This window comes from Rutidosis leptorrhynchoides, chromosome 2, assembly GCF_046630445.1.
Source record: "Rutidosis leptorrhynchoides isolate AG116_Rl617_1_P2 chromosome 2, CSIRO_AGI_Rlap_v1, whole genome shotgun sequence".
NCBI lineage: Eukaryota > Viridiplantae > Streptophyta > Magnoliopsida > Asterales > Asteraceae > Rutidosis > Rutidosis leptorrhynchoides.
This window is the reverse complement of record NC_092334.1, coordinates 102,408,737-102,480,825: the sequence shown is the minus strand read 5'-3', so window position 1 is coordinate 102,480,825 and position 72,089 is coordinate 102,408,737. Positions and strand designations below refer to the sequence as shown.

At 33.1% G+C, this 72,089-nt stretch overlaps 5 protein-coding genes and 2 non-coding genes across 8 annotated transcripts in view; 2 read left to right on the top strand and 5 right to left on the bottom strand.

The window, feature by feature from the left end:
* Positions 1-73, top strand: part of LOC139894751 (small nucleolar RNA R71) — a 107-nt gene extending 34 nt beyond the window's left edge. Inside the window, exon 1 of the small nucleolar RNA XR_011775236.1 lies at positions 1-73. This exon is cut by the window's left edge and continues 34 nt beyond it. This is a non-coding gene — a small nucleolar RNA (small nucleolar RNA R71).
* A 16,459-nt stretch (positions 74-16,532) lies between these two features.
* LOC139891243 (uncharacterized) lies at positions 16,533-21,739 on the top strand. 2 transcript variants are annotated; one of them, XM_071874193.1, is made up of 4 exons: positions 16,533-16,614; positions 17,702-18,045; positions 18,568-19,471; positions 19,888-21,739. In XM_071874193.1, exons 2-4 carry the CDS (start codon positions 17,843-17,845, stop codon positions 21,547-21,549), a joined length of 2,769 nt encoding a protein of 922 aa, XP_071730294.1. In that variant the 5' UTR covers positions 16,533-16,614; positions 17,702-17,842; the 3' UTR covers positions 21,550-21,739. The 2 variants fall into 2 exon arrangements, with proteins under 2 accessions (XP_071730294.1, XP_071730293.1); XM_071874192.1 differs by lacking the exon at positions 16,533-16,614 and adding an exon at positions 16,733-16,800.
* Positions 21,740-23,454: 1,715 nt separating this feature from the next.
* Positions 23,455-26,286, bottom strand: LOC139888148 (uncharacterized). The gene has a single exon (XM_071871178.1). The coding sequence runs from the start codon at positions 26,284-26,286 to the stop codon at positions 23,455-23,457; it is 2,832 nt and encodes a 943-aa protein (XP_071727279.1).
* Positions 26,287-39,475: 13,189 nt separating this feature from the next.
* Positions 39,476-39,604, bottom strand: LOC139895408 (U6atac minor spliceosomal RNA). Its single transcript, XR_011775860.1, has one exon. It is a non-coding gene; the product is annotated as a U6atac minor spliceosomal RNA (small nuclear RNA).
* A 2,352-nt stretch (positions 39,605-41,956) lies between these two features.
* LOC139888146 (uncharacterized) lies at positions 41,957-43,504 on the bottom strand. The gene is made up of 3 exons (XM_071871177.1): positions 42,620-43,504; positions 42,197-42,265; positions 41,957-41,986 (listed from the first exon to the last, which is right to left on the bottom strand). Exons 1-3 carry the CDS (start codon positions 43,502-43,504, stop codon positions 41,957-41,959), a joined length of 984 nt encoding a protein of 327 aa, XP_071727278.1.
* A 33-nt stretch (positions 43,505-43,537) lies between these two features.
* LOC139888145 (uncharacterized) lies at positions 43,538-44,174 on the bottom strand. Its single transcript, XM_071871176.1, has 2 exons — positions 44,081-44,174; positions 43,538-43,896 (listed from the first exon to the last, which is right to left on the bottom strand). Exons 1-2 carry the CDS (start codon positions 44,172-44,174, stop codon positions 43,538-43,540), a joined length of 453 nt encoding a protein of 150 aa, XP_071727277.1.
* A 27-nt stretch (positions 44,175-44,201) lies between these two features.
* Positions 44,202-67,255, bottom strand: LOC139888144 (uncharacterized). The gene is made up of 3 exons (XM_071871175.1): positions 67,239-67,255; positions 45,740-45,861; positions 44,202-45,586 (listed from the first exon to the last, which is right to left on the bottom strand). The coding sequence occupies exons 1-3, from the start codon at positions 67,253-67,255 to the stop codon at positions 44,202-44,204; spliced, it is 1,524 nt and encodes a 507-aa protein (XP_071727276.1).
* Between the last annotated feature and the right edge of the window lie 4,834 nt (positions 67,256-72,089).

The following is a 72,089-nucleotide window of genomic DNA, read 5'->3' as shown; positions in this document are numbered from 1 at the left end:
TGAATCTTGTCCATGCCTCATATAATGTTTCATTTGGCTTTTGCGCGAACGTAACAATTTCTCCTTGAAGTCTCACGGCTTTAGATGCCGGAAAGAATCTTTTAAGAAATTTCTCAACTAAAACATCCCATCTATCAATCGTTCCTTCAGGTAACGATTCTAACCAATCTTTGGCTTCTCCCTTTAAAGTCCAGGGAAATAACATGAGATAGATCTGTTCATCCTCAACTTCTCTGATTTTGAATAGAGTACAGATCCTATTAAAGGTTCGAAGATGTTCGTTTAGATCTTCTTTTGGCGTACCACTATATTGGCATTGATTAGTTACCATGTGTAGGATTTGTCCTTTGATTTCATAATCTGGCACATTAACATCTGGCCGAATAATGGCTTGACCTTGGCCAGTGCGTGTGGCTCTCATTCGGTCTTCCATACTTTGAGGTTCCATTACTTCCATAATTGAATTTGTTGAATACGAATTACTAGAGGATTCTGATTTAACGGTTTGTGGTTCAGGAGGAATGATTAGTGGTTCAGGATCTCTGAATTGTCCTTGAATATCCTCCGGGTTCTCAATTGTGAAGTCGGGTTCAAAAAATAGATTATCGAAAATTTGAATTGGAGTACTTGTTCGACTAGATGATGATTCTAAAGAAAAATCAACAGCAGCAATATCAGCTAGATGTCTTGATCTGGTTACAGGTGGTGAACGTATGAAAGCTGGTGAACGTTTTGCTCGGTGCATTCACTGAATATCCTATTAGTTATAAATATAAAAATTATATAAGTTATCAAATTAATAGACTTTTCTGATTTTGCCCGCGTTTTGAATAGTCAATAGATGCAGCAGGTAGCCAGGACCCTTTAAATCGGAAGCCCACAACTCGCCACTAACAAATCCAACTATTAGTATGAACCAGAAATTTTGGATGTCTATCAATTTAATCGTTTAAAATAATTTTTCGTTGAAATTTAAAGATAAAAACAAAAATTCTATGTCCTAAAAACTAGAGCGTAGAAATGAGGAAGAAAAAGCGCGTCGAAAAATAAGAAGTCGAAAAACAAACGTCGAAAACAAAAGTCTAGAAATTAAATCTAAAAAGTTGCGCCTAAAGGTATTAAGGCTTAAAAGGAATTTTATTTTGAAAACGGAAATAAACTTAATTTAGGCACTAAAAATCTATTAAATACTAAAGCGAAAAATGGTGTCGTAAATTTCTAAAGCGCCTAAATCTTAATCTAAAGAAAAAGCACTTAAGGGATTTTACGGCAAAGCTTAAAATCTAGAAATATAAAATAACTACTGCAAAAACTAAGTTTAAAACTAATTACGAACGATTAAAATACAAATTACGATTAAAATGCAAATTATAACTAAAATGATAAAAATACAAATTTTATAAAAATATTATTTTTATATTATTATTTTATAAAAATATTAATTTATATACTTAATAATAATAAATAAACTTAATATTACAAATTATAACTAAAAACAAAATTAAACTAATTAAAATTATAATTAAACCCTAACTTAATTAATAATAATTAATCCTAACCCTAATTGATTAAATAATAATAATAAAATTAAAAACCTACTCCGTAATGAATGTTGTACCAGGTTTTGGGCGTGTCAGACTTTACCATGTGGTCGCATGGGATTAAAGCCTACCTCTCATGCGATCGCATGAGATGCAGGTTCAGTTCGAATGCAGGCCCAAATTTTGCAGATTCAGCGTGTTTTTTTTTACAAGACTTATATTTTAAAAATCTAAAAATAAAAATATATATATTTTTTTTATACACAAAATTCTTAAAAATAATAAATATATATATTTTTAAACACTTATATATATATATATATATATATATATTTAGAATAATAGATAGATAAATTTTATAAAAATGATATATTTTTACAAAATAAAAGTATATATTTATTTTACACAAATATACTTTACAAAAATATAGTGTTTTTCTGGCGTCCCCGGTAGCGGCGCCAAAAATACTTGATGTGTGCAGCGGTGTATACGAAATACTATTAATTTTATTACGAAATACTATTAAATACGATACAATTTACAGAAGTTATTTATTTATTTATAGAATGGATATACCGAAACCTTGCTACAACACTATAGGCAGTGTACCTAATCGTAGAGTAGTGTAATTTTTAGTAAGTCCGGTTCGTTCCACAGGGAGCTAGTGATTACGTACTATATTTTTAACAACTATATTTATATAAAATATATAAAATTATATATAGTAATAATAATATATAAAAGGGGGGTTTTACCTTTTAATGACCGGTTTGTCGATTTTATATTTTAAGCGTAAAGATAAATGACAATAATATAAATGACAGAATTTAAATTGCGATAAAGTAAATTGCAGTAATTAAAATGACAGTAAATAAATGTACGATGAAATATGAAATAAAAGTATTATGCTTATTTAAACTTCCGTAACCATGATGTTTGACATTTTGATTTTAATTTATTACTCTGGGTTAATTGTCCTTTGTCCTGGCTTATTTGATACTTATATGGGTTTTGCCCATAATAGTCCATCGGTCATAATTATAATATGCTCGTCAAATTAACCTTATTCCCGAAGTCAAATATTCCAACTAATTAGGGATTCGAACTGTAACAAGGTTTTAATACTTTGTTAATAATTACACCAGGTTATCGACTGCATGTAATCCAAAGTTTTAATACTTTGTTAACAATTACACCAATTATCCTTGTATGTAATCCACCCCTGTTTTAATTAGTCCATGATACATTAATTTATTCACTTGGCCATAATGAATAATCAATTACCCAATCCAATTGATTAATTAAATGATTGTAAACGATGTCGTATAAACGTCACTAAATAGGACATTCGTAATTAATTTAATAATTATTAGATTAACTAATTTGAAGATAGGTTCGACAGGATCCAATGAGTTGTCATTCAATTAGACAATATCCCCCACCTATTAATAGTCAATAGTCCAATGTTCACAAGTGTCGGTCTTTTGTCCAAACCCTAATTATGGTACAAAATCCAATAACTCCGTCTTAATATTTAGCCTAACATCACGATTACTTCGGTTCAATTGAGCATAATAATAACTTAGTTACGAGACATTAATTTAAAAAGGAAGAACATAGCTTACAGTGATTATTTATCGCGTAGCGTTACACGGACAGAGTTTCGACTTACAAAACCTTAAAACATTTCTTACAATAACCCAATTATTATTAAACTTAATATTATAAATATAAATATAAATATAAATTACAGAGAAAGAAAGAAAGAGTGTGAAGAGGTGTGTATTACTCGTCCAATTCGTTGGCCTTTTATAGATGTGATCTGAGTTTGGGAGCCATGCGATCGCATGGGTTCCCTTTGTTATTTCATTGCGATCGCATGGACAGGCTGGCCAGCATACATCCTTCTATTAAACGTGGGCGGCTTGTTTTAAAATAATATATAATATAATATATATAATTTTATATAATTATATATATATTATATTATATTCTTGTGCATAGTTGACTGGTAATTTTAGGTCCGTTGACTCGCGCGTTGACGCTCAGTTCATGTCTCGGTTCCGGATTTTCGAACGTCCTTTCGTACGCGTAGATATCTTGTACTTTGCGTTCCGCGGCTTGTACTCTTGTAAATTTTAGACGTTTCTCATCAATAAATGGAACCACTTGGATTGTATCTTATACTTTTGAGCTTTTTGGTCATTTGCGTCTTCAAATCGTCATTTGCGTCTTCAGTCTTCGTACTTATTTATTTAAACGATTATTACATAAAAATAGAACAATAGTAACTAAAAGCTTTACATAATGGGATGATATTGCGACTAAATATATGTTCAATTGGAGCACTATCAACACCACTTGCCAAAACGCTTTTTTTATTGTCATAAGCAAGGTTACCGAAAGTACCACTAAAAACATCCCCATACCCGAAGATTGTTGAGCTATAACCCCACCAATGAAGCACTTTCAACCATATATCTTTTGCAACTTGACAAGAGAATAGGATATGCTCCACGGTCTTTAAATGACCATCACAAATAGGACACCGGACACTATTTAAATCAATTCCCCTTTTATCCAATTCCACTCTCACCGGTATACGACCCAATCTCGCCTGCCATATGAAAACCTCCATTATTTTAGGAACCAAGCTATTACGAAAAGTTTCTAATGGATTTGAATCTCTTGCTAGCATTGCTTGATCAATTAGCAATGAAGCCTTCTTAACCGTGTAAAAACCCTTCGCATCTAACAGCCACAACCATCCATCTTTTTTCCCAACAGTCAGCGAGATGGGCCTTAACAGCCCAACTAATTTATCCAACTCAGATCCAGTTCGGCCCGAAGGAGTGTAGGCCCAGGACCCTAGCCCATTATCCGCAAATTCCGCCAGCTTGTTACGAATATTGATATTTTTGTTGATCTCTAGCCAATACAACCTCTTGAACTTCGATTTGAAACATTGATCCCCCACCCATGTGTCATCCCAAAAAGAAATGTCTTCCCCATCCCCGATCGAACGAGAGAATGAATTATAGAAAGGGACCCCTAATCCATCCACCGCTTTTCCTGCATCACAAATAGAATACCAAAGGCTAGCATTTGGTTTCCGAGCAAGCATATTACCAAACACAAGACCTCCGTTAGTACCATAAATGCTACGAATAACGTTAACCCACAAAGTGTTAGTTTCGGTTTTGAACCCCCACTAAAAAAAATACGTCTCACACTCTCGAGATGTTTCAAATTTTTACCCGACCCGCCCCAAAATAAAATACGTCTCACACTCTCGAGATGTTTTAGCACACAAGGAGGGGCACGAAAGAGCGAGAAGTAGTAAAGAGGTAGACTAGAGAGATCCGACTTAACAAGAGTTAACTGACCACCACATGAAATCATCTTAGCTCTCCAATCCGCTAACCGCTTGTTGAATTTCTCGATCACCGGGGACCAATCATTCAATTTCTTCATCTTATTACCCACGGGAAGGCACAAGTAAATGAAAGGCAATTTACCGGCTAGACACGAACACCACGACGCAAGCGCTTCGACATCGGGGTTTCTAATGCCGACACCATAGAGTTGAATTTTATTATAGTTCACCTTCAAACCTGAAGCCTGCTTGAAACACTCCAACAAATACATCAGATTACGTGCGTTTCGCCTACTCCATTTCCCGAAAAAAAAATAGTGTCATCCGCGTATTGCAAATGGGAAATGATAACCTTGTGTTTACCGATCTCGACACCTTTGTACAAACCTTTCTCTACCTCAACTTTCGTTAGAATGTTAAGACCTTCCGCCGTGATAATGAAAAGGAAAGGTGAGAGGGGATCGCTTTGTCGCACGCCCCTTTTAAGGCAAAACTCTTTGGTAGGAGAACCATTGATAAGGATGGAAATAGTAGCCGAATGAAGACACGAGGCAATCCATTTACGCCATTTAATACCAGACCCCATGCATTTCATCACCTCTAGCAAATAATTCCAATTAAGCGAGTCAAAAGCTTTCTCGAAATCCACCTTAAAAATGAGCCCGTTTTTTTTTTTTTTTTTTTTTTTTATTTTGAGATCATCAACCACCTCATTTGCAACCAAAACCCCATCAAGAATATACCTATCATCAAGAAAGGCACTTTGTTCCGAGCCGATAAGTTGAGGTACCACCTTGCGAATCCTTAAGGACAACAACTTTGCACTTATTTTATAATAGCTACTGTGATGACCCGAAAAATTTCGACTAATATAAACCAATTCTCTTTATGATTTAATATTATGTAAATATACATATATGTATGTATATATATATATATATTATAAGATGTACAAGCAAAAACGACTTTCCTACAGTAAAACATTAATTGCTACAGTAAAAATGACTTTGCTACAGTAAAACACTATTTGCTACAGTGAAACCGTATTTTGCTACAGTGCTACAGTGAAAACGACTTGCTACAGTGATTTGCTACAGTAAAACACTATTTGCTACAGTAAAACACTATTTGCTACAGTAAAACACTATTTGATGTCGACGAACTAGCAAACAAAAACAGAAAAGGCGGCCATGCGATCGCATGGCAAAAACACTGAAAACTCATGCGATCGCATGAGCTACAGTAAATCGAAAAGTAATATAAATACGCAGCTTGTTCGACGTAAAATTTCACTTATTTCTGTAAACAATATTTATATTTATAATTATAATTATAATTTAAGTTTAATAATAATAAGGTATATTCGAGGGTGTTTTAATTCGGGTTTCAAACCGCTTTAAGCTAAGGAAATATTGGGTATTATTCGGGGTATTGTTCTTGAATCCAAGGCCAACCATACAGTCGTCTACCATCATTACGTCTACGCAATTTGCCTACAATATTGAATCGCAATATTGAACTGTGAGTTTATAGTCTCCCTTTTTAAATACTTTAAATATTTTTGAGCTGAGAATACATGCAATTTATTTTAAACGCAATAAGACACAAGTACATACAAAATTCTACACTGAGTTAAACCGAAAATCCCTTAGCTTTGGTAACTAGTAGCTGCCAGTACATAGGATATGGACTGGTGGGCGCGAATAATTGTATATGGATCCATAGGGCTTGACATCCCCGTCCGAGCTAGAGCGCTAGCCTTTTAACGGACGTATGTTATTTGAGTTTAAGACACGTTGGTTTGCGTGTATTAAAACGAATGGGGTAATTATCACTATAGCGTTAAGTTTAGTTACCAGGGTGCTCTGTTACGTAGAATCTATTGATAAACTTTTGATGAAATCTTGTGGTCTATCTTTATATATGTTTATGACTCGAGCAATTAAACCTATAACTCACCAACATCCGTGTTGACTTTTAAGCATGTTTTATTCTCAGGTCCTTAGAATGCTTCCGCTGTGATGTGCTTGTTGCCTGCATGGAGTCTCTCATGCTTTGTACAAAGTTTATTGCATTCAAAATAAAACTGCGTTGTGTAATAAATAATTGGACTGTGATGTCAACCTGTAAATTAAAGACTTATGTATTTCGGGGTTTTGCTTATACCTAAGCACTTGCCCACATGTTTATAACTTTCTATGTTTAGAAAGTCACTTATTTTAATGAATGCAATATTTTATCAAAACGTATCATATAGAGGTCAAAACCTCACTGTGGAATCAATGATTAACGTGCCGCGTCAATAGCGATTTTGACGGGTCGTTACAGTTGGTATCCGAGCTTGAGGTCATAGGGAACCAGAAATTACATTAGTGTGTTTAACTGGTAATTGTTAGGATGCATTAGTGAGTCTGGACTATGACCATATCTGTTTTTACTGATTTTTGCTTATTATTTGGTCAAAAACATTATATGTGATATATTAATATGCTAACGTAATTGTTGTTTCAATTATGTGATAGATGACTTCCTCTAATCCTATCATTTTGTACGACTCGGAATCGGACACTGAATCTATTCTATCCACAACTGAAAAGGGCGTTCCAATACCTATTAAAGAAGAAATTGTGTTAGCCGGGGAATCTCAACTCCCGGTAAACCCAGAGGAGGTTCCAGCTCCACCCAGCTTTAGTTTTCCGGAGCCACAGTATCGTTGGCATGGACCAATGATCCCTGGAGTAAACGAGGATCGTCCATTTCTAAACAAATATGGACATTGGTCCAGATATACCGCCGACGGGCGGGTTGTGCCGATTACGCCTGGCAGATTTCGGTTCATGACCACCGGTACATATTCTTGCAGTTCGTCATCATATTCTCCTACACATGACTCAGACAGTTCGTCATCAGACGAGATGAGTAAGGAGGAGGATTTCGCTAATGAAATAAAAGAGATCACTAAGGAGAAATTCCAACTTGCTATAGATAATAAAAACAACCACAATAATAAAAAGTCCTTAATTATTAAAAAAGAACAGGACCATTCGATCCGTAACCACCCTTATTGTATTAAACCCACTGAGGCAACGGGTACCTCAAAACCCCAACTAAAAATAAAATACACTGCTAGAATGTCTGTCGGACCATGTGCACACAAACAATTGGCAGAGAGAACCAAATGGGAAGAAGTTTCTGATAGTTCTGAATGAACGACCTCGCAACCATAAATCTTCCATGCGCTATTTTATTGCTTATGTGTGATACTCTATCTTGTTATGTAAAATAAGCATATGTAAAATATCAGTATTGTATGGTATTGTATTATTTTGGTTTATTAATAATAAATGCATGGAATGATTATTTGTATTATTACTACTTCTTATTATTATTATTACATAATAATGTAGTAACTCGCTATAATTTTCATAGTGGAATATTATTAGGATTTTAGTAGTTAATTCCTTGTACTAGCTATTATGTATGAACTTAACGGGTAGGTAATACCCTAGAAATAATTATAAAATGCTAATAAGAAGAAAAGGCTTTTATAATAATCGGTTCATATTATTAATATGCTACAATTAACTATTGACAACTCATTTTACCTATAATATTCTATATGATTAAATTATATCTGTTGTGTTTATTGAAGAAACATGTCTCAAATGTCGGATGCTGAGTTTGAGCAACTAGTCGAGAAACGTGTGAATGAAAGAATTGCTGCAACCGAAGCAGCAAAAGCAGCAGCCGAAGCAGCAGCTAAAGCAGCAGCCGTAAACACAAATTCACGAAACGGATGCTCATACAAAACTTTTCAAGGATGCAAACCACAGACGTTTAGTGGAACCGAGGGACCAGTCGGTCTAACCCGATGGTTTGAAAAGATGGAGTCCGTTTTCAAAATCAGTAATTGTGCGAACGGAGACAAGTCAAAGTATGCTTCGTGTACGTTGCAAGACGGTGCACTTACTTGGTGGAACAATTATGCTAAAGCAGAAGGAATAGATACGGCATATGATATCTCTTGGGAAGAACTGAAAAAGATGCTAATCGAGGAGTACTGTCCTCGAAACGAGATCAGAAAAATGGAATCTGAGTTACGTAATCTGAAGGTTATCGGCGCGAATCTCAATAACTATGAAAAGCGTTTCATGGAACTAGCCTTGTTGTGTCCCGAATTGGTGCCAAACGAGAAACGAAAGATAGAAATGTATATTGACGGTTTATCGATCAATATCAAAGGAAATGTTACATCGTCCAAACCGAATACGATGCAGGAAGCCATGACAATGGCACACCAACTCATGGACCAGATCACAGAGAGTTCGATTAAGGCACCAATTACCGAAGTCAAGACAACTGAAGGAAAGAGGAAATGGGAAGACTATAAGGGCAAAAGTACTCACCTGAAGAAACAAGAAACTTTTAAAGGTAAACAAGATGGGGCAACTGCAAGTCCTAACTATAAGGGACCTCATCCGTTCTGCAAAAGGTGTTACACACATCATGCAGGCTATTGCCAAGTGGTCTGTGATAAGTGCAACAAGAAAGGACACGTGGCGAAAGATTGTTATGCCACCGTTTCTGAAGTAAAGACAAAATTGACCGATGTCAAGAAATGTTATGGATGCGGGAAGTCTGGTCACTTTATAAATCAATGCCCTGATAAGGAGAAGAACAAAGAACCCGCACATGGGAGGGCATTTAATGTTAGTGCCAGTAAAGCACGTGAGGATCCTAATCTTGTCACGGGTACGTTTACCGTTAATAATCAACTAGCTTCTATTATGTTTGATACGGGTGCTGATAGAAGTTATATGTGTAAAGACTTTAGTTTTAAACTAAAATGTGCATCATTACCTCTAGACGATAAATATACTATTGAATTAGCTAATGGTAAACTGATAAAAGCCGATAAAATTTGCCATGGTTGCGAAATGAATCTCGCTGGTGAAACCTTCAAAATCGATTTGATACCCGTAGAATTAGGAAGTTTTGACGTAATCGTTGGCATGGACTGGATGTCCAAAACAAGAGCAGAAGTTGTTTGCGCTGAGAAAGCAATCCGCATCCCTCGTAAGGATGAAACGTCATTAATGATTTATGGGGAGAAGAGCAACTCAAAGCTGAACTTTATCAGCTGTATGAGGGCCCAGAAACTTATAAGAAAAGGTTGTTATGCTATTCTGGCACACATAAAGAAGATCGATACTGAAGAAAGAAGCATTAATGACATGCCGGTTGTAAGAGAATATCCCGGAGTATTTCCAGAAGAATTACCGGGGCTACCTCCACATAGATGTGTAGAATTCCAGATTGATCTCATACCAGGAGCTGCACCTGTAGCCCGATCTCCATATAGACTTGCACCTTCAGAAATGCAAGAATTACAAGACCAGTTGCAAGAATTATCGGACCGTGGATTTATTCGTCCTAGTTTTTCACCTTGGGGTGCTCCTATTCTGTTCGTCAAGAAGAAGGATGGATCTATGAGAATGTGCATAGATTACCGAGAATTAAACAAATTAACGATCAAGAATCGGTACCCATTACCGAGGATTGATGATTTGTTTGATCAATTGCAAGGATCAAGTGTTTATTCTAAGATTGATCTACGCTCCGGATATCATCAACTGAGAGTGAAGGAAGAAGATGTTCCTAAAACCGCGTTCAGAACCCGTTACGGTCACTATGAGTTTCTAGTCATGCCTTTTGGATTAACTAATGCTCCAGCAGTATTCATGGATCTAATGAATCGCATCTGTAGACCGTATTTAGACAAATTTGTCATTGTTTTTATCGACGACATATTGATTTACTCGAAGAACAAGGAAGAACATGAGCAACACTTAAGACTGGTACTGGAGATACTCAAGAAAGAAGAATTGTACGCAAAATTTTCGAAGTGTGATTTCTGGTTACAAGAAGTACAATTTTTGGGCCATGTTGTCAGTAAACATGGAATTAAAGTTGACCCCGCCAAGATCGAAGCCATTAGTAAATGGGAAACCCCGAAGACTCCAACACAAATTCGCCAATTCTTAGGTCTTGCTGGTTACTACCGAAGATTCATTCAAGATTTCTCTAGAATCGCCAAACCCTTAACTGCATTGACTCAAAAGGGAAAGAAGTATGATTGGTCCACAGAACAGGAATCCTCATTCCAGTTATTAAAGAAGAAGTTAACGTCTGCACCCATTTTGTCATTACCGGAAGGAAATGATGATTTCGTGATCTATTGTGATGCTTCACGCCAAGGTTTAGGATGTGTATTAATGCAATGCACAAAAGTCATCGCATATGCCTCACGACAACTAAAAATTCATGAAAAGAACTATACGACGCATGATTTAGAACTTGGAGCAGTAGTTTTTGCACTCAAAATATGGAGACACTATCTATATGGCACCAAGTGTACAGTGTACACTGACCATAAGAGTCTTCAGCATATTTTTGATCAAAAACAACTCAATATGAGGCAACGTCGCTGGGTAGAGTTGTTAAACGATTACGATTGTGAAATCCGTTACCACCCCGGAAAGGCTAATGTTGTAGCTGATGCCCTAAGTCGAAAAGAAAGAGTAAAACCTCTTAGGGTCCGAGCTTTGAATATTACAATTCGTACTGATCTCACAAAGCAAATTCAAGCAGCACAGTTAGAGGCTTTAAAAGAAGAAAATGAAAAAGGCGAAATGAGCAGAGGGTTAGAAAAACAGCTTGAAGTAAAAGCCGATGGAACCCTGTATTTTGCTGATAGGATATGGGTACCAAAACATGGTAATCTAAGGCAACTAGTACTGGATGAAGCACACAAAACGAGGTACTCAATTCACCCAGGAAACGGGAAAATGTACCACGATCTCAAAAAGTTTTATTGGTGGCCTAATATGAAGACAGAAATTGCTACTTATGTAAGCAAATGTTTGACGTGTGCAAAGGTCAAAGCTGAGCACCAAAAGCCGTCAGGATTACTGCAACAACCGGAAATTCCGCAGTGGAAATGGGAAAGAATAACCATGGATTTCATTACGAAATTGCCAAGGACTGCAAGTAGTCATGATACTATTTGGGTGATAGTTGATCGTCTAACTAAATCAGCTCACTTTCTACCAATAAAGGAGACAGACAGTATGGAGAAATTAGCACGCCTATATTTGAAGGAAGTAGTTTCCAGGCATGGTGTACCCATCTCTATCATATCTGATCGCGACACCCGATTCACATCACGTTTTTGGCAATCATTACAAAAAGCATTGGGAACTCGATTAGATATGAGCACCGCTTATCACCCACAGACAGATGGTCAAAGTGAAAGAACAATACAAACATTGGAAGACATGTTACGGGAATGCGTGATTGACTTTGGAACCAGTTGGGATCGACACTTACCGTTGGCAGAATTTTCATACAATAACAGTTATCATACGAGCATCAACGCAGCGCCATTTGAAGTACTTTACGGTAGAAAGTGCAGATCTCCTATCTGTTGGAGTGAAGTAGGAGAAAGACAACTTACTGGACCAGAAATTATTCACGAAACCACCGAAAAGATCATTCAAATACAACAGCGATTGAAAACGGCCATGAGTCGCCAAAAGAGTTATGCTGATGTAAGAAGAAAACCGCTAGAATTTCAAGTGGGCGACAAAGTCATGTTGAAAGTGTCACCCTGGAAAGGCGTTGTACGATTCGGTAAACGAGGAAAGCTAAGTCCTAGGTACGTAGGACCCTTTGAAATCACCGAAAGAATTGGAGCAGTTGCTTATCGATTAAAGCTACCGCAAGAACTTAGTAGTGTTCACAACACATTTCACGTGTCAAATTTGAAGAAATGTTTAGCTGAAGAGGATGTCGTAATTCCTCTTGACGAAATACGAATCAATGATAAACTCCATTTTATCGAAGAACCTGTTGAAATCATGGACCGTGAGGTCAAACAATTAAAACAAAGCAAAATACCGATAGTTAGAGTTCGTTGGAACGCAAGACGAGGACCCGAGTTTACTTGGGAACGTGAAGATCAAATGAAGCAAAAGTATCCACATTTGTTCACTGATATCGCTCATGAAACAGGTACTACTCAAAATTTCGGGACGAAATTTTCTTTAACGGGGAGGTACTGTGATGACCCGAAAAATTTCGACTAATATAAACCAATTCTCTTTATGATTTAATATTATGTAAATATACATATATGTATGTATATATATATATATATATATTATAAGATGTACAAGCAAAAACGACTTTCCTACAGTAAAACATTAATTGCTACAGTAAAAATGACTTTGCTACAGTAAAACACTATTTGCTACAGTGAAACCGTATTTTGCTACAGTGCTACAGTGAAAACGACTTTGCTACAGTGATTTGCTACAGTAAAACACTATTTGCTACAGTAAACACTATTTGCTACAGTAAACACTATTTGCTACAGTAAAACACTATTTGATGTCGACGAACTAGCAAACAAAAACAGAAAAGGCGGCCATGCGATCGCATGGCAAAAACACTGAAAACTCATGCGATCGCATGAGCTACAGTAAATCGAAAAGTAATATAAATACGCAGCTTGTTCGACGTAAAATTTCACTTATTTCTGTAAACAATATTTATATTTATAATTATAATTATAATTTAAGTTTAATAATAATAAGGTATATTCGAGGGTGTTTTAATTCGGGTTTCAAACCGCTTTAAGCTAAGGAAATATTGGATATTATTCGGGGTATTGTTCTTGAATCCAAGGCCAACCATACAGTCGTCTACCATCATTACGTCTACGCAATTTGCCTACAATATTGAATCGCAATATTGAACTGTGAGTTTATAGTCTCCCTTTTTAAATACTTTAAATATTTTTGGGCTGAGAATACATGCAATTTATTTTAAACGCAATAAGACACAAGTACATACAAAATTCTACACTGAGTTAAACCGAAAATCCCTTAGCTTTGGTAACTAGTAGCTGCCAGTACATAGGATATGGACTGGTGGGCGCGAATAATTGTATATGGATCCATAGGGCTTGACATCCCCGTCCGAGCTAGAGCGCTAGCCTTTTAACGGACGTATGTTATTTGAGTTTAAGACACGTTGGTTTGCGTGTATTAAAACGAATGGGGTAATTATCACTATAGCGTTAAGTTTAGTTACCAGGGTGCTCTGTTACGTAGAATCTATTGATAAACTTTTGATGAAATCTTGTGGTCTATCTTTATATATGTTTATGACTCGAGCAATTAAACCTATAACTCACCAACATCCGTGTTGACTTTTTAGCATGTTTTATTCTCAGGTCCTTAGAATGCTTCCGCTGTGATGTGCTTGTTGCCTGCATGGAGTCTCTCATGCTTTGTACAAAGTTTATTGCATTCAAAATAAAACTGCGTTGTGTAATAAATAATTGGACTGTGATGTCAACCTGTAAATTAAAGACTTATGTATTTCGGGGTTTTGCTTATACCTAAGCACTTGCCCACATGTTTATAACTTTCTATGTTTAGAAAGTCACTTATTTTAATGAATGCAATATTTTATCAAAACGTATCATATAGAGGTCAAAACCTCACTGTGGAATCAATGATTAACGTGCCGCGTCAATAGCGATTTTGACGGGTCGTTACAGAGTCCCAAAGACATGGAACAATTTATGGCTTGGAAGTCTAGTCAACAACTTAGCGAATCGAACGCGCAATCGGGTCAAGACGAGGTGGTCCCAACACCAACACCAACGTCTCAACGTGTTCGCGGTAAAGGAAAGGAAAAGATGGTTGAGGAAGAACCGACCAAAAAAACGAGGGCAAGACGTACCGGAGTCGTGATGAACCCGTGGTCCGAGGTAGATGAGTTACGTTTGGCGAAAGCTTGGGTTCATACTTCCGAAGATTCATTCAAAGGAAACGACCAAACCGGTATATATTTATTTTATATTTTTGTGAGTTAAATATGTATATATAAATATATATTATATATATTATATTTATACTTTATATATAAATATACACATATACATATTGTTAACATATGTATATATATTATATATATATATATATATATATATATATATATATATATATATATATATATATATATTAAATTTATAATTATAAATATCTAAATGTATTATATATATTATATTTATATTATAATTCGTTATATAATTTTGTAGGTGCGTCATTTTGGTTTTTGGTTACGGACGACTACAACTGACGAAATCCGCCATGGCCTCGATCTAAGGATGCGTTGTCGTCTAAGTGGATGAAAATGAATGGCGAATGTCAAAAGTATAATGGGATTGTTAGTCGTTTGAAGAAAGATTGGCTAAGCGGGGATAACGACCTTGATTTTCGTGTGCGGTGTGATCAACAATATATCGACGAAAACATGGGAAAGAATTTTTGTAGTTATCAAGCGTGGAATCTTTTGAAGGACAAGTCAAAGTGGCTAAATCCCGATCCCGTTGTTATCGGTACGAGAAACAAACGACGTGAGACTGTAGTTATTGAAGATGTTGGTGAGCCCGTAATTAATTTGAACGAAGAAGTTGCAAGTGCAAGTGTTGAAGAAAATCCGAATGCGGGGATGTATGGTCCCGATCAATTGAAATGTCCAAAAGGAAAGCCAAGAAAATCGAGGAAAAAGTCGTCCGATTCCAACCCTTCATCCCATTCTTCTCGTGAGTCTCTATGTGTATCGGTTAAGGAAAATTTTGAAAAAACGGCCGACCTTAAAAAGAAGTATTATCAAGATAAGCAACTTGAAATGCGTTTAAGGATTTTAAACATTGCTCCCACCGAAGCCGACATGGAACTAATTTATGACCTTAATGAGCAAATTCGACGCGATGCTCGTAGGGATTTACAATCGGGATCGGGTGCGAATGACGACGAAGTCAATGAATCGGAGTAGACGATGGATAATCGAGTTGTTTGTTTTTTTATTTCAATAAGTTCAATTTAGTTTTTTATTGTATTGTTTTTAAATTAATGTAATGGATTTTAGTTTTTATTTTATGGTTTTATAATATTTATTATATATTAAATAAAATATATATTCATTAAAATAAATAATTAAAATTAAAATTTAATAATTAAATAATGATTTAACACTGACATTTAACACTGAACTATTTCCCCTGTTTTGACCTCAGTATTAAATCCAGTGTTAAATTTGATACTGAGATTTAACAACGAACGACTCCCTGCTCTTAGTTTATCTATATGTTGATTATATAACGTAATATTAAAAAAAAAAATATATGCTTTTAAAATCCTGCAATTCCACGGGTCTTTGCACTAGTATTCTCGTATTTACCAACCATTTTTTTCATAATTCCAAAAATACCAAATGAAAGAAGACATGAGTACGTTTTTTAAGGTCAACATTAATTGGTAGAGGTTCTGTCAGGTAGCCATGAGTGGAGACTTTCACATGTAAAAGTGGTACATGTTAAAGGATAAATATGACATTTCCAACTAACCATGTCAAAATCACAAATAAAAAAAGATAAATTAGAATAATATAAAAATGTAAAAGAAATAATAATGGTTGTAGGGCAGGTATAAGATTAGACAGCTTTGTGGAGTCCCTATACACATCTTTCTCTCAAACTTAACACACACATTCTTCTTCTCTCTCACACACACACATGAAACACACAAACACATTCATGTTTGAAATATGAATAAATCGGAGGTACAAATTTACTTTTTGGTTGATATATTCACCTCACCTGATATATCCTTTTTTTTTCTATTATTTAAAACTATATAAATAAAATATCTTCTTGTTACTTACATAGTAGTTTAGTTATCTTTATTAAATTAGAAAATTCCATTCCTTTTGCCTTCATTTTTACCAAAAAAGAAGCTTCATCAAGAGGTAATTGAGTTATGATTTCATTTTAATTGTGTTTATTACTCTCTCATTTTAGTTGTGTTTATTACTCTCTCATTGTGTTTGTTTTCCTTCTGCTAAAAATCTTATCTTTGTAGAAAAAGATACAATCTTTATGGTTTTCTTTTACTGATATTGTGAAATTTGAGCTTAATCTTTATCTTTATGTTTATGAGTTTATGATTTTATGATCCATCTCTTCACCCTGATTTTTGGGTTTTATCAAGAATGTTTTCAAGTACTCTATTTATGCTTTTAATGATCAATATTGTTGTGTTCTACTGTTCATTACCATGATTCAAATATCAAGTAACTTAGCTTTATTTCCTCTAGATGGAGTAATTTTTTCTTCATCCATCTTATCCAATTAAAATCTTTTATTGGGAATTTAACTTTTTTATTTTTGTGCATAATCACCAAGACATACATGTGAGGGATATATATATCCTTGAAAAAAAAAAAAAATCAAACCTTTAGCCACCAATTCTTGATTCAAGAATTTGATATTTGTTTGTTTTGTTTTGGGATGATGTAATTGCTAATGGGTTTGGCTATCAAGATTTAGTTTTTACTATGGTGATTACTTCACCTGCATACAAACTATACCACTCACATAAAATAACAGTTTTTGAAGGTCTTTTTTCATCTTAAAGTTACAATCTTTACCTTTAGACACTGATCTTTCTCAGCTACTTTGGTTCTTTTCTTGTTCATTAGGATATATAGGTAGAAAGAAGAAAAGAAAAACAAGTTTTTTTATGCTTCATGATCACATAAAATATGGTCTTATCTAGAGAGGTCTAGAATCTACTATTTACTAGCTACTAGTATACCAAATACACAATCTGATCTCTACTCTTTTTCATGATCTTCACTTATTTTGCAGGCTGTACTTAATAATGATGATGATGACAAAAGTGGTTAATTTAAATTGGAGTTATGTGATGATCATGTTTTACTAAACATGTCATTAACTGGGTAATTAATAGGGATATATCACAAGAAGACAGAAGATAAACTGTAGCAGATGATATCCGTTGTTGAACATTCACCAACAGATCCTCCATCATCTAACTATCAAAATCATCATCATCATCAACAACAAGACCAAGAACAACAAGTTACTCATGAAGCGTTGGCTTCTGTTTCTGACATAGATCTGCTGAATCATACTGTTCATGCTGCTAATCTTGATGACACCAACAACCAACTTCCAAATTTCTCTATAAGGTAAATTTGAGAACAAGTTGTTGTAAGTATTTAATTACTTACTTTGATGACAGTAACTTATTTCAAGACATCATTTTGCTGTATCAGATCTACTGTTAATTTGTGGTTTGAGTGATTCAGTCTTTCTTTGACCAGTAAGTGTAAGTACTTGGTTCAGATTTCATGAAAAGATCAGATTTTTGTCTTAGTGATGGCCTTAATATTTAATTTTATCAACATGGGATCTTTTATTTGACAATTTTGCCCAATTATCTCAAGCTAGAGGGTCAATTTCTTAATATTTCAACTTTATAGATGTTATTTTATGCCATTATATGGTAAACTTAACTTTTTATAGGTTATTTGAATTTGATCTTGTATTCACGTATTTTTTTATTTGTAGTCTGCATATGATATAGAGGTTCTTTTGAACTTTGTCAGTGATACTCTTGTCTAGTATTATGAACTTGTGGCTGATAACATGACATGATGTTTGTATTGAAAAGTTAAAACCCTTAGAAATTTGGATTTATTATGCTCTAGGGATTATGTTTACGGTTCAAGATTCAAGAATATCGCTTGTAATTGGCCGTTTTCTCATAAAAGTTTGCAACTTTGCTTGCTTCATGGTGTGAAGAATATCTTGCCTCCTTTCGAGTCTCTCGATTCACTGAGGACTAATTGTGTTGATGCAAACCGTTTACGTAATGAAGTTAATTTAAGTTGTTTTGATGGTAAGTCAACAAATGGTCAAAGCCATATCGAAGAAGACTTAGCTTATGCAAAGTCAAGTAAGTCAACTCCTGCTTCTCAGAAGATGGTTAAGAAATGCAAATTCGTTATGAAATTGAATTCGGGCGTTGACCCGGTTCAAGAAGTCAACCCAAACAATTTCATCGTCTCGGAGACCATGGCTTCTAAAGTTTGCCCGGTTTGCAAAACTTTCTCATCCTCTTCAAATACGACGTTAAATGCTCATATTGACCGCTGTTTATCAGAAGAATCGAGTATGAAACCAACTGCAAATCAAAAGATAACCGTTAAACATAGGATCAAGCCTAGGACAACGAGGTTATTGGTGGATATTTATAAAACTGCTCCACATTGTACTATCGAAGAGCTTGATAGAAGAAACGGTACAAGCTGGGCTACTAATTCAAGTTTTCCCGATCAAGAACTTGAGTTTCAAGCAGAAAAAGAAACAAAAGAAGAGCCAAAACAGCCGACTTTTGTTCCCGAAGTTGCTGATCGGGATGGTGCAGTTTATATTGACAAAAATGGCAAAAAAGTCCGGATCTTGTCAATGCCAACATTCAAAAAGTTAGATGATCGTGAAGCTCGAAAGTTACATAAAAGAGGAAAAGCGAGTAAGATTATAGCGGAGAACAAGAAAAAGAAAAAGAAAGCTTTTGTGAAAAACTTGAAGCCAAGTACAAACAGTAAAAAGGTTAGACACTTCATATTTTTAATATTTTTACATATAATTTAGTTCTTCAATTAAGGGTGCGTTTGATTGGTTCTTAACTGGATGGTTCAACACTGATTAACCGTTCAATATTTAGTGTGTTTGTTAACGAAATCTGAATGACACATGATGCTGAACCATTCAACTATATGTGTTAAACCATCAGAGTTGCAATACTCTCTTTAACCATTTAACACCTTCATTTACTTTAATATGCTCTATGATATATATCCAGAAGACTTCTCAAACAATCATATTCTTTTATTTATTCATTTCAAAGGTTAATACTTTAATTTTTCATTCAGATTTACAATTAGATTAGTCATTCTTTTTTATCAAGCGCACCCCCTAAGTTAAATGTAACTCTTCAAATTTACAATTAGATTTTTGATAAACAGGCCACGAGTGGCCAAGAAGAAAATGTTGGTGTTGAAGATAGTTGTAACAAAGACGAAAGTGATCAACCAATGAAAGCTCGAGTAAGTGCAGAAACGGACGATTTTGCAATTACAAGGCCACCATGGGCGTGTTCTTTACGAACCAGTTCTGCAAAGAAGATGATCCCTGCTTTGACCAAACCAAAAGAAGGTGTTGACCCTTCAGTTATTGGGTCAAAAGAGATCAAGTTCCCATCTTTAGAAAAGAATCTATCAAAGCTTAATTTGAAACGTAAAGTTTCGGTTCTTGAAACATCTCGTCACCAATGCTTATCGATCGAAGATAATGTTACTGCACCGTCTCAAAATACCTTAGAGAAAAAATCAAGACTGGAAGAATATACAGACGAAAAATTGTCTTCCGAGATGGTTTGTGTTCTAGATGTTGAGAAGAAGAATTCCGTTAATGGAGTCCCGTTTCAGGGAAGTTTTACGGGAATAAAGAACCATATGGATGATGAATTTTCAGATCAGTATCTTGATGATAACGTTATGATCGAGCATAATACTGAAGATCTAATGGATCCTTTACAAAAGGATGGAGATTACTTTGTAGAGGTCGACCCGATACCTATACCTGGCCCACCAGGTTCCTTCTTGCCACCTAGCCCTGGTGCAGATATGGTTTCTGAAGAACTTCAAGGCAATTCGTCATTGACCACCATGAGTCGGGTTCATTCGAGTGAAGACCAGAATCATCATGATGTGATGAACCATGACTTCATTACAGATTCTCCAATTTCAACCATCTCAAATGCTATCTTTGCAAAAAGTTCTGAAAATTTCTCACTTGCTAAGAAAAAATCTATGAATATCGATGATTTGAGGCCTGTTGATGCAGAAAAGGGCCCGTATCTATCTGCTTTCAACCGTCAAGAATCAAGCGAACAAGATCTTGAATTAAACAGGAGAGGTAACAGTATGAATTTCAGGTCTGATTTGTTTCCTCTGACATTATTACCGCCTCAAACTGTGAAATCGTCTGCTGATGCACCAGCTAAGTTTCCAGATTACAGATATTGTGAATCTGTTAGTCCAACTACACCTGTCCTCAGGCTAATGGGAAAAAACTTGACCGTGGTCAACACAGATGATGAACAATTTAGACCTCCTCCTAGCCCAAGTCCATTGAATCCTCGCATCAAAAACGTAAATGATAACTCTTTCTTCTATGGTCATTCTAGTCAGCATTACATTGACTTTAGCCAAAGTCAAAGTCAAAATGGCTCCGTGGCTCAAAATTTCAATCTTCGCCCACCAGATAACTCAACATATCTCTCTCAATCGAGGCCCGTTAATGAATTGCATACAATGTTCCCGAGTGCAAGAAATGGTCCCACTAAGGAATTAATCGTCATTGATGATTCATCTGAAAACGAAGGTGATGATCATATGTCGAAGGGGCAAATGAGAAGAAACCTTGCATCTTCTTCCTTTTTTAATCCAATGCACAACTGGCATGGTTTCGGTAATCATCCACATGGACATCGTGATGCTTCGCCGGTTTTTAGAGAAGTAGTGAATAATGGTAATCTTGAGAGGTGGGTCAGTACTGAAACAGGATCTTCATTACCTTATTCTACTGCATATCAAGAACTCATGAAGCTTCAAGTTTACAGATGAGTTTTGAATCTTTACAAGGTTCATTTTGTTACCTTTTTTTCTTGTTTTTAAGTAGTTTAGAAGTTAGTATGAGTTGGCTAAAGTAAAACTTTGATTAGTTTTTGTGTCTTTCATGCAAGGCTACTGTTAGTTATCATATGTAAAGTTCCTTTCGAGACCGAGTTTCTGTTTTTTTTTTGGCATGAATCAAATCCGGCGATACAAAAATCATATGCTCATCTGATCAAGCCATACACATGTACGAATTTACCGGTTGTTTTGTGAAATATTGGATTGAAATCTGATATTTCATGCTTTTAAACAAGGTTGTAAAAGTCGCGAGTCGGGGACGCATCGGTCTAGACCTATAAAGGACGCGTCGGCCGAGTCGGGGACGCATCGGTCGTTGACCAACGTTGACTTTATTAATAATTTCTTAAATATATATTTATATATGTATAAAATAGTTGATTATATACCATAAAATTCTTAAATAAGAACTTGAATTTAAATACAATCAAACTTCAAACTCAATTAATGTTACCGAGTATGGCTCAAAAAATGAAAACAAACCCTAATTTTAAAACATATCACATTTTGACGAAAATTTGACTGATTTTGACCGTTGTTGACCAACTTTGACCGTCATTGACAGACTTTGACCGAACTTTTAGCTTTGACCGTCTTTTGAGTCGTTTTTAGAAAAACGGGACGGGGAACCCAAAAAAACGACGCATCGGCGGCCAAGTCGGCCGACTTTTACAACACTGCTTTTAAATGAGTATCTAATATGAAAATCTTTTGAAAGTTAAGACCTTTCTAAATGTACATATCTTGGTGATCATGCTTGCATCATTCTTACTCCAAGTTATATGCAAATTGCCTAAAGTCAGTGAAGAATTGTGAAAATGGGTCAACATTTTGATTCAGCATGTCTAACTAAATTCTGTTGTTATGTTAATGATAGTTTAGAATTGTCTTACAACTTTTTTAAGCATAAATATAATCTGTAATGACAACTTTTAGGACTGTCATTAAAAATATGATAGATTGAATTGCGGAGTATATGATAGGTCAATATTTTAATTAAACTCTATTGTTATGTTAATGATAGTTTAGAATTGTCTTGCAACTTTTTGAAGCATATGTATCATCTCTAATGATAACTTTTAAGACTATCGTTATAAAAATCCAATAATATGATAGATTGAGTTGTGGAGTATATGATTGGGTCAACATTATTTGGTGCATTATAATAACTAATAATGTGCCATGTGGGCATGTGGCCCTTATATTTGGTTGTTGGGAATCTGTTGGGATGAACACTTTTGATGAATTTTCATTTACAAAATATTCTACAGCATCCCAACACTATTTTGGGAATTGTCATTGCCAATTAAATATAGACAAAAGAAAATAAAAATAATTTAGATGATTAACATGATTATCTATATGATCATTAGTGTTTATGAATCATTGAAAGAAAGTTTAGACCTTTAAAACAGCTCAGTTAGGTTTGTAAAGATATTAGTTGATTGCCATCATCTATGTTTGATTAAGATAAAGTTTGTAAAGATATTGACAGCAAGCATCAATCATATTATAGTAAATGAATTGTTTGTGTAGCTCCAGATGTTCATGATTGTTTTGAGTATTGACCCGTTACCCAGCCCGATCCAACCCATTTTCCCACCTCTGTACATCAACTTGCTTGAGAGAACCTTGCTGCAAATAATGTTTCTTCGCCGTATATTTGCAGCTAGAATAATATAGTAGAAAGATGAAGGTAACTATAATACAATAACAGATTCTGCAACCAGTTTTGTTACAACCAATTATCTTATTTCGATTATTATATATCACATTATCACTTTCGAAGTTTCAGAACGCAACGTCGAACACATCCTAACATCAACAAAACTTGATCTATATTATTCCTTTACTCCTTAATCTAACTAACTTAGACAATGTTTCTTGAGCAGCCAAAGTTTGAGCATGATTATGCCCAAGCATCACTGTCCTTATACTAATACATGTTCTACACAACTCTTCACCATAATCAAAATGCGCACCTCGTAATAGCAACTTAGCTCGTGTCTCTAACAATGTCGCCTTTAACAATGTCACATCTTGCCACAAATACTCATCGATTCGCTGGTTGAAATTCGGGTTCAAATTAGTCTTCTTTTTCTTATTCCAAAATAAAGAACCACAACCCGAATCCTCAACTTGAGACACAAATGATTTCTCAACTTCTTCAAGAACGTTTGTGCAAACTTTTAAAAGTTCTAAACCCGAGTTGCATCTTGAAAATGTTGTGAACGCTCGAATAGCTAAAGGTAACGCGACCTTTTTAATAAATTGAACCATTTCAAGTGGTTTAAGTTGAACAAGTGGCGGGTTGGATTTGAACCCGAATACAAGGAAAACAGAAGCCCAAAGATGATTTGAATTCAAGATTGGGTTTTGAATTTTTTTTATGCTTTGGATTGTTGCTTTAGCAGCTAGTAAACCTCCTTTTCGCTCTGCAAATATATGAGTTATAGGGTGAAACATGATGTAACAACCAGGAAGTTTGTTGCTTTTTTTAGCAAGTCCGAGTTTGACCAAAACGATAGCCGAGTCTTCTTCAGATTTCCAAGATTGGCTCTTCAAGAAACCAGAACAGCAAAAAGATGACAACTTTACACTTTTGGCCCATTTCTTGAACCTGTTTGTTGATGGGTTCATGTGGCTAGCTGCAGCAGCTAGTAAATTTGCTGAAATGGGGGACGGGGCAAACCAAACCCCGACTAGAAGCATCTTCAAAGCAAGGTGATTTTTAGTTTCATTCAAAACAGTAAAGCAAAAGATCAAAACTTTGAGAAGAAAATGATTGTTTCCCCAAAACGGGTCGTCAAAATGAGATGAAGTTTGGTCTATAAGTATCTGGTTGATGGCTTGAAATAGCGTAGAAGGCGATATATTAAGTTCACATAACAAAGAACCAATTACCCATAATCCGAAACTTGATCTCCCTAACCTCTCATTAAATTTCCCCAAAAATTCAACTTCTTGAGCAGTATATTGTTTCTTTCTTCTTCCTGTTATTAACAACATTGCATCAGATAATGGCAACGGTTGAAGTTGCATTGTTTCAAAGTTCATTACTTTTGGTAGCCTAGTTGTTATGATCACATGGGTCGACCCGGTATTTCTTGGTATCAAATCATGTAAACCTTTCCCTTCCCACCATTCTTTTTCTGTTTCAAGATTATCGATGATTAATAAATACGGCATCTCACGAAACAACTCTCGTTTTACTCTCTTAAAAGCTTCTGTTTCTTGTTCATCAAAGCTCCTTATCTTCTCTCTTTCTTTTTCAGCATCTGCACTTAGATCTAACCCAAGACTATTCGATAAATTTAGTATATTTTGCCTTAAATGTTGACCTTCGCCGCCTACCCAAATAACCATCTTGTATCTACTCGAATATCTATGAGCAAATTCCAATGCTAACTCTGTTTTGCCCATTCCAGATCCACCATTGATGCACACCACATTACTTCCATAGCTCTTGATTTTACCACTCTTTGTTTTCTTGTATTTACGCCTCGTTAACGTGTTTTTCGCAACCAAAACTTCACTTTCTTCATCTGCAAGTCCTTCACTTGTGCTATCAGTTTCTTGAAAATCTTTACATCCGAAAAAGGTGGTTTCAATCTCTGCAAGCTCTTTTTCTCTACCAATGAAAAATCTGTTTTTAGGAAATGGGATTTCGTCAAGATTTTCGATTTCTTTATCAGCAACACTTTTCCTTCCTAATTTGCCCCTTAAAATCCCAGCTGCTTTAGCCACACAACATCTCCAGTTACCCTCATTTGTTTCCAGCTTATTAAACTCATGAAACTTCATCAACCATTCAAGAGCCTCTTTGCAATCTTTACCCTCCGAATTGCAACCAAGAATATCGATAACTTCGTTCAAATTGGTATCAAAAAACATTGGGATCAGATTCTTTTTTTGACCAAAAAACCTAATTTCCTCACTAGTAAGATAATTCAAAAGACTGTATTTTGTTACAACTACAATCCCAAAAGTGACTGAACAAATCACCCTATCAGCAATCTCATGACTCTGAGAATCTGAGTATTTTTCTCTGTCTGCAACAAAACAAGCAATGCCTTGAAGTTCAAGTTCTGATTTGACCCATTTGCAGAATCTAATCAAGTTTGGATTTTGACCATGATAACCTATGTAAACATCACAACTTCTCAGTTTGGTAGTTAAAACAGGTGAAACAGACCCTTTTGATAAAGATATCCGAGGAACCGAAAACGAAAACGATATTCGAGGTGCATTAAGCTTTGTAGCATCAGAAAAATTGTAACTTTCTGATGGTGGTGTGTAGGATGTGCTTGGAATGTCATCTGAGTGGGACCCACAATGAGATACAGGAGTTGAAGGTTGAGTGAATGTATTAGGTGTGGTGGTGGTGTTGGTTGTTGTGCTGGTGTATGTGTGGTTTGAGTCATCTTCTTTGGCCCTTGTTGGAGATATGTAAGGTGATTGCAGGGCTGAATAAAAGGCTGAAGATGATGGTGATATAGATACAACACTTGGTGTATATATAGGTGAGGATGAAACTGATGTATCAGGAACAATGTTGTAATCCAAGATTTCATTTTTAGGTTTATGTGAGTTTGATATCTTGATAGTGAGGTTAACATTGTCATCAACAACTGAAATCCCTCTAGAAAAATTGTTTTTTTCATTCATCTTCAAACAACAGATTCAAGAAATCACAATCACATTTAAGAAAGCAGGGTTCTTTCTTCTCAAGGCCTAAAGTGGTCAAAGTTTGACTAGTTTGGAATCAAGAAAGGAACTTGGATTCTACTGTTCTAAAATTTTGTGCTAGCTGACACAGTTTTTAAAAAGTATAAAAAAGATTAAAAAAGGTGCCTTTGTGATTGAAAACTGATTATTATGTAGTGATGATGAACAATAACATACATGTGAACAATGTATCATTGTGGGCCATTTCAGTCAGAAAATACAACACACCATGTTATACACTGTTCACAAACCTGAAGAAATCAACAGTTTTATTAACATCACATACCTGTGCCTGTAAATTTATCAGGTGGTGAATAAGTTTAGATCAAAAGTGTACAACCTCATAAGCTGAAGGTACTACCTTGACCTTCAAATCTGGTGTTCATGTACATCAAAGAATCATCATTTTTTGCATCAATGCAGATCTATTTATTTCCCTCATTTAACATTGAGTAGATGATTATGTGGGGGTAGATCCAAAAAGGACTGTGAAGATATAATATAGATTTTTGGTGGCATAAAAAGAAGCTAGAGAGTGTCAAATGGTGGTGCAATCCATGTAAAAAATAAATTAATCATGCAGAATATTATTTTCCTGTGTTGAGACCAGTCTTTTGTTTTATGTGTTGTTTTTTTTTTTTTTTTTTTTTTTTTTTTTGGGTAAGATGTGTTGTTTTTTTGGGTAAGCGAGGAAACTCTCCTATGAACGAGCACATTGGCTCCCCCATCGAAGGTAAAACCTCGGATAATCAAGCCCCCCGAGCGCGAGACCTGGTACCGGGTGAATTGCGCATTTTGCGCACCCTCTAGTTCTAACAACCCGTGCTAATCCATCCGGACGAATACATTACAATTGATTACATCGCGAGGTACTTGACCTCTATATGATACATTTTACAAACATTGCATTCGTTTTTTTTTAAATACAATCTTTCATTACATCGAAAGTTGACAGCATGCATACCATTTCATAATATATCCAACTATAATTGACTTAATAATAATCTTGATGAACTCGATGACTCGAATGCAAAGTCTGTTGAAATATGTCATGAATGATTCCAAGTAATATCTCTAATATGAGCAAATGCACAGCGGAAGATTTCTTTCATACCTGAGAATAAACATGCTTTAAAGTGTCAACCAAAAGGTTGGTGAGTTCATTAATTTAACATAACAATCATTTCAATATTTTAATAGACCACAATATTTCATTTCCAATTCTCATAAATATACGTCCCACACATGGAGACAAAAATCATTCATATGGTGAACACCTGGTAACCGACATTAACTAGATACATATAAGAATATCCCCTATCATTCCGGGATCCTCCTTCGGACATGATATAAATTTAGAAGTACTAAAGCATCCGGTACTTTGGATGGGGTTTGTTAGGCCCAATAGATCTATCTTTAGGATTCACGTCAATTAAGGTGTCTGTTCCCTAATTCTTAGATTACCAGACTTAATAAAAAGAGGCATATTCAGTTTCGATCATTCAACCATAGAACGTAATTTCGATTACTTGTGTCTATTTCGTAAAACAGTTATAAAAGTTGCGCATGTATTCTCAGCCCAAAAATATAAAGGGTAAAAAGGCAAATGAAACTCAGGCATATAAATATTGTAAAACAGTTAATAAAGCATTTGCATGTATTCTCAGCCCAAAAATGTAATGAGTAAAAAGGGAGCAAATGAAACTCACGCATATAAATATTGTAAAACAGTTAATAAAGCATTTGCATGTATTCTCAGCCCAAAAATGTAATGAGTAAAAAGTTGTAAAACAGTTAATAAAGCATTTGCATGTATTCTCAGCCCAAAAATGTAATGAGTAAAAAGGGAGCAAATGAAACTCACCATACTGTATTTTGTAGTAAAAATACATATAACGACATTAAACAACTGAACAATGCAGGGTTGGCCTCGGATTCACGAACCTATATCATTTGTATATTTATTAATACATATAACCATACTTGAACAATTTCATATACTATATCCTTATATATTATTTATTTAATTTGTATATATATAAATATATGTATGGTTAGTATTATATCTAAAATTCATTGGTTTGTTATAATTAAGTATTTATGTAAATAATGTTAATATTCTTAGTGACAAATATAATGGTATAATAATAACTATAAAAATATAAATCTTTACTGTTAATGATAGTTTTAATAATAAATCTCATAATAATGATAATATTAATAGTTTTTGATAAAAATAATAATATTGATATTAATACTAATATTAATGATAATTGTAATGGTTTGCATTGTTTTCTTAATAACAATAATAATAATTCTAATCATAATAATACCTACATTAATATTAATAATACTCCTAATATCGCTAATAGTACTAAATGACGTTATTTAGTCAAAGTGATAATAATATTAGTCATAGTAGTTATGTTAACATAATGATCATAATAATAATACATCTATTAGTAGTTAATAAATATAATAATATTAGTAGTAATAACAATATTTTTAGTTATAACAATAATTGTAATAATAATAATGATAAATGATAACTAATACTTAATGATAATTATAATAATAACAATTATAATATTTAGTACTAATAACAATAATCAATAATAACAATAATAGATATAATAATAATAAAAATAGTAAAAATAGGCTACCTTTAAAGCTTTTTAAAACAAAAACGCCACAGGTCGGGTTCGAACCCGTGACTTCTTCCTAACCACACAAACAACACTTAACCACTCATCCAGTCTTGTTTTCCTAAATTATTTTGCAACCCAACTATAGTTAACCCGTTTATTAATATTGTTCTAGCCCAACTGCTAACTCATATCTCGGCCCAACATCTCAGCCCTGGTATTCTTCGGCCCAACAACAATTACTCAGCCCAACAGTTTCTCTTGTTAAATAAAAAAAATGCTGCCACCAAGATTCGAACTAAGGACCTCTCGAAAATCACCAATACACTTGACCATTACGCTACCCATTTATTTCTGTTATACTCTCTGATTAAAATTTATATATTCCGTATTTCCGTTTTCTTTCATCTTCTTCATCATTTATCATCATCGTCACAATATCAACCATCATCATATCATCACAGCATCATCTTTCATCATGTATTCATTGTCTTCATCCTTCATAATCACGTCATCATCAAGATATCGTTATCTATATCTTCTAATATCATTACGTCGACCACTGTATAACTCTTCTTTGTTTACCATGTCATCATCATTACTTCGGATTTTTGTTGTTGTTGCAGAAATAGATATAAAACAACAGTTAATACTGCTATTCGAACAGGAACAAATATAATAGCGAATCTAAATATTTAAATAGTGAAATTGGTGGTGTTGGGTGTCGGTTTTAAATAGTAACAGAAAACGTGGTGATGTTGGGTTCACAGCTGCAGCAGGAGGTTTCATGGTAGAGGATGGTGGCGAGAGTTTGGTGAGTAAACTGGCGGTGATGGTGTTCTTGGGTCACGGTTGCAGCAGGGAACACAAAAAAAAATATCTATATAGAGAGAGAGAGGATGAGAGAGAGAAGGGTTCTTGCTGATGGTGGTGTGACGATGGAGGAGGTTGGTTGCCGAAATTGATAGTCACGGTGGTGGTTCGATGGTGAGAGTGGTGATTAATGGTAGTCGACGGTTTAGTGATTCGATGTTAAATATGGAGTGAATTCACGAAGGAGATTAAGAGAGAGAGAGAGAAGATGAGGGAGAGTGGTGTGGTGGCAGACGGCGATTGCATATGGTGCAAGGTGACCGGTGGTGGTGGTAGGAGATAAAGAAGAGGGGAGAACACCTCTGATGTTGATCGAGTAGATAGGTATATACTTATATATCTTTATATAATTTTAACATTAATATTTAATAATAATATTAATATTAATAATAATAATAATAATAAATAATACAATTGTGAGTTGGAAGTCAAAAAGTTATACAGTAATTGAAATCATAGCCGCCCTTCATTTGGCATATGGTGCCGACAGTTTTCACGGGTCGTGTCCATATCTAAACAGTTAACGCATAAAAGTGTTCCTAAAAATCCCAAATTTTTAGATTAAACATATTTAATTATTTCACTCATTACCTGTTTGAAACCTGATCAAAAAGGTTCAAAAATTATTTATTTTCTGTTTCAATTTATATGTACGGAGTACAAAAATTGGTTCGAAAAGGTAAAAACAATATTTATCAAAACTATTATCTTTTATTCAAATTTTGGAACAACTTTTATTTTAAAACTATATATATATATATTAGACCTATTTTAAAAATAATTAAACGTCAACCGAAAGTTACAGACATTTACCATTTAAGCTCAAAATTAAATATATATAATATACTCTATGTATATATATAAACAATTATAAATAACAAAATTACTACGCAACTAAATATATATTAAATAATTAAATTAGATATAACAATATATATATACAAGAAATATACGTATAAGATAATAGTTTTTTTATTACAATGTATTTTATTGTACATATTTATTTATAACAATAAATGTATATAATAGTTTATTAATGTTCATGTTATTATATGTTATACATATATTTATATATACACATATTTACAAGCAATGGTTCGTGAATCATCGAGAATAGTCAAAGGTCAAATGAATCCATTTAAACAGTTCACAAATTTCAAGACTCAATCTAATAGACTTTGTTTATCGTGTCGAAATCATAATAAGATTAGGTTTAAATTTGGTCGGAAATTCCCGGGTCATCACAGTACCTACCCGTTAAAGAAATTTCGTCCCGAAATTTGAGTGAGGTCGTCATGACTAACAATAAATATGTTTCCCTGATGAATATGAGCTGATAAATAGAGTTTTATCATTATTGAGTAATATAGATTAAACGATTCGGTTACTTGAAGCGTATGAGTGAAGCTATCGCAAAAGATTGAAATAGGAAAAGTAAAGATTTGTCTTAACTTTTGACAGAGTCAGGGTTGAATTCCAGAATTCAAGGGATTTAAAGGAATTCTTCGAAATCTAAAAGATTTGATTCTTCGGCGAATAAGAAAATTAAGATCTCTATAATTAAATACGATGATCTGCCTCTATTACTGTATCTGATATTTCCATTATAAATTAAGCTCTTCTGTTCTATTATTCTCACAATTCCTATACTTTCTTTCCTAATTCATACATCCAAAAGATTGTGAAAATGCTTAATCCCGTTCTAATCCTTGATATTTTCCTAATTATCATTTCTGTCATCCTTCTTTTCAATCTCCCTCCAGAAGAACCTGTTTACTTCTACTATTACCTTGGGGTGATACTATTCTTAATTATACCGTGTTTTTATATTGCTATCCATATTAATATCCACGGTTTGTAATCTCCGTGTTGTTATTGGGCTTTATATTCTCCCTTATATTTCGAAGTCCCTTCTTCTGTTTTCCATAATCATTGTCATCCCCAGTTAATGATCTCTTTTATTTACTGCGATTTATACCCCAATTTCTATTTCGGAGCTTTGTCCCTTCGTTTCTTCTTCTTGCGATTAAGCACCGCTTGTAATGGTTCAGAATTCGTAGATATAAACTTTGGAATGAACATTGTTAATGTTCTAAGAAGGAAATCGTAATGGCACGATTTGATTTGTCAAATTACTGAATCACCGAGAATAGAACTATCAAGAATATATTTTCTTGATATGTTCGGAGGTGAAGTAGAATGAACGAGTCGTGTAACATGGCACATGATGACGTTATGATCTGTGAATCATCACATTCCATTAGAAACTCAGCATGACTTACTGTAATATAATCACATTGATCAAGTGTCATTATATTATACTAACTCATGCATCAATTCCCAACAACACTTCAAAAACATTCATAATTTAAACTCGAATTTTAAAGAATTTTAGAAACTAAAGTAGTTTTCTTTATGATGTAATATAGATAGCACGAAGAGATAAATAATTTCGGACGAGAATATTTATGAAATATCTTCAGAAATATCGAAGATATTTATGATGATATTTTGGAATTTCTAAGTTCGATGGTTGATGAGGAAGATTTTCCGCAAGATTTTAACATGGGTACTGAGCAAGATATTCGTTGAAGGTTTTATCGAATCCAGAATTACCTGGATTCTTTGAATATATGGTATGGTCCTTGTATTTGTCCTTGGTCTCCTTCGTGGTTAGCTCAATCCGTTTTCCAGTTCCAACTTTTCTGAGTTTTTCCAACATACTATTCTTTATCATCAAACTTCCGATGATTGAGGTCGTTTACGGGTGTCTATGGTTTCTACTGCTTCATTCAGCTTTTTCATCATTCAACGTATTGATTTGTGATTGAGTGCTTTTCAGAATTTTAGAATGAGAGATCATAATTCTAAGAGATAAATGTCATACATATATAACTGTTGATGTAGATATGCTGTGAGTTTTCAAAGTACTGATTGCTGATTCCCGGTAATTGGTATGGCAGTTCTCATTATAAGATGCGGATGAGTATATGATAGAGTTTCAATGAATAAATATAATGATTTGTCAGAGAGATTTAAGCCAAGAAGCAACGAGGTTGCTGGTACGTCTGCTGGTAATATGGTGGAATATAAAAGAATTCTCCGGTATCAAAAGGGTAATCGTATATATCAGGATTATAATAAGGCTACTTCAAATAAAAAGTCGAAGTTGACTTGCTGGAGCTGTGATAAAATTGGCTACTTTGAAAAGGGATCGCAAAGTTATTTTTGCTAATAAATGCCAAAGGATCTGACGTGCCTACGTGTTAAACTTTTACTCAGTTGCCGAGAGTTTCTCAGGTGCATAACTATATGCATAAATCTTTCCTTCCGTAGATGAAGTGCGGTTGATTCATCCTATCGATTGAGGTGTTTTCAAGAATCATAAAAGGTTTGAACGCAGATTGTAATCGTCAAGATACAAACGGGGTTTAAGACGAAATCAAGTGGCAAACTTGAAGAATTGTTTAGTTTCATATGTTACAATCAATATTTTAATTCATTTTAATTGTCCAATGTCGGCAGTCCACAGTTGATAGTCCACAGTTGACAGTCCAATATTTCATATATAGTTTAATATATAATATTCGATTTAATTAATACGTATCGTGACCCGTATACGTCTCAGACTCGATCACAACTCAAACTATATATATTATTGTAGAATCAACCTCAACCCTGTATAGCTAACTCCCGCATTACTGCATATAGAGTGTCTATGGTTATTCCAAATAATATATATAGATGCGTCGATATGATATGTCAAAACCTTGTATGCGTGTCCCGATATTTAAAGTGCGTAAAATAAATAACAGAAATTAAATGACGATAAATAAAGTGCGTAAATTAAATAACAGAAATTAAATGACGATAAATAAAATTGCGAAAATTAAATTGCGATAAATAAAATGCGATAACTAAATTACGATAAATAAAAAGTAATACGGAATTAACAGTTAGCTAGGAACAGTTAGCGTGGATTCTTAACATAATTTCTCATAGTTAATTTGTTTGTTTCTAACAAATTTTATTTTGTCCAATCTTTTCTTCATTATTCCACTTGTTGGATTCTGGTAGATCAAAATCCAAATATGAAATTGAATGAAAAGGGTTATTCTGTGGTGAACGGATACGTATATCGGTGGTTGTAAATAGGATAGTAAATGACTGTTGAATTAAATTTGAAAGAATGTACAGTGTAACTTATTAATGTGAAATCTAAATATTCCTCTGGTATTACCTACCCGTTAAAATATTTTCATCATTAACAATTTGTACGAAAGAATTTTCAATTACAATCTTTATGAAAATATATATACATATATATTTTCTTCATATGTAATTATGGATTTAATGAGTCAATATGATATTAAACTCATTTGATTTTCGGTTTGAGCTAGAATAAATAATCTCTAAAACTTTTAGAAACCACATATTCTTCGCAGAATATTTCTTCAATGAAGTTATCAATTAATACTTCATCGTTCATTGTTGTTGGTACTCGTTGGTATCTATGGTGCGTATGACGTTGATGTTCGTGTGACAGATTGTGAAGTTGAGGTTTGCGATGCGGTTGTTGTTGTTGGTGGTAATGGTATTGTTGGCGTTGGTGATGGTGGTACTGGTTATGCTGCTGGTGCTGCTGCTGGTGTTTGTAACCTTTGCACCATATTCTCCAAAGCCACTACCCGAGCGCGAAGTTCGTTGACTTCTTCTATTACACTGGGGTGATTTTCGGTTCGGACGAGCGGGTAAATATGATCTAGAATTTGGTATAGTATATAATCGTGACGAGATACTCTGAAAATAAGAGAGAAACTGGTGTTTCGGACAGGTTCGCCGGTAAGTGCTTCAGGTTCTTCGCCAAGAGGGCAATGTGGTGGATGAAAAGGATCACCTTCTTCTTGTCTCCAATGATTGAGGAGGCTACGAACCCAGCCCCAATTCATCCAGAATAGATGATGGCTAATCGGTTGATCCATTCCGGTTACGCTGCTTTCGGAGCTCGAGTGAAAATCCATATCGGAATAGTTATCGGAATCCGACGAACTTGAACTGGTTGCAGAATTCATCTTGCACGGTCAGATGAAGGATTTTCAATAAGAAATAGATTATAGGATGTAGATTAGTACCCTGCAATACATAATTTACATATGCATATATAATACTAGAATCCCATAAGTTACGGAGGAATCTACGGAAGCTGCCAGGTAAAGTCTACAGTAGTAGATATGCTAAGATATGAATTAGCAGATACGCTAAGATATGAATTTTGTCTATACACTATTCATGCAATCCAGGCAGAAAGATATGTCTAGATTAAGAATGATAAGCAATTTATTCCCTAAGAATGATAAGCACGAAATTTCCTAAGGATGATAAACAGATGATTTTCGACAAAAATGATAAGCAAAACTTTTGACATGCAGACACGGTCGAAGTCCAGACTTACTAATGCATCCTAACGACTATCTGTTAGACACGCTAATGCAAGACCTGGTTCACTAAGACCAACGCTCTGATACCAACTCTAACAACCCGTCCTAATCCTTTCGGACGAATACATTACAATTGATTACATCGCGAGGTACTTGACCTCTATATGATACATTTTACAAACATTGCATTCATTTTTTTTAAAATACAATCTTTCATTACCTCGAAAGTTGACAGCATGCATACCATTTCATAATATATCCAACTATAATTGACTTAATAATAATCTTGATGAACTCGATAACTCGAATGCAACGTCTGTTGAAATATGTCATGAATAATTCCAATTAATATCTCTAATATGAGCAAATGCACAACGGAAGATTTCTTTCATACCTGAGAATAAACATGCTTTAAAGTGTCAATCAAAAGGTTGGTGAGTTCATTAGTTTAACATAATAATCATTTCAATATTTTAATAGACCACAAGATTTCATTTCCAATTCTCATAAATATACGTCCCACACATGGAGACAAAAATCATTCATATGGTGAACACCTGGTAACCGACATTAACTAGATACATATAAGAATATCCCCTATCATTCCGGGATCTTCCTTCGGACATGATATAAATTTCGAAGTACTAAAGCATCCGGTACTTTGGATGGGGTTTATTAGGCCCAATAGATCTATCTTTAGGATTCGCATCAATTAGGGTGTCTGTTCCCTAATTCTTAGATTACCAGACTTAATAAAAAGGGGCATATTCAGTTTCGATCATTCAACCATAGAACGTAATTTCGATTACTTGTGTCTATTTCGTAAAACAGTTATAAAAGTTGCGCATGTATTCTCAGCCCAAAAATATAAAGGGTAAAAAGGCAAATGAAACTCACGTATATAAATATTGTAAAACAGTTAATAAAGCATTTGCATGTATTCTCAGCCCAACAATGTAATGAGTAAAAAGGGAGCAAATGAAACTCACGCATATAAATATTGTAAAACAGTTAATAAAGCATTTGCATGTATTCTCAGCCCAAAAATGTAATGAGTAAAAAGTTGTAAAACAGTTAATAAAGCATTTGCATGTATTCTCAGCCCAAAAATGTAATGAGTAAAAAGGGAGCAAATGAAACTCACCATACTGTATTTTGTAGTAAAAATACATATAACGACATTAAACAACTGAACAATGCAGGGTTGGCCTCGGATTCACGAACCTATATCATTTGTATATTTATTAATACATATAACCATACTCGAACAATTTCATATACTATATCCTTATATATTATTTATTTAATTTGTATATATATAAATATATGTATGGTTAGTATTATATCTAAAATTCATTGGTTTGTTATAATTAAGTATTTATGTAAATAATGTTAATATTCTTAGTGACAAATATAATGGTATAATAATAACTATAAAAATATAAATCTTTACTGTTAATGATAGTTTTAATAATAAATCTCATAATAATGATAATATTAATAGTTTTTGATAAAAATAATAATATTGATATTAATACTAATATTAATGATAATTGTAATGGTTTGCATTATTTTCTTAATAACAATAATAATAATTCTAATCATAATAATACCTACATTAATATTAATAATACTCCTAATATCGCTAATAGTACTAAATGACGTTATTTAGTCAAAGTGATAATAATATTAGTCATAGTAGTTATGTTAACATAATGATCATAATAATAATAATACATCTATTAGTAGTTAATAAATATAATAATATTAGTAGTAATAACAATATTTTTAGTTATAACAATAATTGTAATAATAATAATGATAAATGATAACTAATACTTAATGATAATTATAATAATAACAATTATAATATTTAGTACTAATAACAATAATCAATAATAACAATAATAGATATAATAATAATAAAAATAGTAAAAATAGGCTACCTTTAAAGCTTTTTAAAACAAAAACGCCACAGGCCGGGTTCGAACCCGTGACTTCTTGCTAACCACACAAACAACACTTAACCACTCATCCAGTCTTGTTTTCCTAAATTATTTTTCAACCCAACTATAGTTAACCCGTTTATTAATATTGTTCTAGCCCAACTGCTAACTCATATCTCGGCCCAACATCTCAGCCCTGGTATTCTTCAGCCCAACAACAATTACTCAGCCCAACAGTTTCTCTTGTTAAATAAAAAAAATGCTGCCACCAAGATTCGAACTAAGGACCTCTCAAAAATCACCAATACACTTGACCATTACGCTACCCATTTATTTCTGTTATACTCTCTGATTAAAATTTATATATTCTGTATTTCCGTTTTTTTTCATCTTCTTCATCATTTATCATCATCGTCACGATATCAACCATCATCATATCATCACAGCATCATCTTTCATCATGTATTCATTGTCTTCATCCTTCATAATCACGTCATCATCAAGATATCGTTATCTATATCTTCTAATATCATTACGTCGACCACTGTATAACTCTTCTTTGTTTACCATGTCTTCATCATTACTTCGGGTTTTTGTTGTTGTTGTTGCAGAAACAGATATAAAACAGCAGTTAATACTGCTGTTCGAATAGGAACAAATATAATAGCGAATCTAAATATTTAAATAGTGAAATTAGTGGTGTTGGGTGTCGGTTTTAAATAGTAACAGAAAACGTGGTGATGTTGGGTTCACAGCTGCAGCAGGAGGTTTCATGGTGGAGGATGGTGGCGAGAGTTTGGTGAGTAAACTGGCGGTGATGGTGTTCTTGGGTCACGGTTGCAGCAGGGAACACAAAAAAAATATCTATATAGAGAGAGAGAGGATGAGAGAGAGAAGGGTTCTTACTGATGGTGGTGTGACGATGGAGGAGGTTGGTTGCCGGAATTGATAGTCACGGTGGTGGTTCGATGGTGAGAGTGGTGATTAATGGTGGTCGACGGTTTAGTGATTCGATGTTAAATATGGAGTGAATTCACGAAGGAGATTAGGAGAGAGAAGATGAGGGAGAGTGGTGTGGTGGCAGACGGCGGTTGCATATGGTGCAAGGTGACCGGTGGTGGTGGTAGGAGATAAAGAAGAGGGGAGAACACCTCTGATGTTGATCGAGTAGATAGGTATATACTTATATATCTTTAAATAATTTTAACATTAATATTTAATAATAATATTAATATTAATAATAATAATAATAATAATAATAATAATAATAATAATAATAATAAATAATACAATTGTGAGTTGGAAGTCAAAAAGTTATACAGTAATTGAAATCATAGCCGCACTTCATTTGGCATATGGTGCCGACAGTTTTCACGGGTCGTGTCCATATCTAAACAGTTAACGCATAAAAGTGTTCCTAAAAATTCCCAATTTTTAGATTAAACATATTTAATTATTTCACTCATTACCTGTTTGAAACCTGATCAAAAAGGTTTAAAAATTATTTATTTTCTGTTTCAATTTATATGTACGGAGTACAAAAATTGGTTCGAAAAGGTAAAAAAAATATTTATCAAAACTATTATCTTTTTTTCAAATTTTGGAACAACTGTTATTTTAAAACTTTATATATATATATTAGACCTATTTTAAAAATAATTAAACGTCAACCGAAAGTTACAGACATTTACCATTAAAGCTCAAAATTAAATATATATAATATACTCTATGTATATATATAAACAATTATAAATAACAAAATTACTACACAACTAAATATATATTAAATAATTAAATTAGATATAACAATATATATATACAAGAAATATACGTATAAGATAATAGTTTTTTTATTACAATGTATTTTATTGTACATATTTATTTATAACAATAAATGTATATAATAGTTTATTAATGTTCATGTTATTATATGTTATACATATATTTATATATACACATATTTACAAGCAATGGTTCGTGAATCATCGAGAATAGTCAAAGGTCAAATGAATCCATTTAAACAGTTCACAAATTTCAAGACTCAATCTAATAGACTTTGTTTATCGTGTCGAAATCATAATAAGATTAGGTTTAAATTTGGTCAGAAATTCCTGGGTCATCACACTAGTCACACTCCCTTTTTGAACAATTTGGCATAGCCAGGAATTGAACCCGGGTGGTGTGCTTCATTGGGCAACTCGGTGGCCACTCAGGCAAGTCTGAATGGTTAAAAAATGGGTTATAGATCCACCGAAGTGGTATGAATTAACCGGATGTGTGGTAATAGGTAAAGCTCAAAGAGCCATTCCCATCCCTGTCAGGGGAGATGCCAATCATCTCTCCTTCTTACGAAGTGGTCTAAAGTGTGTTTGTTTTATGTGTTGTTTACTTCACTTTTTTAACTCTTTTAATAATTACCATGCTATGTAGATATTCATTCATTTTCATATTCAACATACAAGTTTCAGATGATTTAAGCAAAGTTATTCCCATTTATGTAAAGTGAAAGCAATCAAAAGAGGGGTTTCTTTTGCATTAAATGTCATAGCCATTAAAGATTGGTGAGAAAATGTAAGTTAGAGAAAGGGGGCTCTAAGGCTTAATTAAGCTATGTAAACAGTAAAGTATAGAGCTAAATATATATAGGATAATCCTAAACCTAACCCTAAGGGTTAAGGATATGGATGACAATGGATACCCGATCAAGTGGATATCTACCCGACTCATCCGATTATTCGTGGATATGGACGATCTAAATGGATATGGATACGGATATGGATGAACTGAAATGGATATGAATATAGAGATGGATGAAAAGTTTCATTCATTGATAAACCCGCTTTCACCCGAAATAACTAAATATATAAATTTATCACTCGAATTTAATATCATTTATGTAGTGATATTTCATTAATTATATTCATCTTTCTTTATATTTTCTCTAAATATAAAAAATTTCTTATATTTTGTTTTGTTTAAATTATTAAATGTATTTATCGTACTTTAGTGATTTAAATGTGATTCCATGTAACTAAAAAGTAAGCAATTTACAGGTAATCGATATCTTTACATGTTTAATAGGCTATTTGTTGACTATTTGTTATATTGATAAGTAAAAATGTGACTTTCGGTCGCATAAACTATTAAGAAATAATATTTTGATCGTATACAGTGAATCACCGCTTATAATTGCTAAAAATTAAATAAATTTAAATGGATATGGATGATTATCCATTAACCAGCTTCACCCGACGGATATGGATATGGATAGATGAAATTTTTATAAATGGATATGTATATGATATGGATTAAAAAAAATAAATGGATATGGATATGGATACGGCCTTACCCGATCCATATCCGATCCATTGCCATCCCCAGTTACGGGTTACGTTAAGTATACCATATACGTAGTATAAGTTAATCTATCCAGTTACGATTTATGTTAAGTTCTCTGTGAAGCAAGATACCTAGGTTCGAATCTTGAAAATCGAATTAAAATGAACTCTTGACCGGAGGGAGCACCAATGTGCGTAATTCACCTGGTTACGAATTTCGTTGTTCGGGATATTCGTCATCCAGTAGTTTTACTTGGTAGTTAGGACTCAATGTGATTGGTACTGCCTTTAAAAAAAATGTGATTGTCGCTAGGGAGGTTTTTTGTTTTGAAATATAAATAAAAAATATAACTTTTTTATAATCTTATACTTGTTGGCAAGTAGCACAGGCAGTGTTACAAAAAACCCGATTACTCGCCGATTAATCTTCGATTAATCATTTTTAAGAGCAATTCGTTCCGATTTTCAAAAATCCATTTAATTAAACGGCCAACGTCAATTGATGGGTCAAAATCGAATTTTGTAATCAAAGTCGGTCAAAGTAAAAAATGATTAACATTTAGACATGAATTTACACTAAAACTTTATAGTTTTGAGCAAAATAAATAATTTTAGACAATTATGTTAAAGTTTATTATTATATTTTTTAATTTTTTCTATATTTACATATATAATCTTTGAAATTTAATATTTAAATGTATACAGTAAAATTTGATTAATCCCCGAATTACTGATTAATCCTTCTAAAGTCCAACCGATTAATTCCCGAATAGCGAATTTTGCAACCTTGAGCATAGGTATGTAACAAATTTCTTAATATGCTTAGTAGTTAGTACAATCATGGTATATGGTCCCATGGTAAAACAAAATGCATAATACGACTGAAGTGTATTGATTTCCTAGGGGGTAATTTTGTAAATGCAGGCTTTAAATAGGTCACTATTATTCTATTATACTAGGGTGAAAAGCCCGTGCTTTGCACGTAGTAGGGAATGTCTTTTGTTTGTAGTCTCATAGTCTGGAAGAGCTCCAATGTGAAGGGTGTGTTTGAATTGAACTTCAAGGGCATAAACTTAGTATGTAAGATATAGTATGTAAGATAAAGTACTGAACAATAGGTAAGTTTACAAAATATGGGAGGTTGCCCATTTTTTTTTATTCAGCTTCAAGGATGTCCAACAACACAGAATCCAAAAATTTTAACTATTGAATGGAGTTTAAATGCCAGAGGTAATTATTTAAAAAAATAGTAGTTGTTTTGTCTAAGTACTGAACAAAGCAAACCACGGTTGAGCGCGTGTGTTGTAAAAGGCAGGTAGGAAGCTAAAGCGGATGGTAAGTCAATTCAAAATAGACAGCTACAACTGAACTCAGCTATGTAGACGATGCATGAATTTACCCTGCAACAAACACCAGTAGGATGATATCAATGAGCAGATAAGAATAGTGTTTCTCTAATTGGCTTTTAACACCATTGGCGTATGTAAAATGGTCTAACTAATGTCAGCAAAATCTTGGTTTGTTGAGACAACTTGGACATTCTAAAACCCTACAAACAAATGTCAGCTGGGAATGAGTAATAGGTATTTGATGTTTAATAATTTGCAAACGTTAGACGTACGCTTAAAGCGAGACAGCAGTCTATGTAATGTGCCATTCAGTGGCCTGAGGTTGATCACCTGCAAATAAAGGCAGTGAATAATGTTAATGTTATCTTCAGAATCGGGCAATTGGTGCCCAATTAATGCAACTAAATTTACATAACATGTCTGAGTGGTTCAAGGCTGCCTTTTTTTTAAAATTAAAATTAAAATTTAAAAAATAAAACAATAAAAAAAAATTAAAATCAAAAAATTTAAAAATCTAAAAATTTTTTTTAAAAAAAAATAAGTGTTTGAAAACTTGAATGGCCTAAAGGATGAGGAAGGTGTTAATGTGGTTTAAAGGAGAAAGTTGCAAGAAGCATTAGCATTGTGGATTATATGATTGGTTTAGGGTTACCTTTAAATGGTTGGAGATACGTTCGTGAAAACCTCCTTATAGACCACATTTCTGGTGTGGTCTGCCAACTCTTGAGTGTTGTCATTTAGTATGAGTATTTTCAGGCCATCTGGGTTGGTTACCCTTGAAAGAGCGACATATAATTGGCCGTGACTGAAGATGGGTTTAGGCAAATAAATGCCTACAAATTGGAGTGTTTGACCCTGGCTTTTATTTATCGTCATTGCATAGCAGGGTCTCACGGGAAATTGTATCCTTTGCATCACGAATGGCCATTTTGATTCGGTAGAAGTCAGGACAATCCTTGGTATAATAACCATGGCACCTATGTGTGAGCCGGTACTAATCCTAGCATGTAGGAAAAATTTTTGGAACTCAGTTATAATCAATCGGGTTCCATTACACAGACTGGCGCTTGGGTTTATGTTGCGCAAAATCATGACAGGCTGGCCTATTTTTAGTTTTAGCTTGTGTGGAGGGACACCTAGGAAGTTCAACTTATTTAAGAATTCAACTGGGTATGATTGATGTTGCTCTAAAGCGTCAGTTGAACCTTTGCAAATCTCATCAGAGCTTTTATATGTTTTTTTTTTTTCACCTGTGAGCCTTTTAAAGATATGTTTGTTAATCTCAGCTGCATAATCATTTCTTGGGGTTAAAATTGCGCGCTGGCGCAAATAATCATCGTCAGTTTGGTTTAGGCTGAAATCCGGGAATATAGCATCAACAATGGATTCGATTGGGGTTGGGTCTGATGTGAGTAGAAATTCTTCTGGAATTTGAATCCATGTTGGTTTGTCCTCCCCTTCTCTTGCCTGAGCAGGTAGTTTCCTATCTCCTATGTCTAGGACCCATTGGTTAAATAGCTTTTTGCGAGTGTCAATTTTGCCATCACTGGTGTATTCATTGACTCTCATTATCCGTGATAGCGTATGAATTTGACAGAATTTTCATAGGTCGGATCTGTTGATGCACGCTTGGACAACCTCTTGCCTTTTGCCTTTTGGTATCACTGGTAAGATTTGCCGAAAGTCTCCTCCAAGCAAAATAGGCAGACCTCCAAATATTTTTGATCTGTTTTTATAAAATTTAGTGCCCAGAATATCCCGCAATGTTTTGTCTAACGCTTCAAAAGCGTATCTATGAGTCATAGGAGCTTCATCCCATATTATCAACCTAACTTCGTGAAGTAGTGCATCTAAGTGTGTTTTTTGTTTTATACCGCAGGTGCTATTTTCCAACAACTCTAGGGGGATCACAAATCTGCTGTGCGCAGTCCTGCCGTCGGGTAACAGCAACGAAGCGATACCTGTATTTTAGATATGTTATGTTGTGGACGTTTGAAGTATTTAGAAGTAAATGTAAATGTATGCATAGTACCTGATGAAGCAACGACAAGTACAATAAGTCGTTCTGACCTTAATTTGGTAAGGATGGTGTTGTATAAGAAAGTTTTCCCCGTACCCCTGGCCCGTACACAAAAAACAGGCCACCTGCTTGTTCATTGACGGCTCGAATAACGCTTTCGTAGACTTTAAGCTGTTCAGGGTTCAAACACTTGTAAAGGCTGTCGTGTATGGTCTTCATTTCCTGTATGTTGTAGTTTAACTCTTCTCAGATTAAACGATTGTCTAGCTGGGTTAGGAGGGACGGGTCTGGTTGGGGCATGTCTGGAAAATCTGATAATGCCTTTCCGTTTTTGTTTAAAAGCATCTGTATTTCCGCCAAACAATAATTTTGAATCTGTGACTCGGTGAGGATCATCTCTGGATACCTTAATTGTATTCGTTTTTTATGCAGGATATCATCTGATAATGCTTCCCAACTAACTTCCCATAGTTTGAGTGGCTGGCTGACATTACAAAAAAGTAACATGGTGACGAACAAATCCCGAAGTTGAGCACCGGATGCCCATAACTTTGCCTCTGATATTTCTTCTGCCCATTCTTTGTCGTCGTTAATCAGTCCATATGCAAAGCAGGTATCTTTAAAGGTGTTGTGTATTGTTCCATCTACTGTGCGGAAGTCTGCAAAAGAGCGAGGACCTTTAACTATGTTTAACAACATTCTTAGATAGTACCTTTCTCCAGAGGCGGGGTGTGAATACAAAATACGGCCTATGCAACCCCGTTGTTTTCTTGGTTCCCATGTTTTTGTAGTCTGATTCCAAACATAATGTGTAGGTATTTTTGCGTAGGTCAGTTTTCGTGCATTTGGTTCACGCTTGTTAAGCTCAAACCATTGGGTGAACATCGTTTCTTTGATACTTTCCTTATGTAGCAGCGCATGTAGGCTCTCTGAATCGTGTAGTGTAACTGTATGGTGGTTTGGTAGATGATAGGATAATTTCAACACTGATGGTTTTAAAAAGTGGATGTCGAATGAAAACAACCGCCATACAGCTTCACATGGAGATATATAACGACAATCCAAGTAATTATTGATTTCGTCTACCTCAATTATTGTTTCGGCAGATGATTCACCAGTCGGCCTGAGATTCTCCTGAATAACGATTGTTGCTCTATCTGGCCCTTTGTTTAAGTATTTAAATAAGTACTTAATTGCCTTAGATCTATTAAACCACTCGACATTTATATGGGCATTGTATTTGAGTAGCAAAAACCAATTGTAAGGGACGACGAAACTGTTGTTAAGTGTTGCCTTCCCTTTACTGACTTTGATCCCATTGTTGCGGCGCTTATAGTTTGCGTACCCATCTTCATCTATCGTTGTCTCCACGTAATATGGTTTAGGGAAATGTTTTGAACACTTCCTATCAATTATGCAAGCTGCGTCCATGTGTTTTCCACCACACGGTCCATGTAACATGTATTCGGTGACCACTTTATATCCCGCTGGATCCTCTATTTGAGAGGGTATTTCCGCGGAAATGATCTCATCAATATCAGATGGTGATTTACATTTGTACTCATGCATTAACCATATCAGCATATGAACATGAGGTAACCCGCGTTTTTGAAATTCGATGATACATATACCTGCATTATAGAAATATTGATTCTATAATGTTAATGCATAGGGAAATGTAACGTTAAGAGGATATAATTTAGATACAATTTTATAAGGAGGAAAAAATAAGGAAACTCAAAAAATAAATAAATAATTAAAAAATTAAGGGGAATAAAAGTGACCTGCTTCGCATTTTCCAAATATGTGGACATTCATTATATCGCGCATGAGTTCGTCTAGCTTTTGTTTGAATAGCCTTGCAACGATATCTGGGCGGTCTGGCGCTTTTTGGCCCTCGATGTGGCTGTGACAACCCGGAAATTTTCGATCAAATTTAAACTTTAATCTTTATATTATTCTGACACGATAAGCAAAGTTTGTTAAGTTGAATCTCAAGAATTTTAAACTGTGTCCATACATTCATTTAAACCTCGACCAAGTTCCAGCGATTCACGAACCATTAAATTGAACGAACATGATTATATATGTATATGTGTATATATTATAACTTGAAAACATTAACAAATTATTAGGCGTATAATACTTTATTTAAACGTATTTTTTCAAAATATATTCTAATAGTTATCAACGGAATTAGAAGATAATATCAAATGACTGATTTATCAGATACATTGCGATATGATTACGGGTCTATGTTATGAGGTCCACTGTGATTTAAGAAATCTATTCTTTTTGACAACATTCGGAAAATGGTAAAGTGATTTATAAGTAAGAACGTGGAGTGTAAATAACTTAGATGTTGGATATTGACAAGTTAAGTAACTCAACATTTTTCATTAAGATAATTTCATACGTTTATTTAACCTTTGGATTTTATCCCATGCTTCACCAACAGACTGTAATTTAAAAACTTGAAACCTATTATGAATATATATGATTATACGTTTCTAAAACGTTTTATGATATAACGATTTCCATTATTTTAACCTTTAAACAAAATAATTCTTAAATATATTTAGTTTTGGAAAACAAAATTATCATATTTATTTGATTTAGTTTCAGACGTACAAAAAATATTTTCAGTTTAAAAAGAACTTTATTATTAAAACGTATATAACTTTTATAAATATCTAGAACCACTTTTGACAACTCATTACTTAACCAGTATGATAAAGATAACGATATTTATATTTTATTTTATTAAGTATATATAATGATTTTAATTAATATTATATATATTTATACGCGTATTATATGTACATAGTTTTATACTTTTACTATACTTAAACTTTACCTTTACTTTATTTTTACTTTACTTTAACTTTAATAATTCACTTTAATAATTCATACTTTAATAATTCACTTTAATAATTCATACTTTAATAATTCATACTTTAATAATTCACTTTAATAATTCATACTTTAATAATTCACTTTAATAATTCATACTTTAATAATTCACTTTAATAATTCAAAAATCTTTTATAAATAGAATTCAATAGGTTTCATTATTTCATAGAAACTTGAAAATATTTTCTCTAAACTCTCTCAATCGATTTACATATATATATTTACTCTGTATTATTTCAAGATATTATTAGTATACATAAAATATTACGACGGAGTGCTGTCCGAGTGATTTTGAAATTGTTTTTCGAGCGGGATAGAGCTAAGGAAATTATGGGTTATAGCTATGGAGGTTATGGGTATGGTTCGGGAGTATTGCTCGTAAGTCAAACTAGTGTTTATCATCTCAGTTGCGTCTACGTACTTTTCCTACAATATTGAATCTCAATATTGATACGTGAGTACTCACAATTTAATTTTTATATATTAATAGTGTATCCCTGACTAGTGCTCGAGAATATAGGATTATGCATGCTTGTACTTTTGATATTGCCATTAGATAGGATATGTTGAATCATGAATTAGTTACATATGAAGATATGCATGTCGTTGGAAAGCTAGCGAAAAATTAAGAACTTTTCATTTAGATATCGAATGGTTTCGATGAACGGATTTGAAGTTATAATCAATTGAATTTTTGTATTATTAGTAAAAATGATTATTATTATCGTCGTTATTATCGTCGCTCTAGTTTTATATTATTATTACTATTATCATTATCAATAAAAGGAATTATCATTAAAAATTATTATTTTTATTATTATTACTATCGTTATTATCGTTAAAGTTATAATTAGTATTATTATTATTATTATCTAATTATTATTATTATTATTATTATTATTATTATTATTATTATTAATATTATTATTATTATTATTATTATCATTATTAATATATATATCATTATTTAAAAATGGTTATTGTTATTGTTATTATTATTATTAATTATTATCATTAAAATAGTTATTAGTATTATCATTAATAATATCATAGTAATTATCATTATTAGTATTATTGTAATTAAAACTAATATTAGTAACACCTAATTATTTTGATTACTATTATTATCATTATTATGAACACGATATAAAAGACGATTAAAAGCTATTAAACAAAACGATTAGGAAATAATGAGTATGAGTATCATGATGAAATTAAAATATTATAAGCTATTGATTTAGATAAAATTATCATTCTTATTATTTTTATCATTACTATTATTATTAAAAGTATCGTTAGTATTAAAAACTATCATTTTAACAAAAATTATCATTTTAATAGAAATGTCATTGTTATTATAAAATATCATTATTATTATCATTTTAAATAGAATTATTATTTTAAAGTTAACATTAAAAAGTATCGTAAATATTAAAGTTATCATAATTAGAATTATCATTTTATCATAATGTCATTTTTAGTAATTATAAATATTGATATTTTTATTAATAGAATAATAATAATTATTATTACAAAATAATATAACTTTTACTTACTATTATTATAGATATTATTTTATCAAATAAATATGTGATACAAACATATTTTACTACGTGTAATAAAATTACTTTAATAATACCTATCATATTATCTTTATGATATTAAATGAACTCTATAAATTTTATTACTTAATATATATAAAAGTATATTTTATTATATAAATTTTAATATAAAATTTTATTTATTAATAAATGAATTATATTATTTACTCTAATAAATTTTTTAAAAATATTTAAAAATATAAAACGACGATATTTAAACTATATATTAATCATGTATAGATTTTGGAAATTATTTTGAGTCAAACTGACTTTTGTTGACCTTTACATATTATTCTCGAGCCTTAGGATTTTGATACACTATGACTTGACCTAATTTGTTAGACAAATATTGACCAACACATAAATATATATAATTAATTTAGGTTCATGAATCCGAGGCCAACCTTGCACTTGTTCAATGACGTTATATGTATTTTTACTACGAAATACAGTATGGTGAGTTTCATTTTCCTTTTTACCCTTTATATTTTTGGGCTGAGAATACATGCGCAATTTTTATAAATGTTTTACGAAATAGACACAAGTAATTGAAACTACATTATATGGGTGAATGATCGAATCCGAATATGCCCCTTTTGCTTGGTAACCTAAGAATTAGTAAACCGATCTACTAATTGACGCGAATCCTAAAGATAGATCTATTGGGCCTAACGAACCCCATCCAAAGTACCGGATGCTTTAGTACTTCGATGTTGTTTTTATCATGTCCGAAGGATTTCCCGGAATGATAGGGTATATTCTTATATGCATCTTGTTAATGTCGGTTACCAGGTGTTCACCATATGAATGATTATTTTTGTCTCTATGCATGTGACGTATATTTATGAGAACTGAAAATGAAATTTTTGTGGTCTATTAAAATGATGAAAATGAATGATTATGATAAACTAATGAACTCACCAACCTTTTGGTTGACACTTTAAAGCATGTTTATTCTCAGGTGTTAAAGAAATCTTCCGTTGTGCATTTGCTCATTTTAAAGATATTACTTGGAGTCTTTCATGGCATATTTCAAAGAACGTTGCATTCGAGTCATTGAGTTCATCAAAGATTATTATTATTAAGTCAATTTATAGTTGGATAGTGGATATTATGATATGGTATGCATGCCTGACAATTTTCGATATAAAGAAAGTTTGTCTTTTAAAAACGAATGCAATGTTTGTAAAATGTATCATATAGAGGTCAAATACCTCGCGATGTAATCAACTATTGTGAATCGTTTATAATGTATATGAACGGGTCCTTTCAGTTGGTATCAGAGCGGTGGTCTTAGCGAACTAGGTCTGCATTAGTGTGTCTAACTGATAAGTTGTTAGGATGCATTAGTGAGTCTGGACTTCGACCGTGTCTGCATGTCAAAATTTTTGCTTATCATTTCTAGTCGGAAATTATCTGCTTATCATCCTTAGGAAATTACCTGCTTATCATTATTAGTCTACACACTTCTTGCTATATTAATTGTATGAGTAGTGTATAGACAAAAATTCATATCTTAGCGTATCTGCTAAATCATATCTTATCGTATCTGTTACTTTAAACTTTGCCTGACATATCCCGCAAATTCCTCCGTAATCTATGAAATCTTTTGATATATATATATAGATATCCTATGTAAATAGAATACCACCCGATAGCCGGAAAATCATTTTATATCCAAAAATCCTTTATCCAATCGTACGAAATGGAATTTGTCATCAGTTCAAGTCACTCGGATTCCGAAATGGAATCCCATTCAAGCTCCGAAAGCAGTGTGACCGGAATGGATCAACCAATCAGTCATCACCTATTCTGGATGAATTGGGGATGGGTTCGTAGCCTCCTCAATCATTGGAGACAAGAAGAAGGTGATCCCTTCCATCCACCACATTGCCCCCTTGGTGATGAACCTGAAGCACTTACCAGCGAACCTGTTCGAGACACCATTTTCTCTCTCATTTCCAGGGTATCTCATCACGATTACATACTACATCAAATTCTAGATTTTATTTATCCACTCGTCCGAACTGACAATCACCCCGGTGTAATAGAAGAAGTCAACGAGCTTCGCGCTCGGGTAGTGGCTTTGGAGAATATGGTGCAGAGATTACAAACACCAGCAGCAGCACCAGCAGCATAACCAGTACCACCATCATCAACGCCAACAGTACCATTACCACCTCCAACCACAACCGCGTTGTAAACCTCAACTTCACAATCTGTCCCACTAGCATCAACGTCATATGCACCATAGATACCAAGAAGTACCAACAACAATAAATGACGAAGTATTAATTCATAACTTCATTGGAGAAACATTCCGCGGTGATTATGTAATCTCTAAAGTCTTAGAGATTATCTAATCTAGCCCTAACCAAAAATCAGTTAAGCGAACCAAAATGATAGAAGGAAGAGTAGAAACCCTGACAAAAATGGTGCGTGATTAACAAGCTAAGCTTGTTTTACCAACAGCATCAACAGTACCATCAGCGTCACCAGCATCGTCAGTACAGTCAACATCAGAATCAACAACACCTATAACATGACAAACTCCGTCAGTTCAAGAATCACTGTGGACATCATTACTAATCAATAACGCGTATATTGTATCAACGAGTTATGAAGAATTAACTCATTCCCTCTGAAGAAATTATATGTATATTTTATATATATATATATATATATATATATATATATATATATATATATTTTGAAATAAAAAAAAAAATCTTTCCGTGCTAAGCTATTGTGTGTGAATCTTAACTACTCGGTTAATTCATATTACAAATATGCAATAATGTACGTCCTTCGCCCGCAACTTAACCATCGTTAACTACAATCTCTGTCGCAATTCAACAAATTCCAATTCATAATAAATCAAGTATGTATTTGATTTTACACTTTCACCATCGATGTACCCGAAACTTTTCAGATAACATCATTCGTACTTTGCGAAGTTCACAAGAATTTAACGAAAACCAACATCACGCCTCAACAAATAACAAAGTATTGATTCATACTTTCAATATCATTGAAGAAATACTTATATGATTTCTAAAGTTTTAGGGATTTCTCAATTCTAGTTTCAATCATAAATCAAATGAGTTTAATTTAATATTAACTCATAAAATCTATGTTACATCTGAAGAAAATATACACATATATATTTTCACAAAGACTGTAATAAAATTCTTTTGTACAAAATATTAATTGTGAATTTTTTTAACGGTTAGGTAATACCCGAGAGATATATATATAATTTCACAATTAATATGTTACATTTTTCGATCCCGATTCAACAAATCATCAACTATACTCATTACTTTCACAATGATATACATTCTCTCATAGAAATCAAAACAACCATTCGCATCCAAATTAGATTACATATTTTGATTTTGACAAATCAAAATCCAAGTCAAAATTTAACAGAAGACATCACTTTTAGATTCCTACATCTTTCAAAATTACACTTTGACTTCAAAACTGTGTTAGAACATCAAATGTATATTAACGATTACAATCTGTGTTCAAACCCTTAGAAAATTTTTGAAGACACTTCAAATAATGAGCAATCTAGATGATGATTCAACCACATATTACCCACAGTCATGTACTTAAAAAGCTCTCGAAATTAAAGTCATAATTCAACACCTATCTGTGTCAGATCCTTTGGCATTTATTAGCAAAAATAACTTTGCAATTCCTTTTCAAAGTAGCAAATTCTATCACAGCTCCAGCAAGACAACTTCGATTTTTCATTCGGAGTAGCCTTATCATAATCTTGATATATATGTTGCCCTTTCGCCATTGTTACCGGGGAACCTTTCATATCTCGCCACATCAGCAGTAAACTTATCTTCAACCGTAATAATCTGAGATTTTCCGAAAAGTCATTATATTTATGAAAACCCCATCATTTACTCATCTGCCTCTTGTAACGAGAATTGCCATACGAATCATTGGGAATTAGCAATCAATATTTTGAAATCTCGCAGCATGTTGATGCCAACAGTTATACATATAACGTCTATCTCCAAGGCTTACATACTTCGAATGTGAAGTTTCTGAAAAACACCCTGAACTGCAGAATAATTCTTGAAATGTTGATGAAGCAGCAAAAAAAAACTATAAAACGACCTTAAAAGTAAAAAGTTTGATGATAATGAATAGTGTGTTGGCAAAGCGAAGAAAAGGAGATGTTTTGGAACTGGAAAACGAATTGAGCAAAGTATGAAAGAGGCTGTGGACAAATCACAAGGACGAAACCTACATTCAAAGAATCCAAATGATTCAGTATCTGCTGAAGTCATTAAAAAATATCTTTCTCCTGACTCTAAACCCTTGCGGACAATATTCTTCATCATCCTCTGATATTAGAAAATTATAAGATATCATCATAACTTTCATTATAAATATCCTCCATATTTCTGAAGATATTTTCTTAATTTTTCTTATTTGAAATCATTTACCTCTTCGCACTATCTGTATTACATCATAAAAGAAACTATTTTAGTTTCTAAATTCTGAAACATTCAAGTTTAAAATAGGAATATTTTGAAGTAGTGTTAGGAACTGAAGCATGAATTAGTATAATATAATGACACTTGATCAACGTGATTATATTATAGTAAGTCATGCTGAGTTTCTAAATGGAACGTGATGATTCACAGATCATAACATCATCATGTGCCATGTTATACGACTCTTGTATTCTATTTAACCTCTAAAATATCAAGAAAATATTTCTTGATGATTCGGACTTTTTCAAGGTATTCTGGTAATTTGACAAGTCAAGATCGTGCCATCACAATTTCTTCCTAGAACATTAACAATGTTTATTCCGAATTTCATATCTGTGAATTCTGGACCATTACAAGCGGTGCTTAATCGCAAGAAGAAGAAACGAAAGGACAAAACTCCGAAATAGAAATTGGGGTATAAATTGCAGCAAATAAAAGAGAGCATTAACTGTGAATGACAATGATTATAGAAGACAGAAGCAGAGACTTTGAAATATAAGGGAAGATATAAAGCCCAACCACAAACCAGAAATTATAAACCATATATATCAATGCATATAGCAATATAAAGACACGGGAGAACTAGAAACACTATAAACCCAAGAGTATATTAGAAGTAAATAGATTCTTTCGGCAGTAAATGAAAAAGAAGAATGACCGATATGAAAGTTAGAAGTATATCAAGAATCAGAACTGGATGGAGCATATTGATGAATACTTTAAAATATGAGTTGAGGGGGAAAGAATAGAAGGTGATGAAACATGACTAAAAACTTAGAAATCAACAGATTTAACTCACACAATGGTGGAATAAGTGAATCAAACCCTCTAATGAATAGGTTAATTTTTTTTGGATTAATTTAGTCAAACCACAACTAAATCAAGTGTGATTATATCAACACCTAGAGCTATTATTCACCACCTGGGTGATTTGGACTGAGAGAAAATCGGAGGAGCTCACCTGATCTGAGTGTGTGTAACAAATGAGAGGCTTAACCTAAAATGAAGAACATAAGACTTTATATACCCCTGCTGTTGACTCACCCGTACGATTCATCTATCACACGTATGAGTTGGCTTCATCAGCCGTACGGGTGATCACTCACTCGTGTCTTCTCATTTAGGTTGTAATTGTGACTTAGCTCAGCATCAACCGTGCGTATGAGCCTATCAGCCGTACTAGTGAGGCTTCACTCGTACGTCTGACTAAATCTAACATAGTCAAACATCCAAATCTCGTTCCTGCAGTTCCTGTAACCACATACAAACACGGATAGGATAATAACGAGCAATCATGGTGGCCTGTAAACTGTTGTACCTGCAATGGACGTGGGTAGATGTCTAGGGACTTGTATAAAATGCATCAACAGAAGGTGTGAGTTGTAAGGAAACGAAGGAGGTGAATTTATAAGAAAATCTCTGACAGAACAATTAAAATGGACGACCGCATTTAAAGCGGATCCTAATTCCTTTGGTTACAGGAGAATCAAATCTTATTACGAAGATTTTCTTCAAATCCCTTAAAATCTGGAAATCAATCATATCTCCGTCAAATGATAAGATGGACCTACACTTACTCATTTCACTCTTCTATGTTAGCTTCATTCGTACTCTTCATATAAATGGACTGTTTATCCAAATTATTCGCTGATGATAAAACTCTAATTTTCAACCCGTATGCATCATGAAAACATACTTATTATCATTCACGACCTTTCCACTCAAATTTCGGGACGAAATTTCTTTAACGGGTAGGTACTGTGACAACCCGGAAATTTCCGACCAAATTTAAACTTTAATCTTTATATTATTCTGACACGATAAGCAAAGTTTGTTAAGTTGAATCTCAAGAATTTTAAACTGTGTCCATACATTCATTTAAACCTCGACCAAGTTCCAACGATTCACGAACCATTAAATTGAACGAACATGATTATATATGTATATGTGTATTGTGACGATCGCTCCAAATCCATATGGACGAACACGTCATTCATTGATTTCATTGCGAGGTATTTGACCTCTATATGATACGTTTTGTAAACATTGCATTCTTTTGAAAAGGCACACCATAAATGTATATTTAAATCAAAGGTTTTCGACATCTGATGATTTCTACATATATACAATCACCGTATATAATAGTTTACAATAGTACTTTCGTTGACAATGCAGTCAAAATAAGGTACATGGTGATGAATTGGTGAATGCAACGTTTTCTTGAAAAATATGCCATGTAAGACTCCATGCACATAGCTTGTATATCATAATAGCAAACAGCGAAAGACTTCTAGGGAACCTGAGAATAAACATGCTAACAAGTGTCAACACAAAGGTTGGTGAGTTCATAGTTTGTATGTTTCGCATAATCTGTATATAAAGATGGATCACAAGATTTCAGTTGTTTCATCCAGAAACGTTTATCAAAATATTCTACGAAATTGAGCACCCTGGTAACTAAACTTAACGTATATATAATTTATACCCTTTGTATAATCATCTTAATAATACACGCAAACCAACGTGTACGCTTCTCAAATAGCATACGTCCGTTAAAAGGCTAGTGCTCTAGCTCGGACGGGGATATCAAGCCCTATGGATCCATATACTACTACTCGCGCCCACCAGTTCTTATAACTGGCAGTTACTAGTTACCAAAGCTAAGGGATTTTCGGTTCAAACTCAGTGTAGAATTTAGTATTTACTTGTGTCCATTTCGTTTAAAACAAAGTTCATGTATTCTCAGCCCAAAAATATAGATTTCAAAAGCAATTAAAAAGGGAGCAAATGAAACTCACCTTAACAGCACATAAAGTTGTTCATCGTAATGTGACCGAAACCCGGAATATCAAATAATCGTAGATCTCAACCTAGAGAACATATGCTGGTCAATAAATGTCTATCAAGCTAGGTCAGGTCATAGTGTATCACAATCCTAATGCTCGAAATTGACATACAAAAGTTATTCAAAGTTGTTTCAAAAAGTCAATTTTGACAATAGTTCAACAAACGAGACGTACCTTATATAAGGATTCATTTACTCGGTTGGTAATATTCAAAAATCCATTTTATCAATCTCGTAAACAAGTTGTTTAAGTATTAATTGCAGATTCAAAAAGCAATTCCAATTAATGTCAATTATAATTCAGTTGACCATATCTTTTGATTCGTTCCTCGAAACTATTCGATATCTAAATGAAAAGTTATTGATTTTTCGCCAGCTTTCCGAAAACATGTATATCATATACCTTTTACCCGTAATATATGTATTTAATTCGTGATTTATTATAAACTGTTTAACGACAAAATTTAACATACAAACATGTATAAATATATATACTCGAGCACTAGACATGTATACACTATTAATTTATAAAAGATAAAATATAAATGCTTACGTATCAATATTGTGATTCAATATTTCAGAAAAGTACGTAGACGTACGGAGATGATAAACACTAGGTTTGACTTTACGAGCATAACCCTCGAACAATACCCATAACCTCTTTTAGTAATAACCCATAATTTTCTTAGCCTTATCCCGTATGAAAACCCATTTGAAAAGTGACACGCTCATGACCTCGTCGTAATATTTTATGTATAATATTACTAATAATAATAATAAGATTAATAATAATAATATAAATATAAATAATAGAGAGATATATGTGTGTGTAAACAAACAGAAATCGAATTCAATTTATAGACTTTTCCTGAAATCTGACTCCATGCGATCGCATGAGTTTTTAGTGTTTTTGCCATGCGATCGCATGGCCGCCTTATCCTATTTTTGTTTGCTAGTTCGTCGACATCATATAGTGTTTTACTGTAGCAAATAGTGTTCAATGTAGCAAATAGTATTTTACTGTAGCAAATAGTGTTTACTGTAGCAAATAGTGTTTTACTATAGCAAAGTCATTTTACTTGTACATATATATATATATATATATATATACATACATACATATAATTGTTCATGAATCGTCGAGAGCAGTCAAATGTAATTTAATACATGAAACAGTTCTAAAATTTTGAAATTCAACTTCATAGACTTTGCTTATCGTGTCGGAAACATTAAATCATTTAAAGATAAAGTTTAAATTTGGTCAGAAATTTCCGGGTCATCACAGTACCTACCCGTTAAAGAAATTTCGTCCCGAAATTTAAGTGAGGTCGTCATGGCTAACAATAGAAATGTTTTCATGATGAATATGAGTTGATAAATAGAATTTTATCATCGTTGAATTATATGGATAAAACAATCCGATTTCTCGAAGCGTATGAGAGAAGTTATCGTAAAAGAGTGAAATGAAAGAATAGAGATTCGTCTTAGCTTTTGACGTAGTTACGATTGATTTCCGGAATTTAAGGAATAGAAAATCTTCATAATCTAAATAAGATTTGATTCTTCGGAATTTGCAGAAATTAAGATTTTCTTTGATTAAATGCGTAATCTGCCTCGATTGCTATAAATTGACCTCTTCCGTTTCATTTATTTTCACCACTCCTATAATCTTCTTTCTTATTTCATACATCCCAATAGATTGTGAAAATGCTTAATCCAGTTCTGATTCTTGATATTTTCCTGGCTATCGTATCCTTCATTCTTCTTTTTCATCTGCCACCAGAGGAAGTTATTCTCTTCTACTATTACCTTGGGGTTATAGTGTTTTTCATTCTCCCGTGTCTTTATATTGCTATACGTATTGATATACACGGTTTGTAATTTTGGGGTTGTTATCGGGCTTAAATTCTCCTTTATATTTTGGAGCTTCATGCTTTCGTTTTCTCTTCCCGACTTTAAGTCAAGCGAATAATGGTCCAAAATTCGTAGGTATGGATTTTGAAATGAACATAATTAATATTCTAAGAAAGAAACGGTAATGGCACAATCTGACTTGTCAAATTACCAAAATACCTCGAAAAAACCAAATCATCAAGAAAAATATTTTCTTGATATGTTTAGAGGTTAAATAGAATGAAAGAGTTATGTAACATGGTTCATGATGAGGGTGTGATCTGTGAACCTTTATCACGTTCCATTAGAAACTCAGCATGACTTACTGTAATATAATCACGTTGATCAAGTGTCATTATATAATACTAACCCATGCTTCAATTCCCAATATTACTTCAAAACATCTATTTTTCGAATTTTTCAGATTTTAGAAACTAAAATAGTTTCTTTTATGATGTAACACAGATAGAGCGAAGAGATGAATGATTTCAGATAAGAATGGTTATAAAAAAAGATCTTCAGAAATATGGAGGATATTTATAATGGAAGATACGATGATATCTTAGAATTTCTAATATCAGAGGATGATGCGAAAAATCTGTCTGTGAAGGTTTAGAATAAGAAGTAAGGTTCTTACTAATGGTTTCAGCAGACACTGAATCATTTGTATTCTTTGAAGGCAGGTTCAGTCTTTGTGATTTATTCACAGCCTCTTTCATACTTTACTCAATCCGTTTTTCAGTTCCAAACCTTCTCTTTTTCTCAGCTTTACCACCATACTATTCTTTATCATCAAACTTTTGACTGTTAAGGTCGTTTACAATTTTTGCTGCTTCATCAACATTTTTCCAAAATTCGGAGAACTAGTTTCATAGTTTGGGGTGTTTTTTTCGGAAACTTCACATTCGAAGTATGTAAGTCCAGGAGGTAGACGTTATATGAACGCATATAACTGTTGGTGTAGACGTGCTGCAAGATTTCAAAATACTGCTTGCTAATTCCCGATAGTTGGTATGGCAATTGCCGTTACAAGATGTGGATGAGTACATGATACGGTTTCAATGAGTATAAGGATTTTTCGGAAGGTCAAAGATCAATGAAGTTGTTGGTAAATTTACTGCTAATGTGGTGGAACATGAAAGATTCCCCGATAACAAAAACGTATATGCCAAAGTTACAAGTCTGAAAGGTCGTCGTTGACTGGTTGAACAGTTGATAATACTGGATACTTTGAAAAGAAATTGCAAGGTTATTTTCAGTAATAACAATGCTAAAGGATGTTTCACATTTTTGAAGTCAAAATATAGCTTTGAAAGATGTCGAGATCTAAGAATGATGTCACTGGTTCAGAGTTATGACTTGGATTCTGATCCGTCAATATGTAATCGAATTTGTATGAAAACGATTGTATATCGTTGTGAGCATTGTTAATAATTTTTGAATCAAAGTTGAAGAATGTACAGTGTAACATATTAATTACGAACTTATATATTTCCCGGGTATTACCTACCCGTTAAAGATTTCACAATTAATACTTTGTACAAAAGAATTTTTATTACCGTCTTTATGAAAATATATGTATGTATATTTTCTTCAGATGTAACACAGATTTAATGAGTTAATATCATATTAAGCTCATTTAATTTCCGGCTTGACTTAGAAATGATTAATCTCTAAAACATTAAAGATTACATAATCTTTGCAGAGTATTTCTCTAATGTAATCGATACTTCATTATTTATTCTTATTGATATTCCTCGGTGAAGGATGTTGGTGCTCGTGGAATTTTTGTGAAGCTTACAAGGCACAGATGATGTTTTCTGAAAAGTTTCGAGTATATTGAGATTGAAAATGTAAAATCAATTATGTAATTGATTAATACACTTGGTTTATTATGAAATGGAATTCTATAGATTGAACCAGAGATTGTAGTTAATGAAGGTTAAGTTGTTAACGAAGGATGTACATCATAGCATATTAGTAATATGAATTTAACCGAGTAGTATTTACCCTTTTTCAATTCATACTTAATAGCTTAGTACGAAAAGATTTATGATGGTTTTAAAATATATATAAGATATACATATAAATTCTTCAGAGGGAATGAGTTAATATTTCATAACTCGTTGATACAAATATACGCGTTGTTGACTTGTAATAATATCCACGGTGCTTTCTTGAACTGGCGGAGCTTGTGATGTTAGAGGTGCTGATGATTCTAAAGATGTTGACAGCACTAACTGTGCTGGTGAGGCTAAGGGTACTATTGATGCTGTTGGTAAAACAAGTCTAGCTTGTACCTTACGCATCATTCTTGTCAGGGTTTCTATTCTTCCTTCTATTTATCTGATTTACGGTTAGAACTGGGATAAATAATCTCTAAGATTTTAGAGATTACATAATCACCGTAGAATATTTCTTTGATGAAGTTATGAATCAGTACTTCATCATTTATTGTTGTTGGCACTCCTTGGTATCTACGGTGCGTATGATGTTGATATCCGAAGTACAGTTTTTAGATGTGATATTGAGGTGTGGGATGCGGATGTGGTTGTTAGTGGTGGTAATGGTACTGTTGTTGTTGACGATGGTGGTACTGGTTATGCTGCTGGTGCTGCTGCTGGTGTTTGTAACCTTCGCACCATATTCTCCAAAGCCACTACCCGAGCGCGAAGCTCGTTGACTTCTTCTATTATACCGGGATGATCAGTTGTTCGGACGAGCGGATGAATAAGAACCAGAATTTGAGAGAGTATATGATCATGATGAGATATTCTGGAGATGAGAGAGAAAATGGTATTATTAACAGGTTCGCCGGTAAGTGCTTCAGGTTCTTCGCCAAGAGGGCAATGTGGTGGATGGAAGGGATCGCCTTCTTCTTGTCTCCAAAAATTAAGTAGGCTACGAACCCATCCCCAATTCATCCAGAATAGATGATGGCTAATTGGTTGATCCATTCCGGTTACACTTTCTTCAGAGTTCAGGTGAATATCCATATCGGAATAGCTGTCAGAATTTAAGGAATTTGAATTGGATACGGGATCCATCTTGTATAATTAGATAGTTGATTTTTGATATGAAATAGATTATAGAATTTAGATTGGTACTCTTCAATACATAATTTACATATGTATATATAATACCAAAATTTCGTAAATTACGGAGAAATTTTCGGAAGATGGCAGTCAAAGTTTATAGTAACAGATACGTTAAGATATGAATTTTGTCTATACACTATTCATGCAATCAATGCAGTAAAATATGTCTAGACTTAAGAATGATAAACATGTAATTTTTGACAAGAAATGATAAGCAAAACTTTTAACATGCAGACACGGTCGAAGTCCAGACTTACTAATGCATCTTAACAACTATCAGTTAGACACACTCATGCAAGACCTGGTTCGCTAGGACCAACGCTCTGATACCAACTGTGACGATCGCTCCAAATCCATATGGACGAACACGTTATTCATTGATTTCATTGCGAGGTATTTGACCTCTATATGATACGTTTTGTAAACATTGCATTCTTTTGAAAAGGCACACCATAAATGTATATTTAAATCAAAGGTTTTTGACATCTGATGATTTCTACATATAGACAATCACCGTATATAATAGTTTACAATAGTACTTTCGTTGACAATGCAGTCAAAATAAGGTACATGGTGATAAATTGGTGAATGCAACGTTTTTTTAAAAAATATGCCATGTAAGACTCCATGCACATAGCTTGTATATCATAATAGCAAACAGCGGAAGACTTCTAGGGAACCTGAGAATAAACATGCTAACAAGTGTCAACACAAAGGTTGTTGAGTTCATAGTTTGTATGTTTCGCATAATCTGTATATAAAGATGGATCACAAGATTTCAGTTGTTTCATCCAGAAACGTTTATCAAAATATTCTACGAAATTGAGCACCCTGGTAACTAAACTTAACGTATATATAATTTATACCCTTTGTATAATCATCTTAATAATACACGCAAACCAACGTGTACGCTTCTCAAATAGCATACGTCCGTTAAAAGGCTAGTGCTCTAGCTCGGATGGGGATATCAAGCCCTATGGATCCATATACTACTACTCGCGCCCACCAGTTCTTATAACTGGCAGTTACTAGTTACCAAAGCTAAGGGATTTTCGGTTCAAACTCAGTGTAGAATTTAGTATGTACTTGTGTCCATTTCGTTTAAAACAAAGTTCATGTATTCTCAGCCCAAAAATATAGATTTCAAAAGCAATTAAAAAGGGAGCAAATGAAACTCACCTTAGCAGCACATAAAGTTGTTCATCGTAATGTGACCAAAACCCGGAATAACAAATAATCGTAGATCTCAACCTAGAGAACATATGCTGGTCAATAAATGTCTATCAAGCTAGGTCAGGTCATAGTGTATCACAATCCTAATGCTCGAAATTGACATACAAAAGTTATTCAAAGTTGTTTCAAAAAGTCAATTTTGACAATAGTTCAACAAACGAGACGTACCTTATATAAGGATTCATTTACTCGGTTGGTAATATTCAAAAATCCATTTTATCAATCTCGTAAACAAGTTGTTTAAGTATTAATTGCAGATTCAAAAAGCAATTCCAATTAATGTCAATTATAATTCAGTTGACCATATCTTTTGATTCGTTCCTCGAAACTATTCGATATCTAAATGAAAAGCTATTGATTTTTCGCCAGCTTTCCGAAAACATGTATATCATATACCTTTTACCCGTAATATATGTATTTAATTCGTGATTTATTATAAACTGTTTAACGACAAAATTTAACATACAAACATGTATAAATATATATACTCGAGCACTAGATATGTATACACTATTAATTTATAAAAGATAAAATATAAATGCTTACGTATCAATATTGTGATTCAATATTTCAGAAAAGTACGTAGACGTACGGAGATGATAAACACTAGGTTTGACTTTACGAGCATAACCCTCGAACAATACCCATAACCTCCCTTAGTAATAACCCATAATTTTCTTAGCTTTATCCCGTATGAAAACCCATTTTAAAAGTGACACGCTCATGACCTCGTCGTAATATTTTATGTATAATATTACTAATAATAATAATAAGATTAATAATAATAATATAATATTAATCTTAATAATAATAATAATAAAAATAATAATAATATAAATAATAATATAAATATAAATAATAGAGAGATATATGTGTGTGTAAACGAACAGAAATCGAATTCAATTTATAGACTTTTCCTGAAATCTGACTCCATGCGATCGCATGAGTTTTCAGTGTTTTTGCCATGCGGTCGCATGGCCGCCTTATCCTGTTTTTGTTTGCTAGTTCGTCGACATCAAATAGTATTTACTGTAGCAAATAGTGTTTACTGTAGCAAATAGTGTTTTACTGTAACAAATAGTATTTTACTGTAGCAAATAGTGTTTACTGTAGCAAATAGTATTTTACTGTAGCAAAGTCATTTTACTTGTACACACACACACACACACACACACATATATATATATATATATATATATATATATATATATATATATATATATATATATATATATATATATACATACATACATATAATTGTTCATGAATCGTCGAGAGCAGTCAAATGTAATTTAATACATGAAACAGTTCTAAAATTTTGAAATTCAACTTCATAGACTTTGCTTATCCTGTCGGAAACATTAAATCATTTAAAGATAAAGTTTAAATTTGGTCAGAAATTTCCGGGTCATCACATGTATATATTATAACTTGAAAACATTAACAAAGTATTAGGCGTATAATACTTTTAATAAACGTATTTGTTTCAAAATATATTCTAATATTAATCAACGGAATTAGAAGATAATATCAAATTACTGATTTATCAGATACGTTGCGATATGATTACGGGTCTATGTTATGAGGTCCACTGTGATTTAAGAAATCTATTCTTTTTGACAACAGTCGGAAAATGGTAAAGTGATTTATAAGTAAGAACGTGGAGTGTAAATAACTTAGATGTTGGATATCGACAAGTTAAGTAACTCGACATTTTTCATTAAGATGATTTCATACGTTTATTTAACCTTTGGATTTTATCCCATGCTTCACCAACAGACTGTAATTTAAAAACTTGAAACCTATTATGAATATATATGATTCTACTTTTCTAAAACATTTTATGATATAACGATTTCCATTATTTTAACCTTTAAACAAAATAATTCTTAAATATATTTAGTTTTGGAAAACAAAATTATCATATTTATTTGATTTAGTTTCAAACGTACAAAAACATTTTCAGTTTAAAAAGAACTTTATTATTAAAACGTATATAACTTTTATAAATATCTAGAACCACTTTTGACAACTCATTACTTAACCAGTATGATAAAGATAACGATATTTATATTTTATTTTATTAAGTATATATAACGATTTAAATTAATATTATATATATTTATACGCGTATTATATGTACATAGTTTTATACTTTTACTATACTTAAACTTTACCTTTACTTTATTTTTACTTTACTTTAACTTTACTTTAACTTTAATAATTCACTTTAATAATTCATACTTTAATAATTCACTTTAATAATTCATACTTTAATAATTCACTATAATAATTCATACTTTAATAATTCACTTTAATAATTTATACTTTAATAATTCACTTTAATAATTCATACTTTAATAATTCACTTTAATAATTCAAAAATCTATTATAAATAGAATTCAATAGGCTTCATTATTTCATAGAAACTTGAAAATATTTTCTCTAAACTCTCTCAATCGATTTACATATATATATTTACTCCGTATTATTGCAAGATATTATTAGTATACATAAAATATTACGACGGAGTGCTGTCCGAGTGATTTCGAAATTGTTTTTCGAGCGGGATAGAGCTAAGGAAATTATGAGTTATAGCTATGGAGGTTATGGGTATGGTTCGGGAGTATTGCTCGTAAGTCAAACTAGTGTTTATCATCTCCGTTGCGTCTACGTACTTTTCCTACAATATTGAATCTCAATATTGATACGTGAGTAGTCATAATTTAATTTTTATATATTAATAGTGTATCCCTGACTAGTGCTCGAGAATATAGGATTATGCATGCTTGTACTTTTGATATTGCCATTAGATAGGATATGTTAAATCATGAATTAGTTACGTATGAAGATATGCATGTCGTTGGAAAGCTAGCGAAAAATTAAGAACTTTTCATTTAGATATCGAATGGTTTCGATGAACGGATTTGAAGTTATAATCAATTGAATTTTTGTATTATTATTAAAAATGATTATTATTATCGTCGTTATTATCGTCGCTCTAGTTTTATATTATTATTACTATTATCATTATCAATAAAAGGAATTATCATTAAAAATTATTATTTTTATTATTATTTCTATCGTTATTATCGTTAAAGTTATAATTAGTATTATTATTATTATTATCTAATTATTATTATTATTATTATTATTATTATTATTATTATTATTATTATTATTATTATTATTATTATTATTATTATTATTATTATTATTATCATTATTATCATTATTAATATATATATCATTATTTAAAAATGGTTATTGTTATTGTTATTATTATTATTATTAATTATTATCATTAAAATATCTATTAGTATTATCGTTAATAATATCATAGTAATTATCATTATTAGTATTATTGTAATTAAAACTAATATTAGTAACACCTAATTATTTTGATTACTATTATTATCATTATTATGAACATGATATAAAAGACGATTAAAAGCTATTAAACAAAACGATTAGGAAATAATGAGTATGAGTATCATGATGAAATTAAAATATTATAAGATATTGATTTAGATAAAATTATCATTCTTATTATTTTTATCATTACTATTATTATTAAAAGTATCGTTAGTATTAAAAACTATCATTTTAACAAAAATTATCATTTTAATAGAAATGTCATTGTTATTATAAAATATCATTATTATTATCATTTTAAATAGAATTATTATTTTAAAGTTAACATTAAAAAGTATCGTAAATATTAAAGTTATCATAATTAGAATTATCATTTTATCATAATGTCATTTTTAGTAATTATAAATATTGATATTTTTATTAATAGAATAATAATAATTATTATTACAAAATAATATAACTTTTACTTACTATTATTATAGATATTATTTTATCAAATAAATATGTGATACAAACATATTTTACTACGTGTAATAAAATTACTTTAATAATACCTATCATATTATCTTTATGATATTAAATGAACTCTATAAATTTTATTACTTAATATATATAAAAGTATATTTTATTATATAAATTTTAATATAAAATTTTATTTATTAATAAATGAATTATATTATTTACTCTAATAAATCTTTTAAAAATATTTAAAAATATAAAACGACGATATTTAAACTATATATTAATCATGTATAGATTTTGGAAATTATTTTGAGTCAAATTGACTTTTGTTGACCTTTACATATTATTCTCGAGCCTTAGGATTTTGATACACTATGACTTGACCTAATTTGTTAGACAAATATTGACCAACACATAAATATATATAATTAATTTAGGTTCATGAATCCGAGGCCAACCTTGCACTTGTTCAATGACGTTATATATATTTTTACTACGAAATACAGTATGGTGAGTTTCATTTTCCTTTTTACCCTTTATATTTTTGGGCTGAGAATACATGCGCAATTTTTATAAATGTTTTACGAAATAGACACAAGTAATTGAAACTACATTATATGGGTGAATGATCGAATCCGAATATGCCCCTTTTGCTTGGTAACCTAAGAATTAGTAAACCGATCTACTAATTGACGCTAATTTCAAAGATAGATCTATTGGGCCTAACGAACCCCATCCAAAGTACCGGATGCTTTAGTACTTCGATGTTGTTTTTATCATGTCCGAAGGATTTCCCGGAATGATAGGGTATATTCTTATATGCATCTTGTTAATGTCGGTTACCAGGTGTTCACCATATGAATGATTATTTTTGTCTCTATGCATGGGACGTATATTTATGAGAACTGAAAATGAAATTCTTGTGGTCTATTAAAATGATGAAAATGAATGATTATGATAAACTAATGAACTCACCAACCTTTTGGTTGACACTTTAAAGCATGTTTATTCTCAGGTGTTAAAGAAATCTTTCGCTGTGCATTTGCTCATTTTAAAGATATTACTTGGAGTCTTTCATGGCATATTTCAAAGAACGTTGCATTCGAGTCATTGAGTTCATCAAAGATTATTATTATTAAGTCAATTTATAGTTGGATAGTGGATATTATGAAATGGTATGCATGCCTGACAATTTTCGATATAAAGAAAGTTTGTCTTTTAAAAACGAATGCAATGTTTGTAAAATGTATCATATAGAGGTCAAATACCTCGCGATGTAATTAACTATTGTGAATCGTTTATAATGTATATGAACGGGTCCTTTCAATAGCAAATCATACCTTCCACCTCTGGCCATCTAGGGTTAGAGGTAAAGGTGATGAACAAATCGGGGTTGTCATATTCCCGGCATAAAGCCATAGCATCTTGATAGTTCTGGATCATATAACGTGGGCTCCCTGTATGCGAAGATGGTAAAACTATTCTCCTACCAATTGATGAAGCCTTGGTATCTCCTCATGTAACAGCATCACATATGTTATGGTATAGGTCGATACGCAAGTCATTTTGGTAAGCCCGGACCTATTTTAGCCTTTGTTCTTCTACAGCTGTAAAAGCATCCACTAAATATTGCTGGAATAATCGCCCACCCCTAAGGAGGGTGGTTCCCTCATTTTCCCATTGCTGAATTCTATAGCAATAGAATTCTCTCATCGTGACATAACCTCGGTTAGTTTGTCGTTTTCCAGTATTATTATGGTACGGTATTTGGTCATGGTAACCAGTCTTGCCATATGGGAATAACAAAGGATATTGCAATGGCATGTAGAGCATGTGTAATTCGGATATTCTTTGTGGCTTGTTGTTTTTTTTGCTAACAATTATATCTCTAGTAGAAGAAGAGTGGCCTAAATCACCTGTGACCAATGCAGCCACTTCAGCTACAGTAGGTGTGTTATATTGGCGTGAGCTGCTATGATTACCTATGAGTCGAAGTTGAAAGTCTGCTGATGTGTTGGTGTTGCACCAATCCCTGGCCATTCGAAATGCTTGAGCAACAGCGCTGAATTCATTCAACATATTAATGATGTCTATTATTAGTGCTTTGTCCAGGAGATCTTTTGAATGAGGATCTAGGAAAGCTGACATGCGATTTCTGGATTCATTATCGGTGTCATAAAAGTATAGTTGCGCATATCTTGGTTGGCTGCCTTCTTGTGGTAATAAAGAACCCATTGTATGGTATGCCTGACCAGTTATTCTAAATGTGTATGGTCCTCTTCCACGGTTGATGGAGTGGTCAATTTTAGCGCTAAATGATGTGAAGCAAAACATGCCATTGTAAATTCTGATTTGTTCCCTGAATTTGGCGGTTGTAGGGTCAGTATAGTCTAGAAGTTTTTTCAACAACGGAGGAGGGTCTTTGAGGCGAGGCAATAGAACTTTACTATTTTGACAACATAGTGAGAAGGTAGGGTTGCTTGTCTTTTTCTGTTTGTTACTCCTCTCTTGATACCACATTGTTGCGTTGCAATTTGAGCATCTGTATGATGGTGGGCCTTGATCATGGTAAGCCACATGAGTGCCTAAAAGTTGCATACAATAATGTTAGAAATAGATTGTTATTATATTCATATATCATGTGTTGGGTAAGAACAGAAGCTAGTGACCTGATAAGCTTGAAGCTCTTTTTATAAGGTGTTTTTTTTGGCTTTATGGATGGGCGGAGTGACCTGCAAAAATGTGTGTGTGGATCTAAGTTAGCATTTTATTAAAATAGTGGGAATTAAGGGTATTTAAAAATGATGCATTGGATAGGGACATTGTTAAGGGTTGATGGCCCTTCTAGGGAAAAAAAATAAAAATGTTTAGGGTTAATCTGACCCCCCGGTTCTGCTTAGCGGGTGAACAGGGCCATCTGATTTGGACGGCCTGCTATAGCTAATGAATAAGCGGATGATTGAAAAAAAGTAGTGAACATGAATAATTATGTAGTCTATAAAAATACACGTGTAGTTCCATACCCGTTGTCGGTGTTTGACATAGCTGCAACAAAGAATGTGAGGAACCGTAAATAGTTGGCGTAGGCTGATTGGAGGGTGCAAGGACCTGGGCAGGGTGGAGGGGCTGTTTATTTTTGGCCAACGAAACTGGAATTTTCCCTTTTTGGTTGTGTGGATGGGCGGAATGACCTGAAAAAATGTTTCCCCGGGTCTAAGGTAGCGTTTTATTAATATAACGAAAAATTAATTGCATTTAAAAATGATGAGTTGATAGGAACATTGGTCAGGGTTAATTGCCCCTTTAGAGTAGTGGGGAAAAAATTTAGGTTAATCTGACCCCCCCCCCCCACCCGGTGCTGTTTAGCGGGCGAACATGCCAATTCGAATTGGACGGTTTGTGATAGCCAATGAATAAGTGGACTATTGACAAAAAGGAGTGAACATGAATGATTATGTAATCTATAAAAATACACCGCAGCTCCATACATATTGTCTGTGTCTGGCGTAGCTGAAACATAGAAGGTGAGGAGCTGTAAATAGCTGGCATATGTTGATTAGAGAGTGTAGGAACCGGGCCAGTGAGTAGGGACTGTTTTTTATTGCCCGACGAAACTGGAGGTTTCCCTTTTTGGCTGTGTGGATGGGTGGAATGACCTGCAAAAATGTTTGAGTCGATGTAAGATATCATTTAATTAAAACAGCAAAAATTAATTGCATTATAAAATGATGAGTTGGATAGGTACATTGTTTAGGGTTAATTGCCGTTATAGGAGAAGGGGGAAAAAAGCAATCCATTTCTATATTTAGTTTGTCAAAAATTTTGAAGTTCTTAATAATTTTATGTCATTATCTTGAATTTTATTTATCTTAAGTAAGAAAATATAAAAAACATGCAAGGGCTTACATTATATAAGTAATTGTTAAGGATGCATGATCTTACATTATGTAAGTAATTGTTAGAAGATGAAAATAAGAATTTAATTAATAAGGTGACTCCGTTTCATATATATTCATTTCCTTAAACTTCATAAGATATGTACATTGTTTAGGGTCAACTGCCCTTCTAGGGTGGGAAAAAAAAACCTTGTTTAGGGTTATCTGCCCCCCCGGTTCATAACAGCCCCATTCGAAGTGGATGGGATGCGATAGGTAATGCATAAGCGGATTATTGAAAAAGGGAGTGAATATGAATAAGTAGGTAATCTACAAAAATACACCGCAGCTCCATACCTGTTGTCTGTGACTGACGTAGCTACAACATAGAAGGTGAGGACCCGCAAATAACTGGCATAGGCTGTTTGGAGGGTGTAGGGACCTGGGCAGGGAGAAGGGTCTGTTTTTTATTGCCTGTCGAAGCTGGTGGTTTCCCTTTTTGCCTCTGTGGATGCGCGGAATGACGTGCAAAAATGTTTGAATGGGTGTAAGTTGGCATTTAATTAAAATAGTGAAAATTAATTGCATTTTAAAGTGTTGAGTTCGGTAGCTACATTGTTTATGGTTAATTGCCCTTCTAGGAAAAAGGAAAAGGGGAACGAAAAAAAAAGGAAGGGGGGAGGGGGGGGAACATATATTCAGATACGCAAAAAATTTGAATTTCTTAATAATGTTATGTCATTATGGTAAATTTTATTTATCTAAAGTAAGAAAATTTAAAAGGTATGCAAGGTCTTACATCATATAAGTAATTGTTAAGGATGCATGATCTTACATTATATAAGCAAGTGATAGAAGATGAAGATGAGAATTTAATTAATAAGTTGACTGCTTTTCAAATAAATTCATTCCTTTAAACTTCATAAGATAGGTACATTGTTTAGGGTTAATTGCCCTTCTAGAAAAAAAAAAAAAAAAACTTGTTTAGGGTAATCTGACCCCCCGGTGCACAACAGGCCCATTCGAATTGGATGGGTTGCAATAGCTAATGCATAAGCGGGTTATTAACAAAAAGGAGTGAACATGAATAATTAGGTAATCTATAAAAATACACCGCAGCTCTATACCTGTTGTACGTGCCTGATGCAGCTGCAACATCGAAGGGGTGGAGACGCAAATAGCTGGCATAGGCTGATTGGAGGGTGTAGGGACCTGGGCAGGGAGGATGCTCTGTTTTTTATTGCCTGACGAAACTAGTGGTTTCCCTTCTTGGCTTTATGGATGGATGGAATGACCTGCAAAAATGTTTGAGTGGATGTAAGTTAGCATTTAATTAAAACAGCCAAAATTAATTGCATTTTAATTAATTGCATAAATAATAGTAGATGAATGCAAATATTAAGTAATCATTCAGCGCAAATTAGTAAAAGTTAATTAACATGTGCATTATAAGGATAAGATTAATATAAGGTTGGTATGATAATGAGCACAGTAGAGTTAGTATAACACCCCCGTAACATAATAGGAATCCATCCATATTTTGATTCTCATATTATATGTATAAAGTATAAAATACAACTAAACCACAAAATGATCGATGACCAGTTCAATTTTCATACACCAATAACCTAAACCCTCAAAACAAACTCACCTTATACAAATATTCTATACACAATGTTAATATTGTTTGTGGTTATTTTCATTTTTATATGATTGTATATTGTATTAAATGTCAAATAATAAAGTGTGCATATAATTAACACTTGAATCTAATTTGAAATGCGCAAATGAATACATAGACGATTAATGATATATAATAAACTAAGCAAAACAATCCAAAATAATTAATAGTATTAAAAACATAAAAACAATTGTATGTGCATTATAATTAAGTGTGTGTAAACTTTGACAAAATTAATTTACGTTTATTATTTACTTACCCACTCGGGATGCCGCAGCTGGAGTGTTCAGTTTAAGACCCACAAAAGTCTGCAGGTGACCATTCATTTTCCTCTTTATTGATTGAATTATGATTGTATGATAGAGGATGTTCGTTAGGGAGACAGTGGTGTAATCGTAACCTGATGAACCTGCAGTTTATGTCATCACAATGAGTGATTCAAGAATCAATGAACATGTGTGTTTGGCCTATTGGATAAAATTTATGGGTTGTGAGTGCATGACCTGAGTAAATATTCTGTGGTTCTATTATCTTCATCCCACAGTAAGCTTGTTTTTTCCTATTAAATGTAACTGTTTCTGAGGAGTGGATAGAGATTGAACCATTGAGGAATGTTGAGAATGGTAGTATTTCCT

What these genes read in the sequence shown, in the direction of transcription:
- LOC139888145 (XM_071871176.1), bottom strand. Translation starts at nt 44,174, where the DNA reads ATGAAGACCATACACGACAGCCTTTACAAGTGTTTGAACCCTGAACAG. An exon ending in AGCCGTCAATGAACAAGCAG is followed by an intron (nt 43,897 to 44,080) that starts GTGGCCTGTTTT and finishes TCTAAAATACAG; the next exon opens with GTATCGCTTCGTTGCTGTTA.
- LOC139891243 (XM_071874193.1), top strand. Translation starts at nt 17,843, where the DNA reads ATGATATCCGTTGTTGAACATTCACCAACAGATCCTCCATCATCTAAC. An exon ending in CTTCCAAATTTCTCTATAAG is followed by an intron (nt 18,046 to 18,567) that starts GTAAATTTGAGA and finishes ATTATGCTCTAG; the next exon opens with GGATTATGTTTACGGTTCAA. An exon ending in CAAGTACAAACAGTAAAAAG is followed by an intron (nt 19,472 to 19,887) that starts GTTAGACACTTC and finishes TTTGATAAACAG; the next exon opens with GCCACGAGTGGCCAAGAAGA.
- LOC139888144 (XM_071871175.1), bottom strand. An exon ending in ATTTGGAAAATGCGAAGCAG is followed by an intron (nt 45,587 to 45,739) that starts GTCACTTTTATT and finishes TCTATAATGCAG; the next exon opens with GTATATGTATCATCGAATTT.
- LOC139888148 (XM_071871178.1), bottom strand. Translation starts at nt 26,286, where the DNA reads ATGAATGAAAAAAACAATTTTTCTAGAGGGATTTCAGTTGTTGATGAC.
- LOC139888146 (XM_071871177.1), bottom strand. Translation starts at nt 43,504, where the DNA reads ATGAGAGTCAATGAATACACCAGTGATGGCAAAATTGACACTCGCAAA. An exon ending in GAAATGTGGTCTATAAGGAG is followed by an intron (nt 42,266 to 42,619) that starts GTTTTCACGAAC and finishes CTTTATTTGCAG; the next exon opens with GTGATCAACCTCAGGCCACT. An exon ending in GCTTTAAGCGTACGTCTAAC is followed by an intron (nt 41,987 to 42,196) that starts GTTTGCAAATTA and finishes TGTTTGTTGCAG; the next exon opens with GGTAAATTCATGCATCGTCT.